This window comes from Gadus macrocephalus, chromosome 10, assembly GCF_031168955.1.
Source record: "Gadus macrocephalus chromosome 10, ASM3116895v1".
NCBI classification, from domain to species: domain Eukaryota; kingdom Metazoa; phylum Chordata; class Actinopteri; order Gadiformes; family Gadidae; genus Gadus; species Gadus macrocephalus.
This window is the reverse complement of record NC_082391.1, coordinates 2,648,841-2,714,324: the sequence shown is the minus strand read 5'-3', so window position 1 is coordinate 2,714,324 and position 65,484 is coordinate 2,648,841. Positions and strand designations below refer to the sequence as shown.

The window sequence follows — 65,484 nt, the reverse complement described above, 5'->3', positions numbered from 1 at the left end:
CTCACATGATCAGCAGCTCGCGGATTTCCCTTTTTCTCCAGTCGGAACTGCTCATGATGATATCGCTGCGTTGTCTCTGTGGAGACAGCGCAGAAACACCTCGACCCAAGCACTACCAAGCATGGATGTTTTTCAATAAAACACATCCAATACCACAGAATGTCCAGCTGGTGACTCCACTGAGGCTACATAACGATGCTCTTAGCACACTACGAGTGTTTTCCAGACGTTCGTTACGCAACGATTATTTCGGGAAACGGTGTGAAAACTGTACGATGCTCGTACGACGGACTACAAAAGCCACTTATGCCGTGTTCATTTGGAAAAAGTTTGCCAAGTCAGGGTCGCTTGTAACTCACTTTATTTTGGTAAAGGTTGGTCCGGTCTCAATGAAGCAAAAGGAGAGGAATTGTACAGGCAGGCGTGGAGATAGGCTATACACTTAGTAGGGCATCCGATGGATGTGTTACCTGGAGTGTGCTGGCCCCCTGGGCTATGTGTTGTGACATTAGTACTGGGCAGGCGTGGACTCAGTTATGTGCTCTGATTGGCTATGCATGGTGCTGACTCTTGTGGCTATGTGCGGGAATTACACTTGTTTTTGTGGGGCCTGCCCGTAATTCCGACACCTCATTGTTCCGACGTCTCAATGGTCCGAAATATTTCCCATTCGATCGACATGCAACTATGCCGACGGTTCAATGTTCCGAAAACGGAACCCATTGGTCCGAAGGTCCGTTTGTCCGACTTTAAAAAAGGAGGCGCATCAGGCCGACGGTTCAATATGCCGAATAGGCCTACATATAAAGAGTTTTATACCTCGCTCGGCTCGCGCTCTCGCTCTCTCTCACTCTCTCTCACTCTCTCTCACTCTCTCTCCAAAATACCACATAGGCCTACATATCACGTTGACGATGAATATTGGAGAGCAAAGTGACATCGCTTCACTTCATTTCGACAGGGTGTTTCAGCCCCATGGACAGAGAGCGTAGGTCTAATTCTCAACACGGGCACGAACACACACACACACACACACACACACACAGACACGCACACACACACACACACACACACACATACATGACTAAGTACACGGAATGAGGTGTAAGTTTGAATGAATCAATACCAGCGAAATTATTTAGGCTAAAAGCCCACTGTAAACACAGTAAACAACACATATATCCACCCCCATCATCCTGTGTGGCTCCCCAGTCGACTCTGTGGAGTCTTGCCGCTTCCTGGGCACCATCATCACCCAGGACCTAAAATGGGAGCTCAACATCAGGTCCCTCACCAAAAAAGGCCAGCAGAGGATGTTCTTCCTGCGCCAGCTGAAGAACTTCAACCTGCCAAAGACTATGATGGTGCACTTCTACACTGCGATCGTTGAGTCCATCCTCACCTCATCCATCACTGTCTGGTACACTGCTGCTACGGCTAAGGACAAGAGCAGACTGCAGCGTATCATACGCTCTGCGGAGACGGTGATTGGCTGCAACCTTCCATCCCTCCAGGACCTGCACAGCTCCAGGGCTCTGAGGCGGGCAGGCAAGATTATGGCCGACCCCTCCCATCCTGGTCACAGTTTATTTGGAACTCTCCCCTCTGGCAGGAGGCTGCGGTCCATCAGGACCAAAACCTCCCGCCACTTGAACAGTTTCTTCCCCTCTTCAGTTGGGTTCCTTAAAAAAGTCCCAGGACCACCACCCCCACTGACTGACACTGACACTGGCACTCATACCCATCACCAATTTGTAAATTCTTATATTCTTGTATCTTAAATTCTTAAATTCTTGTATCTTTTACTTTAGTTTTTACTTTATTTATTCTATTTTATCCTTTTTTAATTGATCACTTATGTTCCTGCTTGTTTATATGGTGTTATATAGATATATCTCTTCTTCATTGTTCATTGTTATTGTCTTAATGTATGCACCTTAATCACCAAGCCAAATTCCTGGTTGGTGTAAAACCCTTCTTGGCAATTAAATCCTTTCTGATTCTGATTCTGATATAGGCCCACACACAGCTACTAAAGATATTTATTTGTTTTTCACTCACCGTTTGACTTCTTTCCGGGAAAAGTATTAGTCCTTGTATAACGTGCGCTTCATAAATTCACCTCTTTTGACTGTTTAAGCCCACAGCAACAGTCTGGCTTGGTGAAGTGCACTGCTGGAACTTAGCCTATCATCTTTTATTTTTGGTTTCATAATCACACTTGTGGAATTGCGCCTTGGCCTATTCGGCATATTGAACCGTCGGCCTAATGCGCCTCCTTTTTTAAAAGTCGGACAAACTGACCTTCGGACCAGTGGGTTTTGTTTTTCGGAACATTGAACCGTCGGTAGTGGCATGTCGATCTAATGGGAAATATTTCGGACCATTGAGACGTCGGAACAATGAGGCGTCGGAATTACGGCATGGCACCGTTTTTGTGGCCTTGAGCGTCTGGGCTGCTTGTAGCTCTAGAATTGATGCATGAATGAATGGCTCCTTGTATGAGCCGGACATTCTCAAACACCCTGTACCGCTTGTATCTCTAGAATTGATACATGAGAAAGAAGCATCTCTAGTTGCCAAGGAAACATGTGGCCTGTTGAATGTGTGAATTATGTCACATTTAGGCTAACGATGCTTTCAGGAAACGGGGCCCAGAGCTGTATTGAGGATGTTGATTTGTCGACCCTGAGCGGGAGTGCATCTCCCTAGCTACTGAACTAGCCTGTCGGATCAGACTACTTGTTTCAACCGCAGCAGCCATTGAAAAGAGGTTGTCAATAACATTAACATTTAATTTGTACTTCAAAGGGCTGGTGTTAAGTCCACCATTACCCTGATTCTCTGGGGACGGTCTTGAAGGAGATACGATGGGTCTAGAGTTCTCCTCGTTCTGTTTGCATACATTACGTTCTCGTGTTCTATTGAGATGTAAATAAATCTTGATTGCTTTGGTCTCCAGGAGTAGGCCGTTTTTGTTGTGATTCAGTAACAAACGTTTCGAGAAGCATTTCTGGTGCCTGACTGCCTCCTGGTGGTGGGGGCCCCTGAAGATCTACAACACTTCTTTAAAGAAACGTCATCTTCATTGCATCAATCTCTAAATAGAAACAACATCCTGATGGTAGCATTAGTTTTGCACACAGTCTTCCTAACCTCTGCTGTATGGTTGTTGTTTTGCTTTGTCAACCTACTCCGTTCCCCTTGTAAAACCTTCATGAGCTTGGTGTCCAACCTTAGAGAAATGACATAGACAATATTTATCTCCGTTTATAGGTCTCTCAATTTCGGTTTTGCTAGTATGTGCATGAAACAATTTGAAGCCTCTTGTTAAAGTAAAACTAATTGAAGATGTTGAATATCGGAAGTGGGTCGTGTATGGGTATGTTTTTGTGCTGTGTATGTGTGCATGTGTATGTGTGTGTGTTTGTCTGTGTGTGTGTGTGTGTGTGTGTATGTGTGTGTGTGTGTGTGTGTGTGTGTGTGTGTGTGTGTGTGTGTGTGTGTGTGTGTGTGTGTGTGTGTGTGTGTGTGTGTGTTGTGTGTGTGTTTGTGCGTCTGTGTGTGTTGGTTTGTGTGTGTGTGTGTGTTCTGCATGTCTGTGTGTGTGAGTCTGTGTGTGTCAGTGTGTGTTTATGTGTGTGTGTGTACGTGTGTGTCTTTGTGTGTGTTTGTCTATGTTTGTCAGTGTGTGTGTGTGTGCGTCTGTCTGTGGTTGTGTGTGTGTGTGTGTTTCATTTTGTGTGTATGTGTGTGTGTGTTTGTCGTGTGTGTGCATCTAATAGTGTGTGTTTTTGTGTTTGCCTCTGCTTGGTGCATGCAGATACACTCCTGCGTGAGTCAGCAGCACACAGTTTGTGTGTGCGTGTGTGTGTTTGTGTGTGTGTGTGTGTGGGGGGGGGGGGGGGGGGGGAACAGCTCATTTAACAAGACCGACCAACGGGGGGTTCCTGCCCGCCCCGAGCTCCGAGGCAGCGAGACATCCTGAAAGTTTGCCCCCTTTTTTCCAAAGGCCCCCAAAATCGTGACCACCTTTGATCACAAGGCGCACCAGACAGACGGGGAGTTTGTCTTTGTGTCGGCTCCTCGCTGTACCTCTGGTGAGCCCGAGGCAGTGTTCTGACACGGGCCATGCCCGGGATCTGAGGCCAGGCTGCCGATGGGTGGATGATAGAGACAGCGCATCCTGTTGACATGGAGGGGAGGCGTCAACGGACCAATACCAAGGGCCTGCTCTTATGTAAAAGGCTGCTGGTACAAGACTATGCTATGGGTCTTTGGTTTATGATAAAGGTTTATGGTTAATGTTAAAGGTATATGGTTGATGATAAAGGTGTACAAATGCTCCTCCAGACCCGAGGACGCAGGGTGGTGATGTTTGAACCGGTTTCTAGTTGTTTTGAGGAGGATGACACACATATGGTTCATGACATGGTTATGGTTTTAGATCTAGGCCATAGATCTTTTTTATAAACCATAGAGAAATAGAGAACTCGTGCATAACATAAACCTAGATTCTATGGTTGATGTTCCTGCACAATTTCTCTATCCGACCCCTGATGCTGAGTCCTTTGGTTCGGGATCGTCTCTGCAAGCAAAGCAGCGAGCTCGGGATTCAGCGTGACACGAGGCTGTCTCACGATGCAATGTTTATCCAGACACATGAAGCACCCGTACAGTTTGTTCAAGAGTCTACAGCTATCTCCCACAGCTTGCGAACGGGCAGCGAGCGTAAACCCGTCGAGGCATCTCAGGGCCAACAGACACGAGTGAAGTGAAACAGACACGTACGCAGAAGAGTTGGAATGATGCTTCACACAAGGTTAGGACATGGTTCATACAGATGACACATGCATGAACCAGCTTCCAACAGAGACAGAGGTGCCCTTTATAATAACACGATCTGTGAGTGACTTGCACATCGTCTGGTACAGAAGTAGAGAGTGTTAGAAAAGGAACAGGATCTGCGAGGGATGGACACGCAGAGTGTCTACTACAGAAGTAGAGCGTGTTCCGACAAGGACATTGATAAGTGGGTCTAAGGTTTATTAAACAAACTACTTACCTGTAACATATGTTCTATGGTATAGGTATATGGTTATTAAGTAGGCCCAATATTTATGATATGGGTCTGTAGATGATGGTAGGATCTATGGTTTGTAATATCGGTCTATGGGGAAATAGGTGATGGTTTATGATATAGGTCTATGGTTTTGATATAGGTATGGTTTATAATAAAATGTGATGTCGGTCTATCATGATATAGGTGGATGCTTTGATAATTCCAAATCTGACTTCATTCAAGTTCAACTATCCTTCAAAAGTAAGCTGTTTCCAGCAGTGTGTGTGTGTGTGTGTGTGTGTGTGTGTGTGTGTGTGTGTGTGTGTGTGTGTGTGTGTGTGTGTGTGTGTGTGTGTGTGTGTGTGAGCCTGCGCGTTTGTTTGGGTTTGTGTGCGTGTCTGTGTCTGCTTAAATCAAAGCAAGGCATAAAAAGGCACAGAGAAAGTAGAGAGGTTACGAAGATGTGTGTTTGGGATAGATAGAGAAAGTTTATGCGTGTGCTACCTCATTGGCAGGCAGGAAGCCACTTCTACTGACTTCCTGTCCGATAAGGAAGTGATTTATTCCCTTTTCACTCAAATGCTTTCAAAAAAGCAGGCTTCAAAGATTTTCAAATCCAAAGGTTTCAAAAATGTATTAATAATTTATTGGAACGCATGGACACACACACCACTATCAATCAAACTATCTATCAGTCTACCTTTGTTTGTGTGTGTGCGTGTTTGTGTGTGTGTGTGTGTGTGTCTCTGTCTCTGTCTCTCTCTCTCTCCCGGTAACTCTCTCTTCCCTCCCTGTGACATTGTTACTTCTTCCTAGGACTTATTTAGACCATTGGTCTTCTCTCCTTCCCTCCCAGTCAGCAGACGATCTTCCATGTGGGTGAACGGTCAGTTCACTTTGTTCGGTCTCATGTATTAGGCATTAGGTCCACATCTGACCACGGGAAGGTGGCAGTGCTTCAGCAGGGATGACCGCTTGTACAGTATAACTGTTCAATTGTTGGTGATTCATAGCTGAATCTGCTTTAAACGTAACGTTGAAAAGCACTGTGAGACAATTTGAGTGTTTCCATGTGGCTCAGTATGCCAACAGGGTTGGCTTCCTGAGTTATATTTATAGTCAAATCTAAAAAGAAAACCTCACATTTGACAGACACAAAAGAAGTAAAACTGGATGATTTATTGACGTATTACCAAAAGTTTTTCGTGAGACAGCTTTTCATTTGATGTTGATCACACGGCACTATCTTTTAGAACTTGTTCCTGAATATATAATTATCCTCTTTTTGAAGAAGACCATATTGATTTAATCTCCAGCTGTATTGTGTATTTAATTCCTTCAATATAGTGAGTTGGTTTTTGCAATGCTCCAGTTTTATTGAATTGCCACTAAAACTCCCGTTGAGTGGACTTGAAAGATAGTCAGTCAGAGGGAACCAGACAGTATTAAGTAGGAGAGAAGACACAGATAACCATTTCATTCCATCATTCTGTCTTTCATGGACCAGTAGTGGAGGAAGGACAGACAATGGAAAGATGGGATAGAGTTGGCGAGTTTAGGAAGAGATTAGTGAGAGAGAAAGAGAGGATTACTGTGACCAATCATAGAAGAGAAGAAGGGTTGGAAGAACAAAGTGACCAATGTATGGACTCGGGCCTGTCATGGAGTTATGGAGAAAAACACTGAGTCTCTCTCTCTCTCTCTCTCTCTCTCTCTGGGGGGCAGACAGTCTCTCTCTCTCTCTCTCTCTCTCCCCCTCTCCCCCTCTCCCTCTCTCCCTCTCTCTCTCTCTCTCTCTCTCTCTCCCCCTCTCCCCCTCTCTCGCTCTCTCGCTCTCTCTCTCTCTCTCTCTCTCTCTCTCTCTCTCTCTCTCTCTCTCTCTCTCCCCCTCTCCCCCTCTCCCTCTCTCCCTCTCTCTCTCTCTCTCTCGCTCTCTCGCTCTCTCTCTCTCTCTCTCTCTCTCTCTCTCTCTCTCTCTCTCGCTCTCTCTCCCTCTCTCTCTCTCTCTCTCTCTCTCTCTCTCTCTCTCTCTCTCTCTCTCTCTCTCTCTCTCTCTCTCTCTCTCTCTCTCTCTCTATCTGGGGGGCAGACTCCCCATAACACCAGTCCCATGCCCAGTTTCTACATCAGACTCCCCATAACAAGAGCCCCTCGCCCAGTTTCTCCAAGGAGTTTTACTAGACTGTGTCAGGCCCCACAGTAAGAAAAAGAGAAAGGGCACCCCTATTTGTCTTCATGTTGCAAATGGATTTTTCTATTTGCCTCAGATGAGACCTTTTCCACGATTCCACAATGTTTATTGATGGTAAATGCACAGTAGACCAAAGTCTATGACACCAAGGTCGAAGGTTTGAAATAATTATGATCACTTTTTCACTAAACATTTGCTCTCCTCAATATTTGCCAAGACAACATTTGTGTTATACATGTTATGGTGATGCTCCACATTCTAAACGCCCCCTACTGTTACTAAGCGGAGAGAGCTGGCACCTGGAATTATTTCCAAGTGGCTGCTTGTCAGCTTCAATATAGTAGATACAAAGTGATCAGCTGTGTTTCAACTGGAGAGTGAGAGAAACGTTGCAGAAGATTGGAGGTTGTCTGCTAGCAGACTTTAGATTATTAAAGGGGCAGTGTGTAGGATTAAGCGGCTTCTAGTGGGGAGGTTGCAGAGGGGCCATCCCTCCTCACCCCTCCCCTACCAATGACGTAGGAGGAGCTATGGTGGCCTGCACTGGCCTGCAAGGTGCATTAGGTACTTCCAAAGCGATTTCATCGTCTACGACAGCATCAAGAAGCCAGGTGTCAAGTGAGGTTCATTGATAGATATATAAATTGTATTTTGTTCTTTAGCCTGTCAAACTATAGCTCATAGCTGACAAGTAAGCTAGAGATAATATGTATGACAAAAATGCATCCTCTCTAGAGCTGTTTGGCCTTTCTGGGCCGGCGTAGACAAATGGCAGTGAAACATGCTGCCGATGTAGATATGAAGGCCCCATGGCATGCTACTTTATGGATGCTTTAATATAGGTATTAGTGGGCCTCTAACACAGTAATTGAAGACGTTCCCGAAATTCAGCCGTGGTGCAGAATTACAGCCACTCCGAGCCAGTCGCACATTGAGATTTCCCCAAACGCGCCGTTTCGTTGTTTGTAGTGTTTGTGTGTTTAATGCAAATGAGGAGGAGAGAGGCGGGTCAAGGAGGAAAGTGGGGGTGTGGCCCTGAGCAGCATGGGGCCACGGTAACATGCCCTATTACAGTGGAAGTATGGCAATGTCGAGGCGCACACAGCCTTTGGCCGTGTTCTGTAAATATTCTAGGACACTCCGGGTGCTCCGGCGAGAGTCCTGGAGCTCTATATATATATAATATCATATTATGCATAGATATCTATATCATACAATATATATTATGACGGCCAAAAGCTGTGTTTGCCTCCAGACAATATCATGAATCTCAAACGACTGCGTCGGGTTCTCCGACGTCTCTGGTTCTTCCACTTCCGCATCAATCTGAAGTAGATTGAACCGCACGCTGCCGGCTGCACGCTGCCGGGCGGTGGTGCTTCGTGGCGGGGGAGCCCCGCAGCAGCGGGCAGCGGGGCTCAACGATGGCTGAGATAACCCCAACTACAGTCTCGTTGTGGAAATACCAGAGATGTCAAAGAACCAACGTGTTATGCGCCATAACACCAACAGCACCAACCAACGGCTATCCAAAGAAGTGTACAACAATTGCGTTACAGTGCGTGTAATCACACACACACACGGTCGCACGGTCGTAGCTCATTGGCGGGCCAAATTCTCTGGGGTGGCAAGGCAGAGAAAGTGGAGGTGGCATCCCCCTTATGACGACATACGGGGAAAATTCCAAAACGGCATGTCTGAGCTTCGTTTTTTCAAAGACGGAGCACAATGCCTAGTGCTTGTTTTACAACCATCGCAATTTCAAGCTACTGGTGGAGCATAGGTAGACATAGGGGAACTCATATGCAGAACTCAGAAAGTGACATTTTCATGCCTTGGGATCTTTAAGGTAACGTAAACACAAATGTTGTTATTTTCAGGGGATTATATAACACATACATATGGATATAATAATATTTCTGCTGAATCAATTCCACTAGTTGCTACTAATTTCTACACATTGCACCTAACTGTGTAAATACAGCAAGGGAGATGAAGAGAGATAGGAAACAGGCAGCAGCACCACGGGGGTCTGAGAAGACGCATCCTAATCGATTCTCACCCATTAGAAAACATTCACAAACGTTCTCCAAACACACAACCACGCCCCACACAGTCACAGGAGGGCTTTTCTTTATGTGTTGCCAACATCAATGCCGAATTTTCAATGCGTCAAGTGATTTAGGAGGATGGATTTGCAATGATTCAATATATATTGCACAGTCCGTAAGTGTTTTTGGTCCGATTTGAAATAATTGCCATTTGCTAAAAAGAACATCGGGCTTAGAAAGCTGATGAAGATAAAAACTGACATAATATATTAAGCATCCTTTTATAAACCTGCTGTCTATTGATCATACCTTAATCACGTAACCATGTAGGACAACAACCTGGGGAACCTGCGTCTCATGCAGGGACAGGAAACTTCCCAAAGACAAACGCAAACACTGACATCTCCGGAGAGTTCGGAGCCTCATCCCCGATCCCACATCACAAACATTCATTGTCTGAGGCCGTTGTAGGGCCAAAGGCAATTATAAAAAACAAAACGCGGTGTCCCAGGACAACCAGCTGGGGGAGACGAAGGAAAGCCTCGGGGCAGGTGGCGTCTAGTCGCTCTGATGGCGTTCTGCTTCAGCGGCTCGTTGCTGGAAGACGCAGACGGGGAAGAGACAACCGTCAGCCAGCGGACATATTTAGACAGGAGATAAACATCTAAGAGCTACCGGACACACAATCTAACTGCACAGTACAAACAAATAATACAAACTAACCACACAGTAATACAAACCGGTTAAAGCTCTTCTTCATATCCTAGGGCAGACAGAGGCCTGGATGTGACTGCCTTCCTTTTCTCCAGAAAAACAGTCCCGGTTCAAATAGAAGAGAAGTCAGCCCACAGGCTGTTCTACAAAACAGAGAGAGTCGGAAAAGGCAATTTTTTTTTGTTTAAATTGCAACCTGTTCATATATTGGCCAATGCAATGTGATTAATCCACAACATTCTACACATAGCTGCTAGCATTTCTGTACACGGGGAATGGGTTAGCCTAGCGATTGTTAGTACTTGCACTTGGTTCTATGAACATCTTTACTGTACTGACAGCGACATATTCTTTAAATTCTTATGACAAATGTACTTATTATAAGTCGCTTTGGATAAAAATGTCTGCTAAATGCCCTAAATGTATATGTAAATGTACATAGTCCCTTCAACAGATGAGCATTAAGATCACAGCTATGTTCTTGGCGTTTTTAGGTAGAGATTATGTGTGTTTTAATGTGATCCACCACTGCCATGACAGAAGAAGCCTCCTTCTTTAAGGATATTCTACAACTTCTAGTCTGAGTAGAATTTAACCCACTGATTCGTTGGGGAATTCGAAACTTAGCATCTTAAACAACCTATATTTTGTTAGCAATCAAAATGTATAAGTTAACTCTGCATTGAGAAAAAAAATTATTGGAATACCACCTGCAGAACACACTCAATTGAGCCTTTTGCAAGTAGATGAGGATGTGAAGAGAGACAACAATAATACAAATTAGAGATTAACAGAGAGACCGCGAGAGAGAGACACAGACAGAAAGTTGGGAGAGAGAGAGTAAGAGAGAGAGACAGAGAGAGAGAGAGAGAGAGAGAGAGAGAGAGAGAGAGAGAGAGAGAGAGAGAGAGAGAGAGAGAGAGAGAGAGAGAGAGAGAGAGAGAGAGAAGGAGAAGAGAGAGAGAGAGAGAGAGAGAGAGAGAGAGAGAGAGAGTAAGAGAGAGAGAGGGCCAAAGGGTAAAAAGGTGATACAGCCCATAGTGCATCAGAGACTGTGTGTGTGTGTGTGTGTCTGTGTGTGTGTGTGTCTGTCTGTCTGTCTGTCTGTCTGTCTGTCTGTCTGTCTGTCTGTCTGTCTGTCTGTCTGTCTGTCTGTCTGTCTGTCTGTCTGTCTGTCTGTCTGTCTGTCTGTCTGTCTGTCTGTCTGTCTGTCTGTCTGTCTGTCTGTCTGTCTGTCTGTCTGTCTGTCTGTCTGTCTGTCTGTCTGTCTGTCTGTCTGTCTGTCTGTCTGTCTGTCTGTCTGTCTGTCTGTCTGTCTGTCTGTCTGTCTGTCTGTCTGTCTGTCTGTCTGTCTGTCTGTCTGTCTGTCTGTCTGTCTGTCTGTCTGTCTGTCTGTCTGTCTGTCTGTCTGTCTGTCTGTCTGTCTGTCTGTCTGTCTGTCTGTCTGTCTGTCTGTCTGTCTGTCTGTCTGTCTGTCTGTCTGTCTGTCTGTCTGTCTGTCTGTCTGTCTGTCTGTCTGTCTGTCTGTCTGTCTGTCTGTCTGTCTGTCTGTCTGTCTGTCTGTCTGTCTGTCTGTCTGTCTGTCTGTCTGTCTGTCTGTCTGTCTGTCTGTCTGTCTGTCTGTCTGTCTGTCTGTCTGTCTGTCTGTCTGTCTGTCTGTCTGTCTGTCTGTCTGTCTGTCTGTCTGTCTGTCTGTCTGTCTGTCTGTCTGTCTGTCTGTCTGTCTGTCTGTCTGTCTGTCTGTCTGTCTGTCTGTCTGTCTGTCTGTCTGTCTGTCTGTCTGTCTGTCTGTCTGTCTGTCTGTCTGTCTGTCTGTCTGTCTGTCTGTCTGTCTGTCTGTCTGTCTGTCTGTCTGTCTGTCTGTCTGTCTGTCTGTCTGTCTGTCTGTCTGTCTGTCTGTCTGTCTGTCTGTCTGTCTGTCTGTCTGTCTGTCTGTCTGTCTGTCTGTCTGTCTGTCTGTCTGTCTGTCTGTCTGTCTGTCTGTCTGTCTGTCTGTCTGTCTGTCTGTCTGTCTGTCTGTCTGTCTGTCTGTCTGTCTGTCTGTCTGTCTGTCTGTCTGTCTGTCTGTCTGTCTGTCTGTCTGTCTGTCTGTCTGTCTGTCTGTCTGTCTGTCTGTCTGTCTGTCTGTCTGTCTGTCTGTCTGTCTGTCTGTCTGTCTGTCTGTCTGTCTGTCTGTCTGTCTGTCTGTCTGTCTGTCTGTCTGTCTGTCTGTCTGTCTGTCTGTCTGTCTGTCTGTCTGTCTGTCTGTCTGTCTGTCTGTCTGTCTGTCTGTCTGTCTGTCTGTCTGTCTGTCTGTCTGTCTGTCTGTCTGTCTGTCTGTCTGTCTGTCTGTCTGTCTGTCTGTCTGTCTGTCTGTCTGTCTGTCTGTCTGTCTGTCTGTCTGTCTGTCTGTCTGTCTGTCTGTCTGTCTGTCTGTCTGTCTGTCTGTCTGTCTGTCTGTGCGGATCCCAAGGCGTGAGTGATAAAGTAAATAAACACAAAACATACCCTTTAAGGCCTCAGCATGTAAAGAATTTTAGTATTCTCAGGGCATGGGAATCCAATCTGTCTCCTCAGAGGACACATTATCAGTAACGGTTGGACCCCATTCGGTTTCAGTCAATTTGCGTGCCATCTAGATTCCTACTTCATATGTTTTATATGAGGTGTAAACAAGACGAGAGGCTGGTAGTTAGACTGGCATACTATTGAGAAATGAGAAACCTCCAGGGGAATCGGGACCTTTTCATCTGGTATAATGGATGAACAAGTCTGTCCAATGGATTCATTGCTGTTGAAGGACAACCAATCCTCCTGACCCCACACATAAAAAATGCATACAGGTTTTGAGCATTCCGGACGGCCGACTCCCCTGTGAACGCCCCTTCATTGTAGAGAAGACAGGAGTGTCCTATCAAGCCTTAATCAGCAGGGGACCCCGTCTCCCATCAGCTGACAAGAAGTTACGGATAAAATAGCTTGAGTTCAACCCGGATGGGGATTGATCGGATGCAGATTAGTCTACAAGTGGTAGTTGGGTTTGGTGTTGAGCAATAAGGGCTGACAACGGTTGGCAACACTAACTCAAAGCCAGCCATTAAAGCCCAGGGCCAAGGGGACTAAAGGAGACATGCTTTAGACAGGGTCTTCACATATTAGTAAAGTCTTTCAACCTCCTCTCACTGTGTCCTTTGACCTTCTGGATACGGTGGATCCAGCCCAGAGGACCTTATGATCCAGAAGGGTTCACCGTCCATCTCAGGGGGCTTTTGTTTTCTCTAGAACCTCACTGAACCCTAACCCTGATGGAGAAACTAACTCAACTGAATATTCGAGGTGTGAAACTTTGAGTGAGTGTGAAACAGTGTTAAGTCCGTGTCCTCCACAGAAGCCGGGGCAACAAAGACCCCCAGATCCACAGTTCCCCTGGGTCCCCTCACCCCCGCCAGCCGCGGTAATGAGACACGATGCGGGGCGCTCAAAGCCTTCTCCCCTCGCCCCGTGCCGTCCTCAGCGCCTCCCTCCGCACGATGCTCCTTTATTCTCACAAGAATCAGGATCAAAACAAGTCGTATGGTAAATATGGATGTTATCTCCACTGCAGGGTTCAAAAGACACATTTATTTTTCTTACTTTTGTGTTTGTTGAACTTATAACTCTTGAATTTTGGTTCTTGCCAAAATACATTTTTTTAAAGGCTAACATTGAAGAGACACACTCACAGACATACGCATAGTTTGATGTCGATATGCATGTACTCTGTGGTTGTGTGGGGGATAAAGTGTACGCTCACACTTGACGACCTTGTGTTTTTCTCCAGGTGCTCCAACGTCCTTCGGCCCGTTAGGTCACTTTGAAACCAAACCGCAGGACGATGTCAATGAAAGGGTATCCTTCCATTGAATCCTTCGCAACAAGACCTCGTTTGGACCACGTCTTTTCAGCCGTCTCTTTTCAAAACAGAGGTTCACTTGATTGAACAAGCAGCACAGCCCCCACGTCTTTCAGAAGTTTAATAAAATGCCTGATTTTCTATTCCAAGATAAGTGAAGGAGACAAAGAGATTCACGTTTGCTGGCAAAGATCAAAGATCAGGTAAAAGATATCCAGAATGAATAGCCTCTTTGCCACCCTAACATTTGAGAAGTGTTAAATGTGTGTGCGGGGTCAGAATATGCAAACCTCTATGATATCAAACAGATCTGATGCAATCCAATGTAAACCGTGGAGGGGAGCGAAAAGGACAGCGCTACTTATGACAGTGATACAGCAGAGACAGAGTGATAATAAAAAGGGAACGATAAAAATGCATTGAATATTTTGGAATAGAAAGCGTTCAACCATCTGAATGTCATCTGACGGTCTGTGATGGATAGCACCATTCAAAGAGTGTTTCAACGTTTACATTATGCATGACTCAAAAGGCCAACATTCTTCTGTCATTGTCAAAACTCGTTGACCTCACTCACTAGCATCTGATTGAAAACAGGAACAATATAAAAACTAGATCAATTTAAAAGCTAAAACTTTGTTGTTCGCAGCCACTGAGAAAATGTAATGTTTGTTAAAGACTGATTGAATAGAAGATTTGATGCTTAGTTTCATTTCTCATTTGGTACATACATTTTCTTTTAAATTGGCCCTTTTTTCCGCATAACACCAAACCATGCATGTTTTCCTTTGAACTCATGATATACTACTCTCCTTTAGCCTCAATATTGCAGAGGCCTAGGAACGAATATTATGCTTTATCCTTTATCATCATTATTAATATTGTAGTGGCCAAGGCTTTAAAATGGAAGAAACTGGCCTTTTCTCTCTTTCTCTCTCTCTCGCTCTCTCTCTGCCCCTCTCACTCTCTCTAGTACCATGGAGTGTTCCTCATGTGCTGCTACTGGTTGCGATTTGCAGAAAAAAAAGAAAACTGTATACTTTTCTTGAAGGAAAGATAAACGCCCTTGTATGAGATAGTCCCCCACAAATTATCTAGATCAGATACACGGTGGGCTTTTGTCACACTAGCGGTCGGTACTTTGTGTTCAATAAGGGGTGTCGGCTTCTCTGCGGTTCAAGCTTGTGCTATCTCCACCCACCCACACCTTCAGATTTGAGATGGCGTAGCCGTAATATTTGTCTGATGTGACTTGGTAATCCAAAACTGTCAGTCACAGTCAGGCACGTCGTTAAACCTGGGCATTCGAGGCTATAGCCCCGGATCTTTTTGGAATAGCCCCGGATCGCTGTGCCATCAAAAAAATAAATAATAATATTAATAATGATGAAAATAGCCCCGTAGAGTTCACTTCTTTGTGGGTTGCATTACCAGCCACAGATGCAACATTAGAGCCAGTGCAAACCGCAGAATTCTGACGTGTCCAAATATTTAGAATAATTTGTTGCAAAATATTGCAAATTCAACGTTGGTATTGTTTCTTCTCTATGCATAGCACATCTCGTCGATATTGTTGTTTCGTTCTGCTAGACTTTTAGTGAGATCAGAGTGTTGAGAAGGACAGTAATAAAATATCTTTGGTAAGATGGATATAAGAAGAGAGACCCGCAGTGAATTCAACCCGGTCAACTTGACATCGGGTAGGTGCATGACAGTGGTACTGTAAAACTTCAATAGCCCAGGCTTTTATTTGTTTCAATCACTGAACTTTCGAACAAAACTCTTGCTCAGCAAAAATGGGAAATACTATCAAATGTATTATTTAAACCAGTATGAATATTAGTAGCCTGTTAGTTGCCTCGTAACGTAAGTTACGGATGTAACTATGGATCTGTGAGACCGAGGGATGACCCTACGTCACTACGGTCTAAAAAGGAATGAGTACGTCGTTCTGCCTATCGCCGAGATCATATGTCAAAAATCGTCATGCCCATGACATCCGGAAGCAGAACGTCCCGCGCTTGTAAATAGCATGGATTGCTACCGGTTCGTCCTCCTACCTTGATCGCCTAAGGCTGAGCGACAGAAGATAGTGACGGTCATCCCTCGGTCTCACAGATCCATAGTTACATCCGTAACTTACAATCTGTATCGACCTCACTCTGACCGTCACTACGGTCTAAAAAAGGATGACTAATACCAAAATGGTTGTGAAGAACGTATTGTTAAAATTGTTAAAAATTAATTGTTAAAACCTCACTCGGTCATGGACATGAGGCCCGTTGTTCGTGCCCTGGTGGAAAGAAGAAATGGCCGAAGCGTAGACTTTCACCGTACTAACCGCCTTGCCTTGGTCCAGCTGGGACTGCAAAAAACGCAGCACGTGAGGCACAGGGCAAGCCGCTGTTGGCTCAATATCCATACTCTGGCACCAGCCTGAGAAAAAATCTCCATCTGAGCGCATAGCTGGCTCTAGTAGATGGAGCCCTAGCGTTGTTGAGTGTCTCCCGAACAGACGCATCTAAACGCTCAGTGTCGGGCTCTGTACGGGCCAAACCCAAAGGCGCAGGGCGACCGGGTTCGGATGCCATATCTTCCCGCCTAATTGTGCCAGCAGGTCTGCCCTGCTCGGCAACTGCCATGGCTGACCCTGCAGTAGCTGGAGCAGATCTGAAAACCAGGGTCTCGCTGGCCAACATGGGGCAACCAGCAGGACTGTGTGTTGGCCCTCCTTGATCCTGTGCAGAACCTGAGGGATGAGAGGGATCGGAGGGAAAGCGTAGAACAAGCCTGTCGGCCACTCTTGCAATAGAGCATCCAGGCCCAAACTGCCCCCCTGCCCCCTGAGAGAGTACCACTCTGGGCAGCGCAACCTCGTAGCGCATCCAGATCTGTTTGACAACGTCTGTGTGCAGTCTCCACTCTCCCGGGAGTGATCCCGTCCTGGAGAGCATGTCGGCCGCACTGTTTGCTACGCCCGGAATGTGCACAGCCGTTATCAAGGCAAGTCGAGGCCATGCCCACGTCAGTAGTTCCTCTGCCACCTGGAGGCATCTCTGGGACTTTGTCCCCCCCTGGTGATTGACATGATACACCGCTGAGGTGTTGTCCGATCTCACCAGAACGTGGTTGCGCTGTATCGCTGGCAGGAATCGCTGAAGGGCGAATGGCCTTCAGTTCGAGGACATTTATATGCTCTGACGTCCACGGAGGTTGCCAAATGCCCCTTACCGAACGTCCTGCAACTTATTGGTGTCGCGCACTACCTGCTCTCGAGAGGGGGTGCAAATAAGCAGATGCTAGTGAGTGAGGTCAAGTCGTTCAACCCCCCGTGCCTGGAGTGGGGCTAGTGCGGCGGAGACCACCCATCTGAAAACCCTTGGGGCCAGAGAGAGGCCGAAGGGGAGGACCTGGAACTGGAACGCCCTGCCCTGGAAGGCAAACCGGAGGTATGGCCTGTGTTCCGGGCTGATTGGGACATGGAAATAGGCGACCTTTAAGTCCAGAGACGTAAACCACTCCCCCCGCTGAATTGACCTTATCACCACTGCGGTGTGGACCATTTTGAATGGCAACACCTTGAGGTACTGATTCAGGGGCCTTAGATCGAGAACAGGCCGCTCAGCTGCGGACAGCCAGCTAGGGTGCGCTAGTGCTCTACCAAACAAGCAAAAAAAAGACGATTTACAGTCCAACGTTAAGTGATCTGCACGTTAACGTAAGATAGTTAACTACACAGTCCACACTGATCCACAGGGACCCAAAGGCGCCTGTACCCGTGGGTTACGATCTTGTGGCTGTGTGCTATAGCTCTGAAAATACATCAACGTCTTACCTGGTCGGGTGAGGCGTTCAATGTAAAGAGGACGAACCGGTAGCAATCCATGCTATTTAGAAGCGTGGGACGTTCTGCTTCCGGAGGTCATGGGCATGACGATTTTGACATATGGTCTTGGTGATAGGCAGAACGATGTACTCATTCCTTTTTAGACCGTAGTGACGGTCAGAGTGAGGTCGATACAGATCCGTAGGTTACCTGGCAATCGAATAACGCCTGCACGCATGCTAAAACAAACACACACACACACACACACACACACACACACACACACACAGGCGGAGTGGTAATCGGGCGAGTCGTGAGAATACCCGGTGGGCCGTCAACGTTTCGGGGCCGCCGGGCTGATTACTGCGGGATAACAATGTTGCGTTTATAAAAGTTCCTTGCAGCGCCGTCCGGTGGCCTGAGCCGTGCAACCGCAACCTCTCACTCACTCACACACAACGCATACAATCTGTCTACGTCGCAACCAAGTCGATTTTGTCTAGAGGGGAGTAACTGAGCGCCCCCTCCCGAAGTGGTACAGCCCAGGTCGGCCTTGAACTGCGATTGGTCAGAAAGACATAACAGCTAATGTCAACATTGAACTCTCGTGCAGGCTCGAACAGAGTGACACACAAACACACACACCCACCCACCCACCCACCCCCCCCCCACACACACACACACACACACACACACACACATTTAAGGAGTTTTTCACCCGCTCCGTATCCAGCTTGTTCCACGCTTAAAGCACCCGGGCTACAAGTATGCGGCGAGCTGGGGCTCTCATGTTCCCCCCTGCGGTGTGTTCCTTGTCCGCAACCCCTGCCATCCAGTTGTCATACATTCATGCAGACTGGCTTTGAACGGCTGATTCCATTGATGTACTTTGTGTGTGCCTTGTTTTTCAAGTTCATGAAATAAATGCGTGAATTTATTGTTTGTTTTATCAATGAATGTTTTTTAATGAAAAATTGTCACTTGGAGATGCCGGGGATTGAACCCGGGGCCTCATACATGCAAAGCATGCGCTCTACCACTGAGCTACATCCCCACTGAAATACTAAAGGAAAAGGACAAAATATAAATAAGATATAAATGAATACTCCTTTGACGTGACCAATCATGCAGACTGGCTTTGAACGGCTGATTCCATGGATGTACTTTGCGTGTGCCATGTTTTCCTGCCGATGTGGCGGCTTGCAAATTGTATTCTCTATACATAGCGCATCAGGTCGATATTGCTGTTTAGTGCTGCTTGCACAGATTCAGGAGACCCGCAGTGAATTCATCCCGGTTGAATTCATTGGGTAGGCGCATGACAGTGTTTATTTGGCTACAAGCTTTTCTAATCTCTCATCTTGGCTGCTAGTGTATGTGGTGCACTTCCCTATCCTTAACGTAAACATTAACATACTCAGGAGGCCTGCCCCGACGTGAGTCAGGCATAACGATTGGTCTTTTCTTTCCTTCTCAAACTACGGTACAATTGCATATTTCATCAGCCCGGTTTTCTAATTTTCTGGGCAACAGCCCCGAATGTTTTCAATTGCTAGCGACGCCCCTGGTCACAGTTAACACATGCAATCTGTTTAACCCAAAGAGGGGAATCTGAGTCCATGGCGAGCTTGGGCTTTGCGTGTGCCTTGTTTTTCAAGTTCATGAAATAAATGCGTGAATTTATTGTTTGTTTTATCAATGAATGTTTTTTAATGAAAAATTGTCACTTGGAGATGCCGGGGATTGAACCCGGGGCCTCATACATGCAAAGCATGCGCTCTACCACTGAGCTACATCCCCACTGAAACTCCAAGGGAAAAGGACAATATATAAATGAGATATAAGTGAATAAGCCTTGGACGTGACCAATCATGCAGACAGGCTTTGAACGGCTGATTCCATGGATGTACTTTGCGTGTGCCGTGTTTTCCCGCCGATGTGGCGGTTTTGCTGTTGAGAGCTTAAATAAATGGACTATATAAGTTGACTATGAACAATTATTGAAGTTAAACATTTTGTTCAGCAAATTTGACAACTGACAGATGCAATATTGTAGCCAGTGAAAACCGCAAAATTCTGACGTGTAAATTCATGGCCAGATTTAGAATCATTTGTCGCAAAATGTTGCAAATTGAATTCTCTATGCATAGCGCATCAGGTCGATATTGCTGTTTAGTGCTGCTTGCACAGATTCAGGAGACCCGCAGTGAATTCAACCCGGTTGAATTCATTGGGTAGGCGCATGACAGTGTTTATTTGGCTACAGGCTTTTCTAATGTCTCATCTTGGCTGCTAGTGTATGTGGTGCACTTCCCTATCCTTAACGTAAACATTAACATACTCAGAAGGCCTGCCCCGACGTGAGTCAGGCATGACGATTGGTCTTTTCTTTCCTTCTCAAACTACGGTACAATTGCATATTTCATCAGCCCGGTTTTCTAATTTTCTGGGCAACAGCCCCGAATGTTTTCGATTGCTAGCGACGCCCCTGGTCACAGTTAACACATGCAATCTGTTTAACCCAAAGAGGGGAATCTGAGTCCACGGCGAGCTTGGGCTATGCGTGTGCCTTGTTTTTCAAGTTCATGAAATAAATGCGTGAATTTATTTTTTGTTTTATCCATGAATGTTTTTTAATGAAAAATTGTCACTTGGAGATGCCGGGGATTGAACCCAGGGCCTCATACATGCAAAGCATGCGCTCTACCACTGAGCTACATCCCCACTGAAACTCGAAGGGAAAAGGACAATATATAAATGAGATATAAGTGAATAAGCCTTGGACGTGACCAATCATGCAGACTGGCTTTGAACGGCTGATTCCATGGATGTACTTTGCGTGTGCCGTGTTTTCCCGCCGATGTGGCGGTTATGCTGTTGAGAGCTTAAATAAATGGACTATATAAGTTGACTATGAACAATTATTGAAGTTAAACATTTTGTTCAGCAAATTTGACAACTGACAGATGCAATATTGTAGCCAGTGAAAACCGCAAAATTCTGACGTGTAAATTTATGGCCAGATTTAGAATCATTTGTCGCAAAATGTTGCAAATTGAATTCTCTATGCATAGCGCATCAGGTCGATATTGCTGTTTAGTGCTGCTTGCACAGATTCAGGAGACCCGCAGTGAATTCAACCCGGTTGAATTCATTGGGTAGGCGCATGACAGTGTTTATTTGGCTACAGGCTTTTCTAATGTCTCATCTTGGCTGCTAGTGTATGTGGTGCACTTCCCTATCCTTAACGTAAACATTAACATACTCAGAAGGCCTGCCCCGACGTGAGTCAGGCATGACGATTGGTCTTTTCTTTCCTTCTCAAACTACGGTACAATTGCATATTTCATCAGCCCGGTTTTCTAATTTTCTGGGCAACAGCCCCGAATGTTTTCGATTGCTAGCGACGCCCCTGGTCACAGTTAACACATGCAATCTGTTTAACCCAAAGAGGGGAATCTGAGTCCACGGCGAGCTTGGGCTATGCGTGTGCCTTGTTTTTCAAGTTCATGAAATAAATGCGTGAATTTATTGTTTGTTTTATCCATGAATGTTTTTTAATGAAAAATTGTCACTTGGAGATGCCGGGGATTGAACCCGGGGCCTCATACATGCAAAGCATGCGCTCTACCACTGAGCTACATCCCCACTGAAACTCGAAGGGAAAAGGACAATATATAAATGAGATATAAGTGAATAAGCCTTGGACGTGACCAATCATGCAGACTGGCTTTGAACGGCTGATTCCATGGATGTACTTTGCGTGTGCCGTGTTTTCCCGCCGATGTGGCGGTTATGCTGTTGAGAGCTTAAATAAATGGACTATATAAGTTGACTATGAACAATTATTGAAGTTAAACATTTTGTTCAGCAAATTTGACAACTGACAGATGCAATATTGTAGCCAGTGAAAACCGCAAAATTCTGACGTGTAAATTTATGGCCAGATTTAGAATCATTTGTTGCAAAATGTTGCAAATTGAATTCTCTATGCATAGCGCATCAGGTCGATATTGCTGTTTAGTGCTGCTTGCACAGATTCAGGAGACCCGCAGTGAATTCAACCCGGTTGAATTCATTGGGTAGGCGCATGACAGTGTTTATTTGGCTACAAGCTTTTCTAATGTCTCATCTTGGCTGCTAGTGTATGTGGTGCACTTCCCCATCCTTAACCTAAACATTAACATACTCAGGAGGCCTGCCCCGACGTGAGTCAGGCATGACGATTGGTCTTTTCTTTCCTTCTCAAACTACGGTACAATTGCATATTTCATCAGCCCGGTTTTCTAATTTTCTGGGCAACAGCCCCGAATGTTTTCGATTGCTAGCGACGCCCCTGGTCACAGTTATCACATGCAATCTGTTTAACCTAAAGAGGGGAATCTGAGTCCACGGCGAGCTTGGGCTTTGCGTGTGCCTTGTTTTTCAAGTTCATGAAATAAATGCTTGAATTCATTGTTTGTTTTATCAATGAATGTTTTTTAATGAAAATTGTCACTTGGAGATGCCGGGGATTGAACCCGGGGCCTCATACATGCAAAGCATGCGCTCTACCACTGAGCTACATCCCCACTGAAACTCGAAGGGAAAAGGACAATATATAAATGAGATATAAATGAATAAGCCTTGGACGTGACCAGTCATGCAGACTGGCTTTGAACGGCTGATTCCATGGATGTACTTTGCATGTGCCGTGTTTTCCCGCCGATGTGGCGGTTATGCTGTTGAGAGCTTAAATAAATGGACTATATAAGTTGACTATGAACAATTATTGAAGTTTAACATTTTGTTCAGCAAATTTGACAACTGACAGATGCAATATTGTAGCCAGTGAAAACCGCAAAATTCTGACGTGTACATTTATGGCCAGATTTAGAATCATTTGTTGAAAAATGTTGCAAATTGTATTCTCTATGCATAGTGCATCAGGTCGATATTGCTGTTTAGTGCTGCTTGCACAGATTCAGGAGACCCGCAGTGAATTCAACCCGGTTGAATTCATTGGGTAGGCGCATGACAGTATTTTTTTGGCTACAAGCATTTCTAATGTCTCATCTTGGCTGCTAGTGTATGTGGTGCACTTCCCTATCCTTAACGTAAACATTAACATACTCAGAAGGCCTGCCCCGACGTGAGTCAGGCATGACGATTGGTCTTTCCTTTCCTTCTCAAACTACGTTACAATTGCATATTCCATCAGCCCGGTTTTCAAATTTTCCCGAGGGAGAAACACCCGAACCCCCTTTTAAAATGACTAACTTCTGGGCTACAGCCCCGAATGTTTTCAATTGCTAGCGACGCCCCTGGTCACAGTTAACACATGCAACACATGCACACACACACACACACTCATAAGGAGTTTTTCACCCGCTCCGTATCCAGCTGGTTCCACGCTTAAAACACCCAGGCTACTTGCATGCGGCGAGCTGGGGCTTTGCGTGTGCCTTGTTTTTCAAGTTCATGAAATAAATTCGTGAATTCATTGCTTGTTTTATCAATGAATGTTTTTTAATGAAAATTGTCACTTGGAGATGCCGGGGATTGAACCCGGGGCCTCATACATGCAAAGCATGCGCTCTACCACTGAGCTACATCCCCACTGATATTCTAAGTGAAAAGGACAGGATATAAATAGGATATGAATGAATAAGCCTTGGACGTGACCAGTCATGCAGACTGGCTTTGAACGGCTGATTCCATGGATGTACTTTGTGTGTGCCGTGTTTTCCCGCTGATGTGGTGGTTATGCTGTTGAGAGCTTAAATAAATGGACTATATAAATTGACTATGAACAATTATTGAAGATTAACATTTTGTTCAGCAAATTTGACAACTGAAAGATGCAATATTGTAGCCAGTGAAAACTGCAAAATTCTGACGTGTACATTTATGGCCAGATTTAGAATCATTTGTTGCAAATTGTATTCTCAGAATGTATTCTCAGAATTGTATTCTCATAGCGCATCAGGTCGATATGCTGTTCAGTGCTGCTTGCACAGATTCAGGAGACCCGCAGTGAATTCAACCCGGTTGAATTCATTGGGTAGGCGCATGACAGTGTTTATTTGGCTACAGGCTTTTCTAATACACACACACACACGCATTTATTTCATGAACTTGAAGCCTGGTTTTCAAATTCCTGGGCTACAGCCCCGAATGTTTTCAATTGCTACCGACGCCCCTGGTCAGAGTTAACACAAGCAATCTGTTTAACCTAAAGAGGGAAATCTGAGTCCATATTTCCCTTTTCTTTATAGATCTGTATTATTCTGCCACTGCACCTCTTCATCACATTCTACTGGTCCGGGTGTTGTAAAAAAAAAATAGGCAAGATTGTTTATTTTGACCTTAATAAAAGTCTTGAATATTCTCGTGGAATTAGTTTTGGGATTGATCTTTTTAATGTAAATCGGTACAAGACGCTTCATAATGAGTCTAAAGAACACAAAGTCCGTAGCAGGATGAAGTTCCGATTACAACTCCAAACAAACTCTTTGGAGTCAGATGTTGGACCGAACACTTATACGTAACCAGGCCTGTGTTACCACCAAACACTCGCTTTGCTTATGGCTTCAAAGAAGTGAAAGACAAGGGCTGGAATTTTTGGAATTACTTTCTTTTGTTGGAGATAGATAGAGAGGAAAACCTAATTTAGAACAGGACATAGTGTGTGTGTGTGTGTGTGTGTGTGTGTGTGTGTGTGTGTGTGTGTGTGTGTGTGTGTGTGTGTGTGTGTGTGTGTGTGTGTGTGTGTGTGTGTGCGTGCGTGCGTGCGTGTGCGTGCGTGTGTGCGTGTGTGTGTGTGTGTGTGTGTGCATGTGTGTGGGGGGGGGGTTGTTCGCAGACAAAAGCAGAGAGTTCTTACTCTGTAGAAGACGAAACACACAGAATGGAGAAGGAAGGACTAAAGAGTAGCCTTTGTTTCGGGGTCCGTATGGGACGCTGGCACTGCCACACTTCTTTTGGTCGGGAACCAAAGGAGCTAATTAAATAACTCAACTCTGCATAATTCAAAGAGGTTTATTTAAATGAGCTGCTCTGATAAAGAATGTCTCTGGAATGGCTTTTAGCGAAGCAGCGCTCCACTTAGCTTCCTTTCGGCCGTCGATTGGAAAGCCCCCGAGTATTTCTGTCCATCTACGAGATGGCACACACACACGCTCACACACACACACACATGCTCACTCACGCACACACAGACACACACACACACGCGCACACGCACACACACATACACGCACACGCACACACACACACACACATAGATCGGATACATTTTGAGACGACCCTAAACCTCAGAACTTGAAGAGGTAAAGGCTGAGGTACTTCAGTGCCAGACTAAAAAATTGACTGCACAGCAGAAAAATATATTTTAAGTGCCCTGCATTTATCTTTAGACCTTTACCTTTTGTGTGCATGAAAAGTCTCCGATAGATCGCTCGTAGGCCTACCAATATACTTCTGTGGGAGTAAAATCTTCACCTGGGCGAATCGACGTTAGGCGTGATCATTGTTCATGTCGGTGTCAACTACTAGCAAGGGTTCTCCAAACACGCATTTTAGACTATCAGTGCTGCTCACTGACAGAGCTCTGAGTGAGCCCCACTGCCATCTGACGTCCGTCAGGTGGAGCGCTGCCAGACACACGGCCAACCATCTGAGCTCTGTATTGACACACTGGAATCAGCAGTTGCAGTTGTGGGTAGTAGTGGCTGTAGCAGTAGCAGCAGCAGCAGCACAAGTAACAGCTGTAGCTGTGCGTAACAGCAGTAGAAGCAGTGAGAGCCGTTGCAGCAGTGGCAGCCGTTGCAGCAGCAACAGCAGTTGCAACAGCAGCAGGGGTGGCAGGAGTAGTTCAGGAGTTAGAGGGGGTTGACTGGTTGCTATTTCGATCCCGGCTTCACCTAGCTGAGTGTTGTGGTGTCCCTGAGCAAGACTCCTCACCCTAACAGCTGGCTGTCGCCCTGCGTGGTTGACTCCGGCGTCGTTGTGTGAATTTGTGAATGATTGGTTGTAAGTTCGCCTTTGATAAAATCGTCAGCAAAACCCCCTAGATGTAAATGTAACAGCAGCAGTAGCAGCGACAATAACAACAAAAGTCATTCAGCTGCACATTTTGCCCAGAAACCACATCCTTTCAGGAGAAAATTGAGGGACCAGCCGCCCCAAGATGCGTCAATAACACACACAGAATACACATGTCTCCCAGCGCCATGATTTAATGATGTCATTATATGATTGAGAAAAGTCATACGTTAGCTAGCCTGTGTGTGTGTGTGGGTGTCCGATGTCCCCCAAATCGTATATTCAAGCCTCGACTCTCTACAGTCTCAGAATCTATTTGACGAGGCATCTGCAGGATTGTGTTCTTGGTAAAGGTCAATTAGATGTAATCTGTCAAAGCTGGTGCTTTTGGTTCCACTTCGTACATGTAAAGCACAGTGACCCACATCGCAACGCTCCCTTCCATCTCCTTCTGACATTTACGTTGGACATTTTGGGTGCTTTGCTATTATTCTAAGTCTAAGCATAAGCTGACAACTGGTTTGCTAGTGTTGGTATGATAGTAGGCTACGCAACACATTTACGATGGGTCTTCACTGAAAAATAAATATTGCATGAATTAGTTCAGGGAAACCATGCAAACCAAGAATTCAACTAATTCAAAGTAAAAATGATTGTTGAAATCATAACATGAGATGTGAGATATGCAAGGTCTAACACAGTATGATTTTCCAGCCACACACGCACACACACACACACACACACACAGAAAACGGCAACTAAATGAAAACAAAGGAATTGGCTCCTACCCTAGTGTTTCCACATAGGTCGCAAAGGCAAGGCTTGTGAAGCTTTTCCAAAGCGAGTTGGTAATGATGTTGGTGTCGTCGTTTCCTGTGCCGACGGTGACAGTACATGACATGAGAGATGTTCACAGATGTATTCTCTGTCCACAACCGACAACTGTATGTATTCTCTGTCCACAACTGTTTTCTGCACCAGTTAGGCCTTTAAATAACACATGATCAACAGGATCCATAATACATTGCGTTTACTTCTCCGTAGCTGAAATGTGTTTTTTGTGTGTGTGTGTGTGTGTGTGTGTGTGTGTGTGTGTGTGTGTGTGTGTGTGTAAATGCACTAAAACTGCTGACAGAGCAAAAACCACGACTGACAGATGGGAAGGTGTTAACGGATGCCCTTTGAGTGTCTGTGTATCCCTACTTACAAACGTAGACAGTGTGTGTCAAGTGTGTATCCTACAACTTGTGTTCTCTTCATTGGCTTCAGTGACCGTTTTTGGAGAAATTAAGTTGGCAATAGTTTCCCACAGCAATACACGCATACATGCCAACACTACAAAATAAGCTTTGACTCGTTAATTCAAGTGTTAAAATATCCATAAATCACAAAGACACCGTATTTTGTTTCATTGTATTCATCGAGATAGGATGTATCCAGTCACTGGTAGTGCTTTATTTATCAAGTCTTCTGTGCCAAGAGATTGGGATACAGCTGTTGAAAAAGAGTGATCATATCATGTAAACATATTGATCTTATTCAACTTTTTCATCTTCATGTTCAGGATAGACATTTACAACCCGAGCTAACGCTGCTGGAAAATACTGGTTTCTGACTAAAATGTTCTGGTCGTATTTAGAGTTCAAAGGGCATCAGATTTAAATGAAGTGTTGGTCAAGAAGGTTTTACCAGATGCTCTAATTAGCTCAGCGCTCTATACCTCTCTTCAGGGCATTAACCTCATCCTACAACTAGATATGGAGTATATATATATATATATATATATGGCATAATATATATATATATGTAACATGCACCATATTTCTAGTGCCCTGTTTGGCCACCAGATGGCGTCATAGCGCATTATTTTATTGTTTCCTAGTATGTAAAAAAAAAAATTAACAATCTAACAATAACTGCGCGACCCGACCCCGGATAAGCGGTGGACGATGACAATAACACCATCATGTGACTCAACCCGTCGCCTTGAATTCATTTTCCGACACAAAGGCCCTCCCTAAACATTAGAATTCACTTTCAGCGCCCGAAAAGAATTTATCAAAATGTTTATAATACTTCAGTCAGTTCATTAATGACATGTTTTAAAATATGTAGCATTAAACATATTCACCTCATGCATATTCAGTTATCTGGCCCCCCATGAATGTATGAAGGAAATACAGAACGGAGGTCTTATTGAATTGCTCATCCATAGGTCAGCTAACACAATACCTGCCACTTTCAAGAGGAAGTGCCGAAGAAATAAACAGAACAATGGATGAAAGGCATCAAATTCAACTTTAGACAAACAAAGCTATGTCTCCCTCTGCTGGCGGACCCGAGCAAGGATCTAAGAATGTCACTTAAAAGCAGCACTCCAAAGATGACATGTTGAATTCAGGAATTTTATTAGAAAAAGACAATGGAGACCTTCAAAAATTACTCACAACCTTCCTAGATCATAAGCGTCGTTTCGGTGTCACATTACGCTGCTTGCTGACTGCAACAAAAACTCAGAGCAACCTGGCTCACTTTCTGGCACACTGAAGAAAACAAGAGTTTATGGCAACCCAACATCCTTTGAGGGTTGAATGATTGACAAAATAGGACTTGCGTTTTAAAGAAAGCCACAATGAAAAGGTGTACTTTAAGGCCATGCTCATCAATATGGCTCACTGTTCAACTGCAGGACAAATCTGGACTTCGAGGTGGAAAACGGAAATGAGCCAATGAGGGCAGCTCGCCCAAACTCAGGTGAACATTAGCATGTAGTTGAACAAAGAGCTCATCTTAAATTACATCCAGAAGCCTCATACCCACAAATTATATTTGAGCTGGCCCGTCGTTTTAGTCGGAGTTGCCAGTGGTCCTGGGAGACTTGGTGGTGCACCCTGGACAAGGCTCGGACACCGTCCCCAACAGGATCAAGTGTGGCCGACAAGCCAGGCCTCTTATTGGCTGCATTCACTGGTGGTTCGTAGCAGTCGATCAAGACCTGCCTGCCCGTCTCCACGCACAACAGGACAGTCCCACAGGCCAGTCCGAATCCAGCATGTTCGAGAGAGCACACGAGTGTTGTGCTACGACAGAGAGCTCAACAAAGCAGCGACCGAGACCAAAAAAAAACACAAAAGGATATATAGTTATCGTGGACGATTAAATTACAAATAGATCCGGTATCCCCGTGCTCGGAGGAACATACATTAACATTATTTATCGTTTGAATATGCTATGTTTTTTTCGGCCATAAAACACAGTATATATTAATATAAGAATGACTAAGAACGCAGCTTGTTGCCGAGGGTCTGCCCAAACACCCTCGACCCCCCGCCGTTAGTCCTTGTTGCAATGTTCTCGCTGCAGTCCATCACAGACATGTGGTGAGGGGGGGGGGGGGCTTCTACTGCTGGCCTTCCTTCTTCTCTCCCTCTGAGGAGCCAGAGGTGCTGCCACTGCTGCCGCTACTGCTGCCACTGCTGCCACTGCTGCCACTGCCGCCGCTACCGCCGCTGGCCTCGCGCTCCGACGCCATCTAGAGGGGGGGGAGGGAGAGAGGCTGGTCAGGGCACGCTCAGATGCTACCGTTTAAAGGACGCAGCTTAAAAGGAAACCTCGCCTGGTAACCCAAAACCGCCAGAGTCAGGCAACTCGTATAACAGAAGCTGTGCGTCCTAGAGAGGGGCGATCCCTCCATCAACACATGGTACATGTACGCATGTTTGTTTCTACTATTCCCCTGGATCAGTTTAAGGGTGTGTGGATCCTTTAAAGACCAGTCATTTATGATCGTCATTCGATCGTATCAAACAACCACCTTCTTGTAAGCCATCTCGAACAGCTTGAGTGACGCTTGCTGCAGGGTGTTGGCCGCCTGCTTGATGTTCTCCCCCGTCTCCGTCTCCTTGTTGGCCAGCAGGTCGCGGACCTTCACAATCTCCTCCTTCAGCTTGGCACACTGGAAGACACGCGGCGGACGGGAGTTCAGGAGGAGTACAGACATAAACTCCAGCGCCACGTCTCCCAGGACACACAAGTGTTCAGGATGGCTTTAAAGATGAATGACGACAGCACTGCCACCACCAAGTCAACTACCCACTAAGAAACCACAGCCTTACCTCCTCATAGGGCTGCAGGATATATCGGCTATGCACGATATATCGATATAATTTCCATGGGGATACAAGATTTGACAATATCGTTTATATCGATATATGCGTTAAAATGGTCAGTTTCCGCCTCAAGCGTCTGCCTTGGAGACTGTGTGAGCGCGACCCCTCCCCCTCCCACTCTGTCCTTCCAAACGTGGCGTGTGCAAAGACGCCTCATATATATCGCAGATCGCCATTCAGCCAAAGAATATCGGGATATCATATTTTGCCCGTATCGTGCAGCCCTACCTCCTCAGCGGGAAGCTGGTCCTTGAACTCCTCCATCTTGGACTCCGTGTCGTGGACGATGCCCTCTGCCGTGTTCACCGCCTCCACACGGTCCTGAGTGGAGGGTAGTCGTTAGGAAGACGTTACAATCCAACAACCAAATTCAGCCAGAGCCAAGTGGATATCGACTTGGAGACCTGGGGGTCCAAGACGGCGCCTCCTACCTTCTTCCTCCGGTCCTCCTCGGCGTACTTCTCTGCATTCTTCACCATGTTCTCGATGTCATCCTTGCTGAGGCCTCCGGACGACTGGATCACAACTGTAGGCCGGAGTTACTGTACGGTCAGCACGGTTTGAAATACGGGAGATCTTTCTTCCAGGTATTTATGGGACACGTGTGGATGCACTTGGGAGTTGACGATAAAGTGGATAAATGGGTGCTCTTCCCATGTGTGTGGGGGAACGGAATGTGCACAAGCACGTAGGTGAAGGAGAAGAACCAACGACCGGGGGGGGGGGGGGGGAGACTCACTCTGCTGCTCGCGGCCGGTGCCCTTGTCCTTGGCGGAGACGTGCACGATGCCGTTGGCGTCGATGTCGAAGGTGACCTCCACCTGGGGGACGCCGCGGGGCGCGGGGGGGATGCCAATTAGGCTGAACTGGCCCAGCACCTTGTTGTCCGTGGCCATCTCGCGCTCGCCCTGGCACACCTTGATCTCCACCTGGGTCTGTCCGTCGGCCGCCGTGGAGAACACCTTCAGAGGAGGGGGGGGGGGGGGGGGGGGGGGGAATAACATGTGGTATTTATATTGGTGCTGTACCATTTAAATCCCCCAGGGTTCATTTGTAATGACTTAGTCATGTGTTGAATAAAAACACCCCTTGGCCACTGCGACCGTCCGTTGACGGAGCCCATTGACTTTGAATGAGCCGCAATGCATTGTGGATCCGTCGGCTCCATCAAGAAGGTGAAAAACGTTCAACGGACGGACGCGGCGGGCATGCTGCGTAAGTGAGGGCCAGCGTGGGTGGGCCCCCGGGGGGCCCGCATGTCTCAGCCCGGTGTGTGTGTGGGGGAGGAGGGCGTACCTGGCTCTTCTTGGTGGGGATGGTGGTGTTGCGGTTGATGAGCTTGGTGAAGACGCCGCCCAGCGTCTCGATGCCCAGGGACAGCGGCGTGACGTCCAGCAGCAGCACGTCCGTGACGTCGCCGGCCAGCACGCCGCCCTGGATGGAGGCGCCGATGGCCACCGCCTCGTCGGGGTTCACCGACTTGCTGGGCGCCCGGCCGAAGAGCTCCTGCACCGTCTGCTGCACCTGCAGGGGGAGAGACAGCGGGGGGAGACGAGTCAGGGCCCCACACACACACACGAGAATGCTTCAATAATATATACAGAACCGATTTAAGACAGAACCTTGAAGTTCTTGCTATTAATTGCAGCGTTTTGGCCGGCTTGCTGTTGAATACATTAATTTCCCTCGAAGGAAAAAGAAAAACAGCTGCATGCTTGGAAAGCGTCTCTCTGGCGCTTTCTAAGCATGGTCAATCGGAGGAAGGCTCGTGTGCGAGTGCCGCCCGAGCCAGCGGACGGCATCGGGACCCCGTTGGCCTCACCTTGGGCATGCGGCTCATCCCGCCCACCAGCAGCACCTCCCCGATGTCCCCCTTGGAGACCTCGGCGTCCTGCATGGCCTTCTGGCAGGGGGCCACGGTGCGGCGGATCAGGTCCCCCACGATGCCCTCGAACTGGGAGCGGCTCAGCTTGATGTTGAGATGCTTGGGGCCGGAGGCGTCCATGGTCAGGTAGGGCAGGTTGATGTCCGTCTGGGAGGAGAGAGGCCATGTTGGAAGCGGAAGCAACGGGGACCACGGGCCTCGCCGTCGCTTCAACGCGAGGGGGAACGTTGAGCAGGAGCTCTACTCTACAACACCAACATCTTACTTCTGCACTGCAGCTATTTACTGCATTCAAACTAATACATGAAATGGAAAGATTGTAGAGTGAAACACAGCCATCCAAGAGTCGATCCATCAAGGAAATTGTTTCTCTACGTCGATAACTGTCGTCTGAAAATAGCTGAAACTTTAGCTCTCCGTCCCGAGCCACTGGAGCCCGAAATTATCTCGGACTTGAATGAAAATCATATTAACTTTAACCAGAATTTATTTTTAATTGTTCCATGTTGATCCCAACCTTAACTGCCCTCTCCCTGCTCCTTCCGGCAGAATGCCACCAAATTAGTAGGGAAGGATGCTGTGGCCCGAAGCAACAGCAGCACTGGACTATAATTGTTAAAAGAACATCTAAACAGGTCTAGTGCAGTCGCGCCAAAGGCAATGGTCTGAACACCCGGAGACATCATATTCGAAGTTTGTTTGTTTATTAATATTAATATTTGAATATATTCGAATATTTATTAATGATATTTTGACCATTCAATGCCTTCGGTAAGACCTGGATTGGGCTTCGCGAGGTTTGTTTACCGGCGTTGCTATGGTTACCGGTCTTGCGTGTTCCAACGGTTTATCAGGTTTCTAATAAATCGCTGTCTAATCAATACTTCATTCACTGCCACTTCCGTGGTCATTACAATATCATGAATAGACTGCGTCGGGTTCTCCGACGTCCCTCCCTCTTGGCCTGCCCATAACAGGTTTGAATATTAATTAATCGTTCGAATTTTGACTTATTTTTTGATATTCGAATTATATTTGAATAACAAAGCATATCAATATCAATGCATTAGATGGACCTGTAACATCACTTATGAATGGCCGCCTTCTCTTGACTATGAAGTTGATGTAAAAAAAGGTGGCCTGGGCTGAGGGCTGGGCCGATACAAGGTGGCCATGTTGTATCTCCACATTTAAAGTTTAGAGGTAATGCCATTTCTAGTTTAAATAAGTTTAGCATTAAAATGTACCTAAATGTAGAAAAGTGGACTCATACGTTTGCATAGGTTACATCAGACAAATGAAACAATACAATACAGTCAGCTTCATAATTGTACCTGGACTGATCTTGCTTGCAGCGCGACAAAACCTTGAGACAATGATGGTGGATAAGGACGGACGCACACAAAATTCATTCTGGGTGTGTACCTGGAGGGCGGAGGACAGCTCACACTTGGCCTTCTCGGCAGCCTCCCGGACTCTCTGCAGGGCCATGCTGTCCTTGGTGAGATCAACGCCGGACTGAGGAGAGGCAACGACCTCATCACCATGCTCAGAGACAACCGCGTCCCCATGCCCCACAACTCTAGGTACAGTCTGCCTATGCTAAATGAACCAAGTCTAGTCTTTGTTGTGTAAAAGGAATGGATTGAAACAGCACTATTGTCTATCTAAGCACCTTTAAAACAAGACTGAAGACTTTTATGTTTGCTTTAGCTTTCTGCTTAATCTTAAAATACGCTGCACTTTCTAAAAAGCTTTTTTAACTTTGCCTTTATTTTCTATTTTATTACTAAAATGCCTTTTTAACTTTCTATTTTCCTCATTTCTTTTCATGTTTTCTTTTGCTTATCTAGTATTTTATTGCACGCCAATGTTTGTATGTGAAGCACTTTGAGTCTGCCTTGTGTATGAAAAGTGCTACATAAAAATAGTTTGAACAGATCAGAAATCAGACGGTTGACTAAACTGAACGTTTTATCTTTACATTCACCTTGGAACAATAATGCTTGAAATAAAAGAAAAAAGCCTTCATCTCTTCAGGGATCCCTCGGTCCTCTTACATACCTCTCTCCTGAACTCCTTGACGATGTGCTGCAGGAGGTGCTGGTCAAAGTCCTCTCCTCCCAGAAAGGTGTCCCCGTTGGTGGACTTCACCTCAAACACGCCCTTCTGGATCTCCAGGACCGAGATGTCGAACGTGCCACCGCCCAGATCGTACACCGCAATGCTGTAGGGGGGGGGGGGGGGGGGGGGGGGAACAGACAGGGAAGGTTTTTTTTTCAATAAACTGAGTTCTTGGAAGAAGTCAAGCAAGTCGAACAGAAGTGACACTACAAGGCACATATTCAGCGGATTGACAAATAACTCAATGGACCAGCTTTAGTGCAAATTATTTGAAAAAGCCAATAATCTTGATTATTTCTGCAATCATCACTTCTTCTACGACAGTATACAAATCCAAAGTTATCTGGACCATTTCATTCTCTGATAACTAGATAAATGAACTAAACTAACCTATTTACATTTCTGAAGCAGCAAATGATGACTAATGTACTTGATAATTGACCTCAGCAGAACAATGGTTATCAAAATTAGACTAAATATGAATAATTTACTGTTGTTTGACCACATTGTTGTGATATTGTTGAAACACTACGTTTTTATCCAGTTTTAAATTCAAGTTGTGTCAGTTCATCTGAACACAATCCCAAAGTGCCCCAGCAGCCTGCAGCCTCAGAGCCTGGACTTACACTTTGTCCTCAGTCTTCTCCAGTCCGTAGGCCAGGGCCGCTGCCGTCGGTTCATTGATGACACGCAGGACGTTCAGGCCAGCAATCTGACCGGCATCTTTTGTAGCCTGGAACCGACAGGATGGAGGAGGTGAATATAAATCACTAGCACCTGTTCCGTCTCCATCGATATCTTCAGGTAGCCACACGTGAACCAAACACTCATTCCCGTGTGGTCGCCTAAAATCTGCTACTATGACATTAGATTATTTGCATTATTAATGTTGATCATTGCAAAGGTCTACCTGTCTCTGGGAGTCGTTGAAGTAGGCTGGCACAGTGACCACTGCGTTCTTCACTCCGTGTCCCAGGTAGCTCTCTGCAGAGCGAAAGCATTCATTACGTTAAGGCGTTTAACTCAATAAAACAAACATAAAATGCTACTTTGCCTGTGTACTCTAAAAAAATATATATGTGCAAATACAATGCCAAATCTAGTGGAAAAAGTGGTGGCTTCTACCTGCGGTCTCCTTCATCTTCATCAGGATGAAGGCCCCAGCCTGGCTGGGAGAGTACAGTTTTCCGTGCGCCTCAACCCAGGCGTCGCCGTTGGACGCACGCACAATCTTGTACGGCACATTCTTCCTGTTGAGGAAAGAACGCGACTGTGATTAAGAATGTTGTGAGAGGCGATGAAGTCTTCAGGAGCGATAAAGTGGTGCGAAGGAGAAGAGAGGGGAGCACTCACATGTCCTTCTGCACCTCAGAGTCGTCGAAGCGCCGCCCGATCAACCTCTTGGTGGCGTACAGGGTGTTGTTGGGGTTGGTAACGGCTTGCCTCTTGGCCGGCATGCCCACCAGACGCTCTCCTTCCGCGGTGAAGGCGATCACTGAGGGGGTGGTCCTGGCTCCCTCTGCGTTCTCCAGCACCTGGAGCACCGAACCGAGACGTTGGAAGGCCGGACATAAACGTCGAACACAACTGTTGAGCACTTCTTTGAAGATAATATCACGCAGGGCTCAACTTGTGCACATGTTTATTTGAACTACATCGGTGTATGTCCGTCGGTGCTCGATTCTCATCCAGCCTGAATACGGTGCTGCCCATACAGCATCAGAGCACAGTAGCTGAATGTCTCCATTCAAATTCAAGAATAGCGCGATGCTGCAAGCACAACACAAACGTAATGTGTTAAACGTGTGCTCAGCGTCACCTTGGCCTGTTTCCCCTCCATGACGGCGACACAGGAGTTGGTGGTTCCCAGATCGATGCCGATGACGGAGCCCTTAATGGCCTCGGACCTGCAACAAACCAAAACCCATAAAAACACTAAATCATTTCAATGTGGAAAAGATTGAGCATGGACATGTTTTTACAAAGCGCTGTCTGTTTATAATCCTATACGGGTTGGGATTTTATTGGGAAATTATTTTGTGGTGTGTAAAACTTTCTTTACTAATTACAATGTTGAAAATTAGAAGTTTTGACAACTGAAATACATATTGGTTATTAGAGAAATTAAAGTAAAGGAACCGTTGGGTTATGGTACCATACCGTTTAAAATGGTTTATTGGCATGTTAATAAATATGGTGCGGTTAGTTCTACTCACGCATAGTTTCTCCGGGAAAGGGTCCGCAGAACATCTGATTGGAAGCCATTCCAGCAAGCCTAGGAGGCAACATGAAATGGTTATGAAATTGAAAACTCCTAGTGCAACCATACTTGTAGGGATGGACCCCTGACCATGAATGCTAGACAGGTGATCCGCCAAGTAACTTTGGACCAATTAACTAGTCCCCCTGTGGCACAAGACCAAAGCATAATAATTCAGATTCATTGCTTTAGTTTCATAAACTATCATGACCCAAAGTCAAGGTGCACCTAGAATGCTACACAAAATGACTTCACGGGTTCTCAGAGAATATCTTAATGAGAAAAAGAGGCCTTGAATGACAGAAAGTGAATAATAACACTGATATAACTCTTTGTGAGCCTTGGTCTCGAAGCTGAAGGTCACCTCCCCTTACGGGAGGAGAGCGATGCATGGATCCGTCACTGCGACACACAAATGAATAGTGCTGTGTTTAATAGCGATTAAAAGGATTAAATGATGTTCGTGTGCCTGACTGGATAAGTAAGACGGGTCTGGACGGTTCTGACCGTCATCAGCTGATGTAACTCAAGACGCCATCACTCGTATTAGCATGCGTAGTAACATCACTTACGTCCTATCCGTTAAACGACATCAATGTACAATAAATAAAGTACCTGGATTGCCAGGGTTTGACAGCCAGTGTCTCAACCCTTAAGTCGGTATTTAAATGTCATGTTTGTCCCAATGAATGAAACCCACGTCAGGTAACGTTAATGCTAGTAGGGTTAGCATGTACAGCTAGCACGGAGATTACGCAACCCGTCATCTACCAAATTATGTGGCTCAGACTCACCTTCTTCACCAACGAAGACACGTTCCTGGAGGTGGTCTGCGAGGGGAGAGACCTCGAAAGAGTTCTGGCGACGTTCAGCATGTTGACAGCTCCGCTAGCAGGCTAATGTTGCTAATAAAATGTACGCAATGTTCAGATTCCCCGAGTTATGAGAAGCACCCGAGATATCAAACGATCCCAGAGAGTAGTTCTACTTCTTGATGTTGTATGCACACACGAGAGATGTTTGTCTCTTATATTATCTAAAGCGTGCAGGGTCGTCTTGTCTTTCTCCACCGCCGCTGATCAACCGGGACTGCGAAGGTTCTTCTGGAATTATCCAACGCATGTTGCACCATGTACAGCACCGGACCCCTTGAGAGCACCCTGAGGACTGCCCGATGATAACGACGGATGGAAATATATATATTTATATTTTTTAATTCCTTTAAGGTTTCAATATGAATATCATTTTAAGTTGTCAATTTGTATGGGTCAGTTTAACCAAAATTGTGCTGTTGTTGAATAAAATGAGTAACAGTTTTAAGAAAGGCAGTATAAGGGCGTCTCAGTAGTGTTGCCTGGTGAAGGTCATGATGTAAGGAAAGGGTTATGGTCATCTCAGCTGCTCTGACGTAAGGGATGCTACGCAATAATAAATATGATATGACACATATATGTATGTAATATAAATAATGATAATATATATATAATGTAATATGAAACTGTGGACGATGATAGACTGATACGAATATAGTTGTACTATTTATGATTTTATTTCTGGAGATTTGATCTGTAAGCATGTACAACTTTAGTTGGGAGAACACAAAAAGTAATGACATTAATAAAAAAACCTGAGGTTTTACCCAAGACCTACACTAATAACATAAATTAATATCAAAATTCAAAACCTTTGACAGAAATATTGAATTGTGAGCTGTGACATATTCCCAGACTGTGATGAATACTTAAAAAAAGAAGTTTGAGACTGAGTCATACCAACCAGTAACTTGCATCTAGTTTAGTGGAATTAAAGAATTAATATTGAAATGGAAGGACACAAGCCACATAGAAGACACATTGCAGGTCCTGAAGGTTTTTGCTCACATTGTGTGTAATTATAAAATACATATATCCCCAATGCTGTCTTTAATACTGACTTTCATGAAAGACATTCTCTCATTTTCTGCCTCACGTACAACATCTTCTCATTAGTCTACTGCCATTTCATCACCTCCTCCTTCCTTCCTTCACTCTCAACACCTTTCGCATCTACTTCCGACCCCCCCCCCCCCCCCCCCCCCCGCTCTTTCCTTTCCTTCTCTCTTCGTTCTATTGCCTAGATCCTGTCCTTCCTCTAGTCCAGAAGCTCGCTGTGCAGGCTTCCCTCGCTGTCCAAGAAGTTGATCAGTTCCTCCACTTCGCCTTCCTCGTCCTCTTCCTCCTCGCCGCCCTCCCTTGACATCTGGGCCTCTCCCTCTCCGCCGCTACCCTTCCCTCCGAGCTCAAGGTAACCCTTGGCAGTGTGGTCTCGTGCTCCTCCCCCCCCCTGGGTCTTGCTGTTGACCGGCTGGACCATCAGGATGCCCTCCCCCAGGGCGGCGGTCTCGCTGACGCTCTCACCGTCCTTGGCCGCGGGATCGCTCGGGGCTGCCCCCTGGCCCGGTGGGTGAGCGTTGGGGTCCAGGGTTACACTGGACCTGCTTGTGCAAAGACCCATGGCCCCCCGGGGTTAAGGAACACACTTGGAGGCGAGAGTAACGCTTCCGCATGCACGATGGCGATCCCTGCTGCTGCTGAGGTCCCTCAAGGTCAGCGCTGATGGGTCCGGTGTGTTAGTCAATCGTCGGCAGGGGGAGTTACAAGCTTTCCATGGGCAGAATTTGTCCGTCTTGTGGTTTCAGGCTTTGTTTTCTTAATGTATAAAGCTTGAGTGTAATCCGCTTTGAACCTCTGAAACCATCCAATTGGTATTGCTTCTCGAAGACGTGCATCAAACGCAAATGTCAGACCTATATCGTGACCACGTCCCCTTTGAGCGTAATTCTTCAGCGGTCGTCTGATTCAGAGGAGCTCCTGGTGAATCGCTGGTACATCATGTGGCAGTGCTCAGAGCCTTGCAATCCCCTTCCAGCTGCCTGTCTACCATCCACTCCCAGGCTCCACTCTCGATGTCTGCGTCCACTGATCTGCTGGAAAACGACCACCCTGATGCACCAGCATGGGCACGTCTCTGCTCTCTCGCCTGCTGTCCCCTGATGGAGGAAGTGGAGGGAAAAGAGGAAGGGTTGGGGGTCTCCCCCCTCCCCCCATCCTTTTTCTTTTTCCACCTCCACCCAGTGCTCCCAAGAATAGGTTTGGGTGAAGTCCCACGACATCTATCTATTTAACTATATGTTGATACCATCAGCGTTCGGACTGCCCCCGGGCCTTCTGCTGCGGTCCCGCAGAAGGTTTGAGCAGTTGCTATTGTTCTCTCTGTTTCAAATGTTCCCTGAGGGCCCTCGACTTAACACAGGGTTCTCAGAGGAACTCGAAGACACAGACATGGAGATACATCTGTTGGTGGCAGTTTGGAGTGGATAGCGACTGCAATACTCTTTTGCTGAATGCTATTTATAAGCAAACTTGCTAGTCATGTATATGGGGGATTATATGCTGTGTGCATAAAATCTCTTTGTTGGACCTAAGTGGTAATTCTTAGCTTCTAAGTCACTAGTGCAAGAAAATGTCATGATGCGAACATTAAGGGGATCTCATACTGTTGCCCTGGGAGCTCAAAGCCAAGGATTAATTTTAAGTAAATTAAGAAAACATTTTGATACATTTGACCACACTTGCATATTTAGAAAACTTGCTGCAAATATGTGTGTTTCAGGAGGACACATAAAAGAGACAAACACGCCCCAACACCATCATAATATCCAAATCATGCAGTAACAATGTTCAAATTAACCAAAGATACATTTTAGAAAATGTTTCCAGTTAGTTCTTGAGTTGCATTGGATTAAGCTTGACTGTACTATTAGTGTTGTTCGTCCTCTGAGTTTTCAACATGCAGTCTACTGGCTCCTCCAGCAGAGGGGAAACTCTGATCCTCCCGGCCCTCTCAGTGCAGAATGTTACCCTGGGATCTGTTCTGGGAGGTGTACCTGCTGATCTCCAGCAGGGGTCAGTGTACATCAGACCAGTCACCTCAGGATAGCGATCAAATTTAAAGTCCTGAGATTGAGGGCTGTCAAAGTAAACCACAAGCTTTAAATACGCAAATGGTACCAATGGAGTCCCAACTACTGCTACACATGAGACCTCCTTCATTCATAGACAGCCACCTATTAGAAACCCTCCACATACTTATTCCAGAAAGAGTAAATTGGTTGCTCTTATGAAGCAGATGTAAACTTGTTGGAGTCACTGAGTTGTTTGCAGTTAAACAGACAACACCACAGAAAGGGGCAGCTGAGATGTACATGTACCCTCTTTCCAATTGGCCGAAAGCTGCTTGACCTTCACCAAGACCTTGATAGACCTCTTTATTCCAGAGGTGGAATAGCATCTAACAGTTTAAAATTGTATTTTGAATAAAAAAATGTATTACTATTTTTAACAACGTGATTATTAGTGCTGTCATCTTAATCATTATAATTGATTGATGATGTTCATCAGAATGATCGTCCGGGTTGTGACCTCCTTTACCACATTTAACCCACAGGGGGGGACAAAGTCTCAGTGCTTAGCAATGCAGTTAGTTAGTAATGCAACCTTATGGAATAATTATAGCTGGATACAGCTATTAAATAGTGTATTGAGACCTATTCATTACGTGTTTTTATTGTTTTATTGTTGTTATTTTTCATTTTATTTGTGTAGCCCTTAATCACAGGCACAGTCTCAAAGAGCTTAACAGGCCCTATATGTATAACACCTCCCTGACCCTAGGCTCCCTTTGAAAAAATAGAATAGAAGAAATCTAGAGAAGGAACGCAGAGTGGGGGACCCCTCCTTCCATGGATGATCAGGAGTGTGAGGGTGCAATAATTGACATACATGAATACAGACAGGCAAAACATTTTAAATAATTTAGTTCAAAAAAGTGTTGTAGGCCAAAATGTTAATTTTGCAGTACATTAAGTTAAATATGGGTATAAAGTATATAACATCCGTGTGCAAAATAAACACTATCACAAAGTATTTTTGGAAAAATGAATGACACTGTATATTGTGCTTCACATTCATGTTTAAAATCATCAATCTGGAGTCTTTCAATTTGAAAAATAATTGAAGCACTATGAAATATTTGAAGAGAGTCATGGAGTATATCGGCCTTGGGCCTATATCTTCAAATACAAAGGCTTTTAGTGCAATAGGCAAAGTCACATGGGACAAAACATTCCCCCACTGGTTCCCCCAACAATCATTTTTAAATCTGTAATAGTAGTAGAACTGGACAGCTTGAGAATGTTTGTAGAAATCCGTACTGTACTTACTAGTGCAATAAACAAACTAACATGGGACAAACATGCCATCATTAATCATACAGAGCAGAATATACTCCAAGGTGACACATTGGAGGCCTAGGCCTATACATTCTGCCTGAAGTAGGCCTATCAGTGGGATACGTGAAGCGTGTCCTTGATTTTTAAAAGGCTCTCAATATCAGGCTCTAACTGACAAAGCAAGAATATCAAGTAGGTGAGAGTCAGAAAAAGCACAAAAATATATATATATATATATTTTAAAATAAATAAATAAATTATACAGTGGGAAAGGTACGCAGGGCCCAATATTGTTAGCCACGGACTACGGTGAGGAGGTGCGGCTGGTTAACCGTAAGGGGAGTCCAGGCATCCAGTTAATGAATTAGAAGTGAAAACAAAAGATGTAGACCACTGCTAATTGGGTGGCTACACAAACAGGCATCGATACAATTAGAAACAGAAACATTCACATAATTAGACAGACTCAATCTAGTAAATAATCGAGCTGCAACGTTCTGCACAAGTGAAGGCCTCTCGTGGTTGAGTAAACCAGAGAACAGTGAATTACAATAATCCAGTCTAGAAGATATAAATGCGTGAATGAGTGTCTCTGCATCTGCTGCGGATAACGTTGGTCTGGTTTTAGCAATATCTCTCAGATGAAAGAATGCAATTTTAGTTAGCTAACATGTTAACATGTTGGTCAAAACAAAGCAAAGGGTCAAACAAGACACCTCAATTTTTAACACACAGGCACTTTGCTTGATGACAGAGCCTTCGATACATAGTGAGACCGCTTCGAATTCTGTTTGGTCTTGCTTTGGGTCGATATTTATCTACTCGGACTTCCTTGTATTGATCTGTAGGTAGGCTAGTTGTGGGACATCCAATTTTTTATTGCAGCAAAACGATTTTGTTGACTTTTATTGCAGGTGTCAGCCGAAGCTGACTCCTTAGCTGGGGATAACGTTGCCCAGGGGAAGCATGTAGATTGCAAAAAGCAATGGACCAAGGACCGACCCTTGTGGGATACCAAAGCTTAGGTTGCAATGTTTCGATGTTGATCCTTCACAGAGAAGAAATTGTTTTCTATCCGTGAGATAAGTTTGAAACCAGTGAAGAGCAGAACTTTTGATTCCAAGGTAGTATTCAAGACAATGTAGAAGATGCTGTGGTCCATTGTGTCAAAGGCAGCACTGAACTCGAGCAACACAAGCACGGAGCTTGCATTGGTATCCATAGTAAGAAGAAGATAATGTACAACTCTTGTCACAGCAGTTTCAGTTGAGTAGAAAAACCTGAACCTGAGTCCCGGACTGTGAAGGTTTGAATAGGTTGATTGGCGTCAGGTGATCGATGGTTTGCTTTGCTACAATCCTTTCTTGTACCTTAGAGAGGAAAGGAAGATCTATAGTTTCTGACTAATTCAGGGTCGAAGCCAGGGTTTTTGTGTTGTAGTTTTATCACAGCATTCTTGAAGCTAGAGGGAACAGTTCCAGTACACAGCGATGGATTCATGATGGTGAGAATGGCATGTCCCACAGTTGGAAGGAGTTCTTTGCGAACCTTTGTAGGGAAAGGATCCAGCAAACAGGTTGTGGTTTTTGATGGCTTCATTACTTTTTCAAGTTTATCCAAAGGGATTGTGTTGAACTACAGGAGAGTTAGTTAAGGCTGGACATGTGGGTCTTGCTTCGTCAGACGTGGAAGACAAGAAGTTGGCAAGCATCGATTTTTTCTTCTCTAATGAATTTGATTTGGTTTTCAAAGAATTCTATTAATTGGCTTGTTGAGAGGAAAGGAGCCCACACTCTTAATCTGTTTATGAGTAAGACTCTTCACAGTATCTAAAATAAAGTCGTTTTTATTTTTCATTGAAGTTGATGACACTGGAAAAATAGGCGTTACTGGAGGTAAGTTATGTTGTTGATACGTGGTTGGTATTTTGTGATATGTGCTTTATATGTAGTTGATATTTTTGTTGTTGATATGTTGTTGGTATGTGGTTTGTATGTTGTTAATATGTGGTTGATATGTTGTTGATATTTTGTTGGTATGTGGTTGAAATGTTTCTGGCATGTGGTTGATATGTTGTCGGCATGTTGTTGGTATGTTGTTCACGAAACAAACAAACCACAAGCCGTCCAGGGAGTCTGGGCCCTCCAGACCGGCCCCTCCGTCAACTACTTCCTGGTGCGGTCTTGGCTGAACCTGTACCGGATACCAGTGGGGAACCTGAGACCTGCGTCTTAAGAGATGTTTCTCCCCAACAACGTCACCACTGGCTATGGAGGACCTGTGGATCATTTGTCCTGTGTTGAGCCACATCAGAGTGGTCTATCAGAGCCCGATGGTGGGCTGTACAGCATCAACCGATCTGTATTAGAAGGGGACTCTAGAACTAGTAAATTCATTTATTATATTATTGCCTTATTTAGACGACACAATATTCAAGCTAACATCAGTAACTTATTGGACCATATATTTGTAATGCTAACACCAGTCCTGAATAGTTTCTTCTTCTGCACACAGAGTGGTCAACACAACACCATACACAGTTGTATGGTTCACAGATAAGTCAGAACCTAGAAGCATGGCCTCTTTGCCATATGGACGATTTACCTGTAGGCGTGGATTCTGTATCATTCTGCCCATACCAAGAGACTGAAGATGCTTCATGAACCACCTCCAGAGTGTACGTCCATTTGCCTTGTGTCTTGAATAAACGAGGCGTTGAACCTTTCCCACTCGCCAAGTCATACATAGCAACGAAACAACAATACCACAGAGGATTAAAATGATGTTTCATCATACCACTAATTATGACTGAAGGCTCATATCTTTAACATCTTGTTGATGCGTTTTTTGTGTAGTTGAGGGCCTGCCCCAACCAGTCAGTGTTGGAAAGCATACAAATATAGTAGCATTCAAACATTCAACCCATAAAAACATTTACAGTTTAAAACAATGAAACATCTGAAAAACATAAAATCACAATGTAAAACTATATCAAGTCAAAGAAGTGTAAAATCACTGCACACTGGTATAAGCTGATAAGCTGATTTATTTTGTGAACGACGCGTTTCGCCGTTGCTGCGTCAGGTTCACTCTTCAAATTCCCATGACACCGACAGTTGGTTTACGTCAAATATACAATACAGTCCAAGGTTCACGCATCACAAATAACAATGTTCACATAAAATACATCCAAGGTTCACGTATCAATAACGATGTTCAAATTAGGCACATATTCATTGAAGCTTTCAAGAAGGATAGGCTACACTTAAATATCAGGCTCACATATCATAAATAACAATGTGCAACTGTAGATGCTCAAACACCAGAAGATTTAAACTTACACAAAAATACACTTAAATCCTGTAATTCATTGAGGCCATTGGGTTCCACTGTGTTTAATTAATTTATCCAGTAGGCCTCTCTCTTTAAAAGTTGTTGAGTCAAGTTGCCCCCTTGTGGGCTGGGTAGCACTCGCTGTATGCCAATGAATTATAGGGAGGTTGCTGGTCTATGGTTCTTTTCTTTATAATGTCTGGCAATGGCGTAATCAATATTGCCATTTCTTACTGCCCCTTTATGTTCTGCAATTCTCAGTTTTAAATTCTGTTCGGTTTGACCGATGTATATCAACCCACACGGGCATTTAAGCATGTATACCACATGTGTCGACAGACAATTAATGAATTATTTTATGTGATATTTATATAGTGTGGGTGGCTAAATGTTTTTGTGGTTTTTGTTTGTAAACAATGTGCACGTTTCCCACATCTATAATTTCCGTACACTTGTTGAGCAAGCCAATTAGTCTTTGGGGTTTCCATTTATTGTGGTAACCAGTTTCCGTCGTGCCCGGCCTCCCCAAATCAGTACAAGTCTCTGATGCGGAAACAGCCGGCAAACAGCCGGCAAAGCACAATTATTATATCCAAATCATAAAATGGGGAATCTCCCGTCACGGCAAAACTATAAATCAAAGTCAGGGCTCCGTGAACCCCTGTTGACGTTCCGGTCCTCTCTCTTAAAGGCCCATTCACACCCTACGGTAAATACGGACACGGACCGTTTCGTCCGGTCCCGGAGGTGTTTCGTCCGTCAATGGGTCCGTCACCTCTGAGCTTAGGAATCTGGAGTGCTCCGGGAGAAACGGAGCAATACCGATGGAAATCGAGGGGCCTACACTTTATGCACATTTTTTGGCAGATTTAGGATGACACAAAGCAAAATCATCGCTACAGATGCCATGTTTGCGATTATCGATGCCAGTAATTTGTCACACGAGAGTCACTTCCCTCTAGAGGAAGTATTGCATTGCACCCATGACAACGCTGAAACGGATATGAAGGGTAGTCCCGGAGACAACGCTTGGTACGGACGGACAAGTTTTGTCCGGATCCGGAGGTATGAATCAGCCTTTAGGGCTTGTTCACACTGCCTCCATCCGTCGGCGGACCTCATTGACTTTGCATGGCGCGCTCGCGAAATTCATAGTGGGTCCGTCCGTCCATCCGTCATACGTCAGACACGCCCTCGGCCATCCGCCGATGGCTCACACGCTGTCCCGGTCTTTGGATGCGGCGGTCCGTCCGTGTGGTCCGTCGGCCTCCTCTGGAACATGTCTCTGGAGCACTGGTCCGGTCGGAGAGGCGAATCTCGGTCCGGTCCGCGATCCTATACTGGACCCACGCGTTCTCTCTCCTCGGCAGCGATTCAGGGCCACTTTCATCCCTCACCTGCGGCTGATCCCCTTCCTCCTTCGCAGGTGTTTCCCATTGGCGTTGAGCGGGGCCGCGCCAATGCGGTCCCTGGCGCCCTCTGGGGGACATGGGTGGTATATCCCTTGCACCACCTGCCCCCTGGGCTTCCAGGTCCTCTGTGTCAGGGCCGGGTTGCCACAGTATGTAGCGCTCACCACCATATCCCTAATATTCATTCCTCTTTTAAAACATACGCAAGGTTTCAGTGACGATAAATGATTTAGACTGGGGTCACATTGTAAAAGTTTCCAATGCTTATTGACAATTTGTTTGACCTTCTTTGATGCAGTGGAGTATTCAGACACAAAAGTCACTCTACTATCTGAGTGTTTAGGTGTAGTGTTTAGTAGTAATTTTCTAGTCTAGTTTAATAGTCTCTTTTGTAAGCCTTTTCAACTAGCGTTTCATCATACCTTCTTTGTCTAAAACGTTGGGACATTTCATGTGCTTTAATTTCATGATCGTTTTCATTGCTAAATATCCTTCTTAGTCTGACAAACTGACCATAAGGAATGTTCTTAATTGTACTATCTGGATGGAAACTAGCCGCGTGTAGAATTGTGTTTCTATCACTTGTTTTTCTGTAAATGGATGTTTCCAGTTTCTTTTCGACATACATACTAGTGATGGGTCACTCCAGACCCACTTGTCGCTGACTCGCTGATTCGCTGTTTGTTCACTGACTGTGACTGTTGGAGGGGGAAGAGGCTTAGTAAGAGAGCCTACGGTAATACGATTCAATATCAGTGAAAAGATAAATGCATGCTGTCTTTGTACTTTATGTGTCATGCCAGATTTACGGGATACTATACTATAATCGCTATTGTAATGTAAAAAAAAAAAAGGTTTTTTTCCCCTCAGTCTAACCCAGTCTTCCCTTTGCCTAGCTTTCCATGACGTCAAATGACGCGTTTGTCATCATCTCAGGAGAACTTTGCCTGCCTGCTAGAAGGGCTGTGGACTACAAACTAATGGTTCTGCAATTTGTGAGCCCACCAATAAGGAATGAGGGTGGGTGGGAGCAAGCGTACAAGATGTAAACACAATGTCTGCCGTTTTTCTTCAACGCTTAGCTAGAGAACAAATTTGCAATGTGAAACAGTCAAAGTGGATTTTGAAAATCTATTGTTGGATTCTGACATTCTGGGCTATTAGTACGAGCCAAAATACAGCCAGGAAGAATTGACACAAATAGAGGAGGAGGCTGCTGCGGCTGCAGCTGAACAATCCTTGCCTGTTGCCGTGGACGAGGAGCCGGAGTGCGCCGGTTTGCTCTGTTCGCCTATAGACACTAACACAGAGTCCCTGTGCTGCAGCGAATTTCAGCGATGCCAGTTTCTTCTCAAATAAATGGCTGAATCTGGCTTAAACGGGGCCATGTGTGTTACCTCTCAACCAGGCTTAACGCCTCATCTGAACAGTTGGGTATTGGGTACATATTTCCGGGCCCAGAAAGTGAACTGGAAACGCCAGCCAAAGCCCGCCGGGAGAAACAGACGTCTGAGCATAGATTAAGTGTTTGTTTTTTTACTAACACATTGGCTAAAATAATTTTGAGTCCTGGGGAACGTGACAATGGAGTTATCTGAAAGTACCCGATCTTATGGGCAGAGCATAGGCTACGTCACGTAAGCTTGAAGTCTGTGTAATGCTGTATAGGCTACTCAAGGCATGATTTATCTTGCTTTGCTAATGTTGTTCTCTTTCTTTCTTAGACAGTATCGACTTCCTGTGTTTTCCAGGCCATAAGAGCTAATTGCCCAGCCCAAGATGGGCAGTACCGTGGCTACCAGGAGACAGTAGATGCTCAAGATGAGCTGTGACTATTTTGACTCTAGCAAACGCACCTCACACGTTTTACTTTTGTAAATAGTTCATATTTTTTTTTCATGAATAAAACTACGAATTCATGTTGGTTGTTGTGATTTGTTTACTAACCCAAGTGCTTTTGTACTAAAGTAGGCCTACTGTATAAGATAAACACTCATTTCAACTGGGGAGAAAAGGTTGAGTACAAATACTTGATATGCTGAGCTACTGTAATCAGCAAATCTTTTTATGCTGTACAGTAATATACAAATGTTGTATATTACATTTGAACAATCATAATCTTTTGTGTTTTGTTTAACAATCCCCCCACCTATGTCGGCTGATTTAATAATGATGTTGATGTTCTCTTTTAATTGTCTTAGGGCTTTTCTTTCTAGCTCACTGATGTTACAATTATTCTTTCTATTTGCAAGCTTAATGGTTTTGTCCATGCAGGTCTTTCTCCACCAGTTTGCTAAAAGTGGCATTTGGGAATAAAAGTAGACTTCTTCTTTAACTTACTCAAAGAATTTGTAACTCAACCTGAAGAAGTCTCACATATAGGTTTAGCATGAAAAAAATATGTTTTAAATGCAGCTGTCATCATGCATTTTGTGTGAGTCCACTTTAATTTAAATGCATTCGCTTCATTCGTTGTGACGAAAGATAGTCCTCAACTAAGCAGAATTAATTGTGGGGTCGTCAAAGGGTAATGTAATCAGAAATCACCACTGAAAACTATCGCTCCCTCTAGTGCAACAATTTGTAGCAAGAAACATTGTTCAGCAGAAGGTTGGCTTGGAGTTGGCGAGAAATTTTCATCTTCTATTATATCATCTCACTTAGACTCAGGGTGTCATCCTACACACAAGCCTGCTGTAGCTGCTATCATGCTACAGGGACTGTGTGTACGGATGCCTGAGTGGGCCTGTGTGTATGTGTGTGTGTGTGTGTGTGTGTGTGTGTGTGTGTGTGTGTGTGTGTGTGTGTGTGTGTGTGTGTGTGTGTGTGTGTGTGTGTTTGTGTGTGTGTGTGTGTGTGTCTCAAAAGTTTAAATTCAGAGAGCAGTACCAAAGAGATATGTTGTAGGGTCCTTTGAGGGTCATCCTCCACACCGAAGGGTTCGTTAGTGTGTGTGTGTGTGTGTGTGTGTGTGCATGCGTGCTTGGGTATGTGTGCGTGCGTGCGTGTGTGTCTCAAAAGTTTAAATTCAGAGAGAAGTACCAAAGGGATGTATTGTAGGGTCCTTTGAGGGCCATCCTCCAACGAAGGGTTAGTTTATATGTGTGTGCGCGTGCATGCGTGCGTGCGTGCGTGTGTGTGAGTCTCTGGGCAACCTTCATCCGAGCTTCTTTCTCTTATCTCTCATCCTGACCCTTCACCAATCATCTGAATGGTTTTGTGAACACGTAGGGGTGAATGAATACAGTGGCCCCTGAGGTCCAACCACTCCCCACAGAGTGGAAGGAGTCTTCCACACAAGGGACAACACTGACCTACGCTTGTGGAGGACATCCAAGGACAGTATTATCATTCCCAGCTGCTCCGTACCTGGGATACAGAGTTCACCACTGACACATGTCTGTGCTTAAAAGCTGACAGTCTCTCCCAGACAGTTTTCATGTCTGGTATTTTATTTCTCCCCTCATACGTCCCAACATGGGCCAGTCGTCACACAATACTTGATGAGGGATGACTGAATCATACGATCATCAAAGTTTATGATTCCTGAATCACTTCAATAGAGAAGTAGAGAAACCAAAAAGTGTGAATCAATTAATTATATTTCCATTACCTGTATTGGTAGAAATAAAATATATAAATTAAAATCATTGTCTTTACTGAGGGCAATATTGAGGGTCTCATTTTGTTTTTGAATTATTTCAGACAATATAATATATATATTTTCTACTGTGGACATTTATTCTGAGAATTATTGTTGATTAAATACAAGTGGCATAACCAATGACTATGGTATGTAAAGCGAAACTGATAGGTGTCCCTGCGTCCATCCTGTCTGTGCTCTCCCACATGCATGCCCCTATGAGGGGGTATGGGGATGCATTGATTACTTCTCATTCCAAAGCCCTCCACCATAGGTTCAGACCAGTTTGACACACCGTACTTTACAGTCTGTGACTACTGAAACATTGGGATTTAATGCATTTTATTCGATGACACACAGGCATCAGGTCTCATACAAATAATTTTTTTCACAATCTTTATCCATTTTGATTCATCATCGCTTTTTTCAATGGTTGATATCCAACCTAGAATGCCACCTGCGTTTGGAGAGGACCCTTTGGACACAGTTTGGCGAAGACTTGAAGAATTCTCTAAATCTTGTTTCAAAGACATTGATTGAATGGCACAAGATTACAATATTAGCGGTCATATGAGACATATGACCATGTTTAAAAAACAACAAAAAGGGCTTTGTGGTGACTTGCTCTTTAAAAATGATTCCACTAGAGTTTTAGATTCTCTGCCCGAACCCGGCCCGACCCAGGTCGGGTCGGGCCGGGCCGATATTTCCCACCACTATCCTTGGGCCGGGTCGGGCCGGGGCTTTGATCGATCTTTTTTTTTTTATCATTGATTTATTCGCCTAATCTGAGGAGAAATCTATGCCATAAACAGAAGTATCATAGACCTATATATGTTTAGCAAAGTAGGCCTAAGTAACAAATGTGTACAAAGTGAGACAGAGTAAAAAAATAAATAAAAAAAACACATGTTGCAGCTAACGTGTCTCCTCCACTCGCACACATCCCATGTATTAAAATAAATGCCGGGTTGAAGTCTGGCTCGGTCTTCATAATTACAGTTAATGTTTCGGTCCGGGCCAGGCTCAGACAGAACGTGCACAGGCTCGGGTCGGGTCGGACTTGATTTTCTGGGCCCGATCTAAGCTCTGAATTCCAATACGTTCAGTGGTGGTGTTGAATCAGTCACACACAAGGGTTGGCCCCCATGGCTATCTTTGCCCGTACATGGATTGCACAACTTCTGAGGCTTGCTGAAAATCTATTAAAACTGCTGCGTGTGTGTAGTACGGTCATGAACGTGACACTTGAAAGGGAACAATAAGGTCACCAAGCTTTGTCACAGCTTTGTCACTTTCATTTTGATTCAAACTTATTCACCCGTACAATACCATTTACAGGAAATGTTGGTTTTGCCGGACATAAATGGATATGCAGGGAATTAATTCCTTATTAGGTCAAAGGCCGAATTTGTGCTCACAAAAACTTGGTAAATGGTCAAATATGTCCCGCCAAAGCCATCAACCATAGAGTCATACAATTTTGACATATGCCATATCGCTTTTTTTTCGCCCCCCTTTAGAGTTCAAGCCTATTGCCGTTTAAACCTTACCGTGTATGATTGATTACTGTTTAATTCAAAAGCTGTGGTCACCAGTACTATACTCACCACTAGTGATGGGCGGAAATGAACAAACAAATCTCTTTGAACGACTTGTTTTGGTGTACGGGTGTCCGGGTCAGTCTCTTCAACGACCCAGTGCTCATAAAGCCGAGACTTCTTCCAGCTCATACTGTCCTGTTATATGAAACACCTAGCAAAGCTTAACACCATGAAACACCTGGCGCATAAAAAACAGCCACAGAGAGTGGCTGTTTTTTTTCCCTCTTCATCTCCTGGTGTTACTGAGGATGGGAGACGGGTGAACTCATATAGTCTTAACTAGAAGTTATTCCAATTATTTGTAGCGGTTTAAACTGAAAGGAGCATGTAATGTAATTGGAGGCTTCAATATGTTGAGAAAAGAGGGTGTGAAATGTGTGAGATTTTAAACAGTGCAGATTTACACAGACACACACACCTCACGGATTATTAGGACTTGTTTAAATGTCGGATGGAAGTTTCATTGGGGAATACCCTAATAACCTCTACAGATCAATGTATACAATTGTTAGCCAAATTATTAGTATAATTTTTTAAAGTATCGAGAAAGGAATGGGCCCACCAGAGACTTCTTTTGTATAGGGCCTATACTTTTGTGCTACATCCCTGCATACACAGACGCCGTGGCATTATCTATGCATACAACGTCTCCTAAAAGCTCAACCGGACATCAACCGCCGCAAAGATGGAGTTCCACAAAGCTCATCCCTCAGTGAAGACGAGCATTCTCTGTTCTTTCATCAAAATGTCCAGTGTACTCAAGTTTGAATTATCTAAAGTTTCATATTGGAGTGCAAATTTGCGCAGCGAATGGCCGTTAGCAGATGACAGGGATTATGATTGATCCTTGTGCATACAAGTTTAAAGCATCCATGTTCTGGAGATGTTCGATTTTGAGGTTGCTTTCCTGTTCAATACCTAAAAGGAGGCTGTCTCTCTCCCGGAGGGAGTTGGATCTAAAACGTACTGATTGCTTTAATGCCGACCCCGTTGTATTATGAAAAGCAACCGATATTCACATACCCCAGTGCAAGTAAACATTGAGTTCGGGTTCGGGCAGAGAATCTAAAACTCTAGTGGAATCATTTTTAAAGAGAAAGTCACCACAAAGCCCTTTTTGTTGTTTTTTAAACATGGTCATATGTCTCATATGACCGCTAATATTGTAATCTTGTGCCATTCAATCAATGTTTTTGAAACAGGATTTAGAGAATTCTTCAAGTCTTCGCCAAACTGTGTCCAAAGGGTCCTCTCCAAACGCAGGTGGCGTTCTAGGTTGGATATCAACCATTGAAAAAAGGCGCTGATTAATCAAAATGGATAAAGATTGTGAAAAAAAATGAAATTAAATGAATGAAAATTGTGAAGCAACTCAAGCACCAACTGCAATCAAGATGAATGATCTTTAGATAGCGAGTCCTAGAGAACTAAGTTATGAAGTTTATCATTAAGGATGCAATAAGAGGACTGTGTGTAAGAAAGGTAAAAAGTGTGTGTCCCTCAAAATACAGTGACCATGTTGACTGACTATGAGAAAGATATCCAATTGTTATTGGTTAAACTGATACATCCCTACCTACTGGTGTCCTCATAATCCGGGCCAGTACAGCTGGTTGCAATCTGCCACCTCACTGCTAGTTACTACTACATTTACACACTGGACCTCTAAGTAATACATTGTCTGAGAATGTCTGACCTTGTTAAATCACAATTGCAAAAAAAAATCTCTTTATTTCTTTATTGTTAAGTTTCTTTATTGTGTTGATACACTGTAAGAGTCTAGCTTTGTGGAAGCAGTAGCCTAGTCTAGCCGTTGGAGAATTCCGAAAGAAGCGATAACTCCTTCTACTACAAACACACACACACACACACACACACACACTCACGTCATCTCTGCATAGTCGATGTTCTCCCACTCGTCTCCATCCGTGGCTGCGGCGCCTCAATTCAGGGAGATCCGCTGATAGAGTGGGCTGCGCGGTTTGCCATGACATAGGACGTTAAACATTATTTCATTCAAAGATTTTCAACGGATAACAACCCCATTTATACAATGGAAACACATTTTACTCCAATGATAGACTAATGGGGTCAAGTTTCGGTCTCCTCTATAACTTCTAATTTAATTCAAAATAATAAAAAATGCTTTTAGCCTCACTGAAAGGGATATGGTCAGCCAAAGTAGTGGATGGTGTTGTGTCATCAACAAAAAGTGAGGTGATGGTGCAACCTCTTCATTTAGCTCTCACCTTATGAAGAGAGAAAGCTGTTATGACATTATTAATGTAAAGTATTAATGTTATAACTGACACAAAATCAGCTGAAGATAAGGATGAAGCCCAAATAGTGATGATGACAGGCCTTTATCACAGGCGTAAACGTAGGGGCCACAACAGGTTAAGAACATTAAGGTCATTATGGGGCTGTATGCCAGTGTCCGTCCATCATTAGCATCATGAGTTACACCTGTGTTCATCCCTACTATGACCAACCTTTCACAAAGGCCTGTGAAGATCACTTTAATGTTGTTTAGATTATAAACTATTACCAATTCAAAAGGACCCAGAAAATATGTCCTTCTCATGTATATTGTTAATTCAAACCTAGTTAATTCCAGAGAGCCAGAGGTCAGAGGAAGAACTTCTGATAATCCCTGTGCTATCGATGATAACATTGAAGTCTAAGTGGCCGGTATCAGGAGAGCATGTTCCGTCTTGCTCCGTCTTAAAGATGGGTGTGGAATTCTCCTTTTTGGCCATTTTTGCAAAATTACCTGAAATCCTTATCATAACCCACTTACAGCCACTGAGTTAGAAGTACTGACATGAAAATTAAACAAGTCAATCATCTGTGGAACGGGCAGGGCTCCAAAAACTCCAGCCGATGATTTCCAGACCCACCGAGTGGCATTGGACAGTAAGTGTGTCAATCAAACGGTCGCACTGCAATCCCCCTCACCCGCTCCCCGCGAGTGACCCCTTCGTGCACGTACTCAAAGCTCGTGACCCAGAGCAAGCTTCTGTTTGTTGTTATCCTGCGGTAGCTGCGGTAGCTAGCTAACTAGCTAATGGCTCGCTCTCGCACATTTGTGTTTGCGCTCGTGCATGATTGCACGTCCATGTACTTGGAATGGGTGGAGAGTCACCGTTGAAGGAGAGGGGGTAGGACCATTTGAGTTGTGTATTTTCAAAATCTGCTGGCGTTTCGCAAATCCAATACCCAACCTTTAAGTTGTTCTCTCATTACTGTTTACATCATGCTTGACTTTAAGAAGGTTGTGGGTTTAAATCCCTGTATTGAATCTGCATGCCATGGTGCGGGGGGGGGGGGGGGGGGGTCAAGGGGTCTTCCTCCTGGCCAGAAGGGGAGCTCTTGAGAGAAGACTCAAGGGGTGATCTTCTCCATACCATCTCATACGTTTCAGCTGTGTTTCATCAGGTGCACATGGCATCGCACGACTCTGAGACGCATCCTCTGTCCTTCCCTTTGCTCGTGTTCACACCCGTGCCACAATCACAGCTGCGGAATGCATTTGTTTTTTTGTTTTTTATATTAACCTTTTGGCATTTTGAGAGTTTTCTTTTGCATCTTCTACCAGTAAATAGCTTCTTTCAGTTCTGTTTTCAATGCTTTCATCTGCTCTTGCCTCCAATTAGCAGCCATCTACCTACCTTTGATATTGTATTGGTGAAAGTAATGGGCATTCAAGAAGGTCAACATATTCCCCTAATGACTGAAATACAAAGATACAGATAAGGATTATGGCTCTGGCCTTTTCCCAGGGTACTAGAGTGCAGTGCTCTAATGCGTCACTAAAGGCTGCCAGTCTATCGTCACTGAGAATGTAAGAGCTGCGCATACATTGCAGCGCTACATTGCACCGCGATGTGTGGTTCCTGAGTGCTTCTTCCTGTCTCTTATCTGTTCGCTGCCGAGCAGGGCGATCTAAAGGGCAGAACTTTACTCTGTACTTTATCGTTCAAAAAGGTTGCAAACCAAGTGCACACAAAACATTTTTTTTATTTTAAATACTCTAATAGATCAATGGGGTTGGTCAGATTTAATAGCCATTATCTGAGTGTAATTTGTAAGAAACGGCCTAGCCATCCTTCATCTGTTGGTGATTTAAATGCACTTTGGGAATCTGTTTCCGATAGTCCATTATCTTACGCACGACACTTTTAAATGTTCCGGATGGTTGGGATACTCTGCATCAGGTGTTTGAAGAAAACTGGATTCATAGAAAGTGATGAACGGAAACCGCTTCTCTCATACCAAGGGTTCGCCTTCAGTGACGCAGTACAGGAAACAGACGAATGGGGAAAGCCTGGTAGACCTGTTTGAAGTGTTAGATTCACCAAAGCAAAACGTTGTATACGTGCAACTCTTATCAAGATAAGTCACGTTTTTGACATTGATGATGTGAGAATAAAACATAAAAAAAAGTTTAAACTATATTATATTTTATATATTATTATTATTATCAATATTGTTATTATTATTATTATTATTATTATATATTTTTTACATATATCATCATCCACACAGGATGCAGAATCTCAAAAGGTTTAATCTCACCATAACCATAGTTGTGACACAATAACGTATAACATTTCATGAATTATTTTCCCAATTTATTAAAAGCCACTTGCTGTTTTGATGATAAAAAGGGTTTATGAAGAGAAAGATCTATTCAAAATTGTTAAATACTATCTTCACAGTGTCCAAAAAAGGTTGGAATAAATCTAAGTCGTTTCATGAATCCCAGCCCTTGCCCATGTCATGGCAAACCGCACTCTATATCAGCTCGATCTCAAAGAGCTGAGGTTTCCCTCCTGGTGAATGGGCCTGCCCTGTGTGGGAGCACATCAGCCACAACAAATGTTTCAATGATCTACAATATGTGAGGGATTCCCCAATTTGATTGTTAAAAAGGGCCTCAGAAATGGACCATCTTCACTGTCAAACCCTTCAGAACTGTCTTCAAGGCATCGTTTGGTGAACTGAGACGTCCACTTCCAAGGCCTGCCGTCTACAACCAAAATACTCTCTAATTAGTAGCCTACTTGCGTTTTAAGCTCCACTCAAGAACTTGTGCAGAAAGCCATGGCTTTGTTGTCCTTTGTGGTTCCTAATCGCTTGAAGCTGGTCCTGATGCTGTTAATCATTTACAATGTAGGCTCCTCCGCAGCCATGATTTGCAGCCAGGAAGCATTGAAGGAACTCACTTATGAAGTCAATGAGATGGTGAGTTTGGGAATCCTTTACATTTTTCAATGTTCACCGCTCATGAGAAGCCATATTGAAGAAGATGGCTCAATGAAATCTATTCAATACAACTTGTCGTGTTGTTCAAGGTGAGTAGCTCACCTAGATATTGTGAGTGACTGGTGTGTCAAAAGTTCCTGCAAGGAGACGGAGCAGGGAGCAGGGAGGCTGATAACAGACTGATAGCTTGTTTCTGCCTAATAACCGTATTTTATTTGAATATTATTAGATCCTCAGGAACATTTTGGAGTTGTAGAAATGCTATGTCATATAGGCATGTATTGGTGCAATTTTTGTTAGACTGAAGAGCATCACTGTTACCATCGACCACTTCCTCTTAAAATTATCTCTAATCTAACACGTCGGCCTGCCTGACTGCCTAGTTAGAGTCTTTACACAGACGATAGGCACACAGACGACATGTAAGTACCTAGTCCTATTCATGACAGATTTACTTTCATTTCTGTGTTGACAAATTTGAACAGTAGACCTCAATATGTCTGTTAATTTTAAGCCGTTATGTACTTTTGCATCTGTGGTGATTGTGGGCTAGGAGAATCTCACTGAATTTACAAAAATGGCTATTAACTGAAACCGACAATCAGGACAAGTACCATGCATGTAACACCTGCTTCTTCTTTTGCAGATTCTTTTGCAGCTTCCCCAGTTCCACCTTAACATCACGTCTTCAGAACAGGTAAACTAAACTGACACAGGACAAATCAATAAGGGGGTTGATTCATTTGAAATAATTGGTCAATGTTTAGTAACCATTTACACTGGATGTGAATGCGATTGAAAAATTATGTTAAAGATTAGAGCTAAAGTTACAGCATACAAGTCAAGGTTTTTCATCTTTACAGTCATTTTGCACTTAACAGGAAGAGCCTGATCAATAATGTAATTTTCTCCAGAAACAAAGTTGTAGTTGATGTTTCAGTACACTGTTTGGCCATTTGCTTATGTATGGATCTGTGTTGGATATCAACAGCAAAACTGCACAAATCTGTATTTTGAGACTGGCCTGGCTCAATTTAACAAGACCAGTTCTGAGGATCCGATCAATGTTTTGATACGAAGATTCAAGCATGAAAAATGCCTGGTAAGATTCCGATTACTCAACATGGCTGTGAGTAAATATATGTGTGTTTGTGTGTGTTTAAATGTGTGATTGCGTGTGTTAGTGTGTGTCAATGTGTGTGTGTGTATGTGTGTGCGTATGCGTGTGTTTTTGTGAGTGTCAATATGTGTGTGTGTGTGTGTGTGTGTGTGTGGGGGGAGGGGGGTCGTGGACGTGCGTTTGTGTGTGTGTGTGTGTGTGTGTGTGTCTGTGTTTGTGTCTGTGTCTGTGTCTGTGTGTGTGTGTGTGTGTGTGTGTGTGTGTGTGTGTGTCTGTGTCTGTGTCTGTGTCTGTGTCTGTGTCTGTGTCTGTGTCTGTGTGTGTGTGTGTGTGTGTCTGTGTCTGTGTCTGTGTGTGTGTGTGTGTGTGTGTGTGTGTGTGTGTGTGTCTGTGTCTGTGTCTGTGTCTGTGTCTGTGTCTGTGTGTGTGTGTGTGTGTGTGTGTGTGTGTGTGTGTGTGTGTGTGTGTGTGTGTGTGTGTGTGTGTGTGTGTGTGTTCACTAGTATTGAGTATTCTCTGTCTCCAACAGCGCGACCTCAGTGATGTTATGTACCTGAAGTGTGAGGAGAATCCGACCTCAGACCATTTCATTAGTCTAATGAAAGATCTGACCCAATGGCTGAACACACAGCTGAAAACCCCGGCCGGGGTCATAGGGAGGAGGAGGAGGAGGAGGAGGAGATCAGTCTGGAACCAAGAAGCCTACTGATCAGTAACTCACTGTTTGAACTGACACACTGAAGCCTGCCCACGACAAAACCAACCACTTATAATCTTTATTTTTAAATACTGATTATATTCATGGAAAACCCTATGGATGGAAGATTAATATTTATATTTTTTAATACTGATTATATTTATGGAATAGAATACTGATGAAAGATTTTCGTTTTTATTTTTAAATACTGATTATATTTACGAAATAGCCAACTGATGAAAGTTTTCTATTTCTATTTTTAAATACTGAATATATTTATGAAATAGCCTACTGATGAAAGATTTATATATTTTTAATAATGATTTATATTTATGGAATAGCCTTCTAAGTTTTAGAATAAAATGTATTATTTAATTACTTATTGATTATCTGAATGCTGAACTTGAAATATTGTTATTTATCATAAATTATGTTTTAAAAGTAAAAATATATTGTTATATATGTATTTATTAATCACTGTGTTGTTGAGGTTGATTCTGCTCTGTGCAGTGTCCTGGCTGAGCATATTCTTTAATAAAGACTACTGAAGACATGATTGAATGGTTTTCGTTGCTGAATGACTTCTGTTATTATTAGTTTAGTGAGCAAATATAGAATAGGCTTCACTATTAATCAACAAAACTGAGAGAAACAATATTCACCAACCCTTATTATATAACAAATTATATTCAAGTTATCAATTATTAGTAGGCTATTGGAGTTACTTCATGCACACATGTTTCAATGCTGGCGAGTAATCTTAGAATATATATTTAAAATTTGACATGCCGAGAAAGTACACACTTTGTCACTTATCCCCCCCGAAAATAAAACAAGAACCAAACCTCAGCATTATTGCTGCCTCTCAAAACAAGCATGCAAGTCCCAACAGATCTAAGGCCCCGGCGCCTTTCTGAATGATTGCGCCGATGGATTGAACTCTACTCGGCAACATCAACCTCGAGGCAGAGCTCGAGGTTGATGGTGTTTCGTCGTCAATTTCCCTGGTGGAGGTCACTGAGGTAGTCAAACATCTCCGCAGTGGCAAAGCCCCAGGGATTGATGAGATCCAGCCAGAAATGCTAAAGGCTCTGGGTGTTGAGGGGCTGTCATGGTTGACATGCCTATTCAACATCGCGTGGGAGTCGGGTACAGTGCCAAAGGAGTGGCAAACCGGGGTGATGGTTCCACTGTTCAAAAAGGGGGACCAGAGAGTGTGTGCCAATTACGGGGTATCACACTTCTCTTCTCCCTGGTAAAGTCTACTCCAAGGTGCTGGAATGGAGGGTTCGGCCGATCGTCGAACCTCAGATTGAAGAGGAACAATGCGGTTTTCGCCCCGGACATGGGACTACGGACCAGCTCTTCACTCTCGCAAGGATCCTGGAGGGGACCTGGGAGTATGCCCATCCAGTCTACATGTGTTTGGTGGATCTGGAGAAGGCGTATGACCGGGTCCCCCAGGAGAAACTGTGGGAGGTGCTGCGGGAGCGGGAGTATGGGGTAAGGGGGTCTCTCCTCAGGGCCATCCAATCTCTGTACTCCCAAAGCGAGAACTGTGTTCGCGTCCTCAGCAGCAGTCAGTTTCGTTCTCAGTGGGTGCCGGTCTCCGCCAGGGCTGCGCCTTGTCACCAATCCTGTTTGTGATATACATGGACAGAATATCGAGGCGTAGTCGTGGTGGGGAGGGGTTGCAGTTCGGTGGTCTGAGGATCTCGTCACTGCGTTTTGCAGATGATGTGGTCCTCATTGGATCATCGGCCTGTGACCTTCAGCACTCACTGGATCGGCTGGCGGCCGAGTGTGAAGCAGCTGGAATGAGGATCAGCACCGCTAAATCTGAGGCCATGACTCTTAGCAGGAAACCGGTGGATTGCTTACTCCGGGTAGGAAATGTGTCCTTAGCCCAAGTGAAGGAGTTCAAGTACCTCTGGGTCTTGTTCGCGAGTGAGGGTACGGTGGAGCGTGAGATTGGCCGGAATATCGGAGCAGCTGGGGCGGTATTGCGTTCGCTTTATCGCACCATTTTTACGAAAAGAGAGCTGAGCCGCAAGGCAAAGCTCTTGATCTACCGGTCGATCTTCGTTCCTATCCACAACTATGGTCATGAGGGTTGGGTGATGACGCCTCGGGATCCCCCCGTCAGAGTTGGTCAATGTGGCCCGGGAAAGGGAAGTCTGGGGCCCCCTGCTTGAGCTGCTCCCCTCGCGACCCGACCCCGGATAAGCGGATGAAGATGAAATGAGATGAGATTTTAATTTTGTTTGAAATTCATTTTTGGAAAAAGTTACAGCAGCCCTAATATATTGCAAATATAAATAATAATTTTCATAAAAAAGCAAAAGTATTTCAAAATAGAGATTGAGCTTCCCTCATTGGTCTTACTTACGTGTCAGTGTCCCACCATGCTGTTTGTAGCCCTGGCTTGGTGTTTCCCATTCTCTATTCAGCCCTCAGCTCCACCCTCATTGCAATAATGAAAGTATAGTTTTTAAACGTTTTTAAACTTTAAACTAAGCTTCCGTAAACCTCTGAATAAAATGATTCTAGTGCAAACAGCTGTAAGAGCTACTATAAGAACCCAATATCATTTTACCATGGAGTAGACCTCCCATAGGCCTAGGCAGTGTTCAGGAGGAGAAATCAAAGATAATAGCTGTGAAAGAAAATATTCAGAATGGCCTGTCTTGGTTTAAAGCCCACTCACCACAACAAGGTGTAGGCCAGGAGTGGGAACATATAAGATGGGAAAAACATAAACAGATTGAAAAGCACAAGACGGTTTACCTCTAATTTCTCCTCCAACTCTTGTGTCGCATAGTTTGTGGCGATACGAGGAGGATTTACGAATTTAAATCAGAGTATCTTCTCTTTGTTACCGACAACGCCACCTTGGGTTAGGGCTCAAGGACCTGTACACTATTACTATGATTGTCACCACTGACAAAAATACACTCAGGTTCATTCAATCAGGGATGGTGGGAGACGGAGTTCAAGAATAACATAAAACACCTCATTATAATGAACACGGTTTGGCACAAAAAGATAAAAAAGAAAAGTAAGCCCAACTGGGGAAGGACGTGGGTACAAGCTGAGGCTTACCGGCTGGAGGAGTGGTCGACGGGGGAAAGTGGTCTCAAATCTGTGCTCCATTAGATGATCTACCTCATTCATGTTGTCGACTCGTTTTTGTTTGTGTGCCTCCGACATGTTTGTTAGCAAAGTTATCCTTCTCCTTCTCTTCTTCGCTACCGGACTTTTTCGCACGCGACACGTGAGGTGAGTTGTGAGGTCACTCAAGTCATGACTCATCACGCCACACACTACAGCAGGGGTCTCAAACTCGCGGCCCGCAGGCCAATTGCGGCCCGCCGGACGATATTTTGTGGCCCCCTACTTGACAAAGTTTTAGTCACTTTATTTTTTTTTTTTTCTTTGCTTAGTCGCTGCGCTTGCCCGGGGGCCTCATTTATAACGCTTGCTGCACACAAAAACCTTGCATAAGACGGAGATGAAATGTACGTAGGCCAATGGTATGGCTTCTCCCAAGTGTGTGTGCGCTGGATTTACGCCCTCTCCTGTGTGACTCCTCTGATGTATTTCGAGCTTACTGAAGCATCTGAAACTAACCGCTTACCAACCGAGTTCCTCAAGTTGTGGAGCTTCATATCCCTGAGCATGAAATGTGCGTCAGTTTTTCTCACTGCAAACGTTGTTAGGCTATTTATAGAAAATGTCTATGTTTTGTCATGTTTGATTGCATTTTATAACTGCATGGGCCTGGATACGTCGGTAGGTGTGTGTGTGTGTGTGTGTGTGTGTGTGTGTGTGTGTGTGTGTGTGTGTGTGTGTGTGTGTGTGTGTGTGTGTGTGTGTGTGTGTGTGTGTGTGTCTTCCTGTGTGTCCAGTGGGAGAGGAAATATCGACGGTGTGAAAGTGTGTTTTGTATTAAGTTGAGGCCGACACATATTAATTGAAATTTATATATCATGAGATAAAATCATGTAATACATTTAGGAAATTATTACATGCATCTCTTCTCAAAAATATTCGACCCTGGAAGTTTAAACTACTGAGTTTCTCTGCCGCAATCATCTGCGCGTCTAGGGCTTTTTTCTTATTTTTTCTTCCCGGGTTAAAATGAACAGATGAAGAGCAGCAGTGATCAGGAGGTGTAGGCAAGAGAAGCCATATGTTCAGAAGGACAGTTCATGTTCTGAAGAAGATTCATGTTTTAAAGAGCCGTTCATGTTCAAAAGAGCCATTCATGTTCAAAAAAGCATTCATGTTGCAGAACTGTTAATAGTAAAGCTTGAGAAGACAGGATATTTGTACTTTTTTGTGGGATACTTGATGCGGCCCAGCCTCACCCAGACTCTACCTCCAGCGGCCCCGAGGTAAATTTAGTTTGAGACCCCTGCACTACAGGCAATGAACGGTGAAAAATGAAATGACACTGTAGTGGAACGAACCATATATGTCCATGGCGGTCCCGGTGGGACTAGCTCCACCAGAAGTAAAATACTCTCTGTACACTCTGAGCCTGCGCATTTCAAGTCCAATACACATTACATTGGGCCGGTGGGGCTCGAGCCCCTCTTGCCCCTCCAGACGAGTCTGGAGAAGCAAGCCAGGGTCGACTAAAAATGAAGTAAAAGCACCGAATTTATTATTTTACAGTACTTTCTGGGGAGATTTGTTTTATATATATAAATTTTTTACTTTTTTTTTTTCTTTTGAGAGTAGGTGGGGCCGAGCCCCACTTGCCGCTAATGAACAGTAGCCGCTGGGCGTGAAGTGGAGATAGGAGGACGCAGCGACGCGTCCGTTCCTCGCCTAGGAGCTCGTGGAGAAAGCAGGACGTCGCTCACGCTCGCGGAGGAGCGCATGCATGTGGAGACAGAGCGATGCAGCCACCGCCGAGGAAGGTAGGTCTGACACATGCACGCTCATATATGTGGGTAATTTTGGATGAATGACAGTAAATATTTGGGCTGAATTAACAGAATGTTAATGTTAATGTATGATAGATTGCACACGATGTGGACGATGTGGACACATCCTGGTGTATTGATTGGTCACACCGGTTTTCTACTTAATTCTACTACTTAATAATTAATCCCGAATGGAAATGCTGTTTGTGAGAATCTGGTCAGCATCAGTCAGCCTTAAAACTAATCGCGAAGTTGCACCAGTCAAAATCTAAAATAACAAAAGTTCAAAGATGAACTCCTCATTCTATATTATTTCATTGTGTTTTCAATGTTTGCTGTCTTTCAGTGTATTTTAATAATAACTATAACAACCTTTAGTTTGTATTGCGCGATTGATTTAAAGCCATCTCAAGGTGCTTTTCCATTTCAATCAATACGAGCAGACCTAACAAAAAAGATACAAGAGTAAACGGATACAGGACAATAAACAACACTTGCGGTGGTTATTTGACAGGCAAGAAAAATAAAGAATATGTGATTTCAGTGCTGTTTGCGTACCAACGTTGATGTGCACATGCAGGTGAAGGAAAGCCAGCAGGTGAAGCAGGTGTTCTCAGAGCAACTGGGGAAACTGCACACCAAACAGCAGCTGGACACTGAACTGCTGGAAGAGATGAGGTCACATATTGTGTCTCTGTGTGTGTGTGTGTGTGTGTGTGTGTGTGTGTGTGTGTGTGTGTGTGTGTGTGTGTGTGTGTGTGTGTGTGTGTGTGTGTGTGTGTGTGTGTGTGTGTTCAATAGTGTGTTTTTGTGTTCTTGTCATAAGTGATCATAAGTGTTCTTGTTTTGCAGGTGTTTCAGTAAACAAAGAGCAGCTATAGAGAAAGACTATGGGCAGGCAAGTTCACACACACACACACACACACACACTACATGCAGAGAAATACAGACACAGACTACATGGAAACACACACACACACACACACACACACACACACACATACACACACACTCGGTGCAGTACGAGCGACTCTGTATTTTATCAGGAATTGGTCATTAGCCATCGACCAAGGACCTATTCTGGGCCCTGAGTGCTGCTCCTGGATCAGGTTCACCCTGCATCCCTACTCCCATGGCCCAGTGTACACAAAACAAACATATTGGAATCTGTTTTCTGCACAGCATTTGTTCACACCTCTCTTCAAGCTAGTGTGTGTGTGTGTGTGTGTGTGTGTGTGTGTGTGTGTGTGTGTGTGTGTGTGTGTGTGTGTGTGTGTGTGTGTGTGTGTGTGTGTGTGTGTGTGTGTGTGTGTGTTTGTTTAACTTGTGGGGAATGTCACATCCAAGTGTGTGTGTGGATGTGTTTGTGTTAATATATTACATCAGAGAAGTTTCTTCAGAGACAAGAATTGGTGTGTGTGTGTGTGTGTGTGTGTGTGTGTGTGTGTGTGTGTGTGTGTGTGTGTGTGTGTGTGTGTGTGTGTGTGTGTGTGTGTGTGTGTGTGTGTGTGTGTGTGTGTTTTTCTGTGTTTGGTGTGGCGCATTAAGTGAGACTTTTAAAAGATATAGATTTTAAAAAATATCTAATTTGAGAGCAACTGAGGGCTACAACAAAGGTCACTCATCAAGTTGAGGGGCTATTACGCATGTTTGAACTATAACTATAAAACAACCTATGTTTTAAACTGTTACGACTACAGATGTTTTAAACTATTATAACTATAGAAATGAACAGAACTATGACCGTAACATTCAACTGTTGACCTCTCCAGACTCTGCAACGCTTGGCTGCTCAGTACCAGAAGAGAGACTGGCAGAGAGGAAAGACTGATGCAGTTACGTTTGGGTAGATATTGCTAAACGCACACACACACACACACACACACACACACACACACACACACACACACACACACACGCACACACACACACACACACACACACACACACACACACACACACACACACACACACACACACACACACACACACGAACTTCGTAGAATGTCTGGCGACTCTGCATTGA

General features: G+C 44.5%; 2 protein-coding genes and 6 non-coding genes across 8 annotated transcripts in view; 1 reads left to right on the top strand and 7 right to left on the bottom strand.

The window, feature by feature from the left end:
* Positions 1–18,697: 18,697 nt before the first annotated feature.
* trnaa-ugc (transfer RNA alanine (anticodon UGC)) lies at positions 18,698–18,769 on the bottom strand. The gene has a single exon. It is a non-coding gene; the product is annotated as a tRNA-Ala (tRNA).
* A 674-nt stretch (positions 18,770–19,443) lies between these two features.
* Positions 19,444–19,515, bottom strand: trnaa-ugc (transfer RNA alanine (anticodon UGC)). Its single transcript has one exon. It is a non-coding gene; the product is annotated as a tRNA-Ala (tRNA).
* Positions 19,516–20,367: 852 nt separating this feature from the next.
* Positions 20,368–20,439, bottom strand: trnaa-ugc (transfer RNA alanine (anticodon UGC)). The gene has a single exon. It is a non-coding gene; the product is annotated as a tRNA-Ala (tRNA).
* An 852-nt stretch (positions 20,440–21,291) lies between these two features.
* On the bottom strand, positions 21,292–21,363 carry trnaa-ugc (transfer RNA alanine (anticodon UGC)). Its single transcript has one exon. It is a non-coding gene; the product is annotated as a tRNA-Ala (tRNA).
* An 851-nt stretch (positions 21,364–22,214) lies between these two features.
* trnaa-ugc (transfer RNA alanine (anticodon UGC)) lies at positions 22,215–22,286 on the bottom strand. Its single transcript has one exon. It is a non-coding gene; the product is annotated as a tRNA-Ala (tRNA).
* Positions 22,287–23,241: 955 nt separating this feature from the next.
* Positions 23,242–23,313, bottom strand: trnaa-ugc (transfer RNA alanine (anticodon UGC)). Its single transcript has one exon. It is a non-coding gene; the product is annotated as a tRNA-Ala (tRNA).
* A 4,818-nt stretch (positions 23,314–28,131) lies between these two features.
* hspa9 (heat shock protein 9) lies at positions 28,132–37,283 on the bottom strand. The gene is made up of 16 exons (XM_060062088.1): positions 36,973–37,283; positions 36,135–36,193; positions 35,738–35,825; positions 35,272–35,453; positions 35,044–35,168; positions 34,829–34,902; positions 34,545–34,651; positions 33,859–34,021; positions 33,220–33,312; positions 31,732–31,941; positions 31,206–31,433; positions 30,649–30,871; positions 30,341–30,435; positions 30,138–30,230; positions 29,555–29,695; positions 28,132–29,272 (listed from the first exon to the last, which is right to left on the bottom strand). The coding sequence occupies exons 1-16, from the start codon at positions 37,051–37,053 to the stop codon at positions 29,141–29,143; spliced, it is 2,094 nt and encodes a 697-aa protein (XP_059918071.1). The 5' UTR covers positions 37,054–37,283; the 3' UTR covers positions 28,132–29,140.
* Positions 37,284–63,288: 26,005 nt separating this feature from the next.
* LOC132466489 (F-BAR and double SH3 domains protein 1-like) overlaps positions 63,289–65,484 on the top strand; it is a 16,027-nt gene continuing 13,831 nt past the window's right edge. The window contains exons 1-4 of the mRNA XM_060063739.1: positions 63,289–63,452; positions 64,039–64,136; positions 64,311–64,356; positions 65,231–65,304. Coding sequence (XP_059919722.1) covers positions 63,432–63,452; positions 64,039–64,136; positions 64,311–64,356; positions 65,231–65,304 — 239 coding nt within the window. The 5' untranslated portion in view covers positions 63,289–63,431. The remainder of the gene's footprint in view (positions 63,453–64,038; positions 64,137–64,310; positions 64,357–65,230; positions 65,305–65,484) is intronic.

Bases quoted from the DNA above. Each gene is read 5' to 3' on its own strand.
- hspa9 (XM_060062088.1), bottom strand. From the start codon at position 37,053: ATGCTGAACGTCGCCAGAACTCTTTCGAGGTCTCTCCCCTCGCAGACC. The intron at 35,826-36,134 runs GTGAGTAGAACT...GGTTTGTTGCAG, and splicing joins CTTTCCCGGAGAAACTATGC to GTCCGAGGCCATTAAGGGCT. The intron at 33,313-33,858 runs GTATGTAAGAGG...GCCTCTCCTCAG, and splicing joins TCAAGGAGTTCAGGAGAGAG to TCCGGCGTTGATCTCACCAA.